The sequence below is a fragment of the Peromyscus eremicus genome, chromosome 10 (assembly GCF_949786415.1).
Source record: "Peromyscus eremicus chromosome 10, PerEre_H2_v1, whole genome shotgun sequence".
Lineage (NCBI taxonomy): Eukaryota > Metazoa > Chordata > Mammalia > Rodentia > Cricetidae > Peromyscus > Peromyscus eremicus.
The window spans coordinates 59,844,702-59,916,502 of NC_081426.1; the positions used below are offsets into that span (position 1 = coordinate 59,844,702).

At 47.2% G+C, this 71,801-nt stretch overlaps 1 protein-coding gene and 1 long non-coding RNA gene across 3 annotated transcripts; one reads left to right on the forward strand and one right to left on the reverse strand.

Moving 5' to 3' along the window:
* Positions 1-22,264: 22,264 nt before the first annotated feature.
* Positions 22,265-49,851, reverse strand: Bend4 (BEN domain containing 4). Of its 2 annotated transcripts, none has more exons than XM_059275942.1 (5): positions 49,243-49,851; positions 40,125-40,691; positions 31,310-31,398; positions 25,567-25,807; positions 22,265-23,853 (listed from the first exon to the last, which is right to left on the reverse strand). In XM_059275942.1, the coding sequence occupies exons 1-5, from the start codon at positions 49,769-49,771 to the stop codon at positions 23,636-23,638; spliced, it is 1,644 nt and encodes a 547-aa protein (XP_059131925.1). In that variant the 5' UTR covers positions 49,772-49,851; the 3' UTR covers positions 22,265-23,635. The 2 variants fall into 2 exon arrangements, with proteins under 2 accessions (XP_059131925.1, XP_059131926.1); XM_059275943.1 differs by having other exon boundaries at positions 23,743-23,853; positions 25,638-25,807; positions 49,243-49,849.
* A 6,392-nt stretch (positions 49,852-56,243) lies between these two features.
* LOC131921229 (uncharacterized) lies at positions 56,244-61,850 on the forward strand. The gene is made up of 3 exons (XR_009381903.1): positions 56,244-56,960; positions 57,186-57,321; positions 59,261-61,850. It is a non-coding gene; the product is annotated as an uncharacterized LOC131921229 (long non-coding RNA).
* Positions 61,851-71,801: the final 9,951 nt, after the last annotated feature.

Here is a 71,801-nt window from a genome sequence, read left to right on the forward strand (position 1 = left end):
GAAGTATTATGTCGGAGTTTTTGCATGTTTCTTTTCTTTCCCGTGTAATCCATATGTGTGCAGCATGTTAACATGACAGAGTGGTTGTAACAGGGAGTACAAGGGCGCAGTGCACAGTGTAGGTTGTTAACTGCTGAGTTTTGGAACTGGCATGGGACACCAAGAAATGCTTTCATGAATATCTAGTAGTCTTTTCAGTTTTAAAATGTGCCTAAGATTTGGGACTAGAGAGAGGACTCAACAGTTCACAACCCTTGCTGCTTTCCAGAGGATCCAGGTTGGGTTCATAGCACCCAAGCTGGGTGAGTTACGATCCCAATCACTGTCCCTGGGAATCCAATGCAGTCTTCTGGCCTACAAAGGCCCTCACATATGTGTGTATACATACACACACACACACAACACATAAAATATTTTTCAAAGTGCCTAGGATTCCTTTTTAAAGTACAAAACCCAGATACATTATTAAAAATTATCTTAATAGAAGAAAAATTGAAAAGAAATGTATTGAATATTAAATTTTTGCATAGATAATTTCCACTTTCAGATCTATAGATTTCGTAAATGAAATTTTAATAAGAAAAGCACAGGTTATTTTTTCATCTTGAGATAATTGAAAACATTGGCGTGTCATAAAGCTAAGGCGTAAGGGGCCTTAATCTTGAACCCCTTTCACTGGCAAGCATGGAGCAAATGTTCTAAGGGGGAAGGAGAGACTGAAGGGAAGTTTATTTAAAGTCTTTGAAAATCTGTGCCTAATGCCATCTGACTTGAAAAGTCCCGCCCAGCAATCTCTAATCCTGGTAACAGTATTATTGGAACCGGACATGTTTGCTCTTCTCTTGCTGGCCCTGTCTGAGGCTAATGCAACCTTATTCTATCTAGAGGGGATAGGGGAATGCATTTTCATCCCCCAGGACCTCTCTTCCTTGGTGTTAAATAAAACAAATTGTTCCTCACCTTCGAACAGATGTACACCACTGGCCACCCATCTGCTGGATCTGGAGAATTTCAACGGGTGGAACAAGTCTCAGTCCCACTTTGAAACGTTGATGGTGTCTACCCTAGCTCCGTATAGTTAACTTGTCTCCTTTCAAGTGTAGCTTCAAGATACTGCTTCTTGCTGGCCTTCTGAATTGTGACTCATCCACTCTCAGTAGAGATATTAAATAAATCTGAGAAACCCTAAAGCCGTTTTTATTGTCATTTTTCTTATTGAATTTTAGATGTAGCTTGAGGGTGATGTGGGAAGGGAAGAAAGGAGAGGAGGCTGATAAACTCGGGGGGAAGCAATTGGAAGCTATGCAGGCAGTCACGTGGGATACAGATAGGGCTGATTCTTAAGTGGAAAAAGTTTAGACTTCCAGAAGGGAATAGATTCACAGCTGCTTTTCACCTTATTTGGTCAGAGGACCTCCCACACTGCCTGAGCCTGGCCAGGGTCCTCCGGGATCTCTCCAACTCCCTTCCCTTCTCCGAGGCTCCTGGGACATGTGTGTGTGTCCTGAAGCCTGGCCTGGTGTCTGGGCAGAACCGCCCTGAATGACTGGCGGTGTCTTCAGATTAGAGGGTGGTTTACTCAGCTGCCATCTCCAGGCCAACTAACTTCACTGCAGGCTTCTTGGAGGTTTACAGTCTGACATAATTCTGGAATTAACTTTTTCTTCATAAGGACAGTCATTACTATCAGAAAAAAAATCCTATCCTCATTAACTAGTTCACCGGTATTGTAAATTATGTCTTTCCAAGAACCAGAGAGCGCCTTGCTTCCCAACTTCACCCTTTTTAGAAACCCCTTGGCGATCCTGTTAAAGGGACATGTTCAAGTTTAGCGGGTGCGGAGAGAGTCTATGTTCCCACCGAGCTCTGGGCTCCTGCACTGTGCTTCCAGTACCGAGGCCTAGATTTTCCATGTCTAGATAATCCAGCCTTTGGGTGCAGGAGTAGCTCTCCTCCTACAGTAGATCCAAAGAGTCCTATATATATCGTGATTGTGGCTGTAAGACTGAAACATTGTTCTAAAGAAAAGCCACGGTGACTTCTCTTGTTGAGGAAGAATTTGTGTTGGGCATGTATCACTGCGTGGTGTAGACAACCTGAAATGAACATTGGTTTTGATTCACAATTTAAGAGGTAATGAGTCCATGGTCAGCTGGTTCCATTGCTTTGGGGCCTGGGGTGAGGCATATGGTGGTGGAGAGACCAAGGTGAGCAAAACTGCTCGCTTCTCTTCTTACTGTTAGGACAAGGCCTCCTTTCCCCAAATCCATTAAGCTGTGAGCCATAAGTGTCCTAACCTGTCAAACACACATGGCCCAGTCACATTCCTGAGGGCCCACCTCTGAACACTGATGTAACGGGGACCGAGCCTTCAACACGGGAGAGTTTCTTTTGCCGAAAAGGGGCAGTTAAGATCCAAATCATAATGGGAAGGCACTCTCACCTTCTTTATTTGGGAGATAAGTCAGGTAGTTTCCAAGGTTTGAGCATAAAAAATGTTGACAGTATTTTTTAATAAATATGAAATGATTGTCTCTTTGAGACAAGGCCTTGCTACATATCCCATGTTGTTTTAGAATTCGCTATACAGCTCATGTTGGCCTTATAGTTGTGACTCCTTGCCCAATCCACCCAAGCAGGAGGGTAGCAATCGTGTACATGATGGCTGGTTTAAAACTTATTCTAACAATGCTGCCTTTTCACGGTATGTTCGGAGCACCTGCTTGACACTTGATGGGAGTGTCTGGGATCGTTACTTCTTAAAAAGAGGCTTGATGAAATGATGGGTAGCTTCATCTTCTGAAGATAAACTTGATTTTTTTGGAAGCAGCCAAAACTAGTGAATCCAAGGCTGATGAATATGGTGGATGAGTAAGCAGGTTATTATTTTGGGTTAAAAAGAAGGAACACTGTGATAAAATGTGTGCTATGTGTGTGGCTCACTAGTTCTTTTCATAGCCGCATCCCCACTCAGTCCAGGAAGGTTATTAAAATGAATTCATGGACTGATGGCTTAGTGGGTAAAGGTACTTGCCACCAGACCTGACAACCTGAATTTGATCCCCAGATCCCACTCTGTGTGCAGTGGCACGGAGATGCCCCCCCCCAAAAAAATAAATTAATGTAAAGAAGAAATCAAGTAAGTTCATATTCCTTCAAGGTAATTAAAACTAATTAAGACTACACCTGCTGACAGAAGTTCCAATGTGTTGGTTAAAGAATCAATCTCAATATTTTATTATCTTGATTCATTTTGAGTATTCATAGTCAATAAAGATGAACAGTGGGCTGAGCCTGGAACTCAGCTGGCAGAGTGCTTGCCCAGCATGCACGAAGTCCTGGGTTTTAGCTCTGGACATAAAGCAAGCATGTGGTTCATGCTTGTAAAGCCAGAACTTGGGAGGTAGAAGCAGGAGGACCATAAATTCAAGGTCATCCTCAACTATATAACGAGTTCAAGGCCAGCCTGGACTACATGAGACTCTGTCTCAAAAATAAAATGTTACTTCAGCTCCTATCATAATACCTTGGAGACATGTCAGGTGACAGATTCCACCCTGCTACTTGAAGAAAATGAGTGCCCTTCGATGTAGAATGTTGCTTGAAGGCACACTGGGATAAGCTGATGATACACCAGTGGAAACCCATAAACTTTATGAAGCCATTACTAAAGAAAAGAAGAAAGAAGAAGAGAAAGGAGGAGGAGAAGGAGGAGGAGGAGGAGGAGAAGGAGAAAGGGAACAAGAGGTATATCTAATAAGCCTACAAAGGGCATCAAATGAGCCATAAGGAAAAATACAATCCAAAACAAAGCACATAGGAAGAAACCTTAAATAAAAAGGGAATTGGAGCTGGGGGTGGTGGCAGCACACGCCTTTAATCCCAGCACTCAGGAGGCAGAGCCAGGTGTATTTCTGTGAGTTCAAGGCCAGCTTGGTCTACAAAGTGAGTTCCAACACAGCCAGGGTTGTTACACAGAGAAACCCTGTCTCGGAAAAAAAGGGGAAAAAAAAAAAGAAAGAAAGAAGGAAGGAAGGAAGGAAGGAAGGAAAGTGGGAAGGGTATTGGATTGATAGAAAGCCGATGGTAATGTGAGAGATCTAAATGGAACTGCATTGATATTCACACTAAATATAAATGGTCTAAACACTTAGAAACAGAGATCATCAAAGTGGATTAGAAGTAAGCTCCAGTTATGTGATGTCTATAAAAACCGCTGTAGCTCACCTAATCCTAGCACCATTCACAATGAAAGCCTGGGCACAGTGGTACACATCTGTAAATCTAGCACCGAGGAGGTGGAGGCAAAAAGAGGAGGAGTTCAACACCAGCTCCGCTACATAGTGAGTTCGAGGCCAGCCAGGGCTACTTAGTCTCAAAAGACCCCTCTAAGGTAGGTGGTGGGTGGAGAAAAGAGAAAGCCAGAATGCATATAGTAGCATCAGAAGGAAGGGCATATTTATAAAAATTATCAGGGATAAAAATTACCATCATGATTGAAGGGTTAATTTTTCAAAAGGTCAAAATAATCTTAAATATTTATGTCTAAATGCAGAATCTCAAAACACATGGATCAAAAGTTATGAACTGAGAAGGGAAACAGAGAAACCCCCCCCACAAGACACCCATGTGCAACCATCGGCAAAATAAGTAGTCAGAAAAATCAGAGAGCATATAGAGGGCATTAATAACAACATCGAATGCCCTCATCTGACGTTTGCATCCTTCCATCCCAAACCGGCAGTCCTCTGAAGGGTGACCGGAATATTTGCCAATAAAGACCATCTGCTTAACCGAAAACAAGTTCTAATAAAATTAGCACGGTTTAAATTCCACCAAGTATGTTCTTTAACCACCAGGAAACTGAGTTAAAATCCTATAAAAAACAAAAAACATGGAAAATTAAAATACACAACAGCAGCACAAAGGACAGAGACGGGAAGTGGAAGAGCAGCGTGAGACGGTCACACTTCGTGAGGCAGCGGACTTCGTTATAGGGCAAACTTCAAGGGGTTAAAGGTGTGCGTTGTCGGCCACAGAGCAACCATTCACACACACACACACACACACACACACACACGCACACACACACACACACACACACACACACACACACACACACACACACTGCCCCCCATGTACACTAGAGAACTGCAGCAAGTTCCCTTGCCTGTTCTCTGTCCACGTTTAGAGGACGGTCTTGTGGGCAATTCCCTGTCGGCTACGTACCCTACGCACTGTCACGTACGGAAGGCTTGGAGCTGGCACGCAACCACCGCGTCCGAAGCTGGCAAGGGTAGTGCGGGTGAGCCATGCAACAGTCCTTTAGACTTCAGCGTGCTTGGAGCAAAGTTATTTGTTTATGTATGAATGCTATTTTAGAGCATTTGTGGGTTCATTAAGTAAAAAGAACAATTTCGTTTTCCTCTAACTCTCCCCCCACCCCCCACCCCCTACGCCCCAAGTTTAGGCAATAAAGATGAAAACTGCCAGAAACGTTTGTGTGAGTTGTTCTGGGTCTGTAAAACTCCAGTGGGGTAATTAGCAAGGAAGGTGATAGCTGATTGCATGGTGCGTTGAGTTTTCTGAGAAAATGTCACACTGATTTACCAAATGGCAGCACGTCTCCCTTTCTCATCAGTAGTGAGTGAGTGTTCCTATTGCTGTGTCCTCAACAACATTCCGAGTGCTGGATCTCAGCTGTTCTTTGGGGAGAGGGTTCCTTTGTTCTGTGACAAGGTCTCATGTAGCCCAGGCTGGCCTTAAATTTTTGATGTAGCTAAGGCTGATCTGAGACTTCTGATGCCCCTGCCTTGATCTCCCCAGTGTTGGGATTACAAGTGCGCACCACCACTCCCAGTTTGTGTTGAACCCAGGGCCGTGTGCATGGTAGGCATGCACTCCTCCATCCGATCTGTGCCTCCATCCCTGCAGCTGTGTGACAGGTTGGGTGAGTTTTCAGAAAAGGTATTTGGCCCATTTTGGAAACTGAGTCATCTTCTTTCCATGTATATTCTGAATTGCCATTGGTAAATGTTTTCTGCAGACTATGATATATTCATCTCTTGACATTTTAACAATCAGCTATCAATTCTTTCTTTTACAAATCATCTTTGTTGTCGTATCTAAGAAGTCATTGCCAGGTGCAGGAGCACATAGATTTTTGTTGTCTTCTAGAAGTTGTGTAGTTTTGTGTTTCCCATGCAGCTAAGTTAACTTCACAAAAGACTGCAAGGTCTCTGCTTACACATTTTTTTTTTTTTTATTTTTGCAAGTTGGATGTCTAATTGTTGCAGTACTCTTTATTGGAAAAAGACTTTTCCCCCACTAGATTTATTCACCTTTCTGTCTTTTGTGGGCTGGTACCACACTGTTTTGACTACTATAGCTTTATAATACATTTTAAAATGAGGTTGTGTCAATCCCCAACACCACAGTTAGACATATCATACCACCAAGTAAAACCTCCAGTGCCTGGAATGAGTTACATCATGTTGAGTCATTGACCAAAGAGATCCCATGGACCGCCCTTCCCCTGAAACATCACAGGCTATTGCCAAGGCTATTGGTTATGCCCCACAACTTGATAGTAAGACCCTATTGCTGAAGACAATGCTTGGAGAAGTGGAGCTGGTACCAAACTAGAAGCTTCCCTGCTACTATTCTTCACGATGCTGGGAGCTACTGTGGCACTTGAGGAGAATAGTAACCATCACTATCACCCAGATACAAACACTGTGATGTACAACAATGTCTTGCCTGCAAGACATGCTGGGACAATCGTGGCCCAAGTCTGATCGGAGCAACCAGCCGCTTTTTGATTACCTTTAAGGCCCTCTTCATGAGATGGAACTCATACCTGACCCTGTAAAGAAGAACCTGAAACCAGATCGATCATGGGTCTAGTGGAAACCCTACTACTATTATCTGGCTACAGCAGTGGTCTTCAATCTTCCCAATGCTGCAGCTCTTTAATACAGTTCCTCATGGTGTGATGACCCCCAACTATAACATTATTTTTGTTGCTACTTCATAACTGTAATTGTGCTACTGTTTTGAATTGCAGTATATTCGTGTCCTTGGGTGGTCTTAGGTGACCCCTGTGAAAGGGTGGTTTGACCCCTAAGGGGTCGTGACCCACTGGTTGAGAACCATTGTACTAGAGGCTCATCGCAATAAAATGACTCCTAATGACATTGTTATACCCGTGGATCAGTGCATCATCCAGCCCTCATCAGAGAAGCTTCTTTTTTGCCGTGGAGGGGAAATAACACAGAGACCCACAACGGTCATTATGCAGAGAGTGCGTGACTTTGGAGCACGCTGTCCTAAATGGGATGTCTTCATCAAACTCCTCTCCTCAAGGCTCCAAGATCTTGTGAAGGAGGAGTCAGAAAGATGGTCAGAGCCAGAGGCCAAGGAAACAGTGTCTTCCAGACCCAACAGACCTGACGCACTCATGAATGTAGAGACTACAGCAACATGCACAAGACCTGCAAAGGTCCAGATGGGTCACAGCACTGGGAGGGTGATACAGCGGATACAGGCTTCCACGCCAACCGAGAGATTATTCGCAATCGATACCTGATGGGCAAGGGGAAATTAGCATTCTCCAATGGAGTCACTAGGTACATCAACCACACCCCAGGGTAAGTCCCATGCCCCGGAGTAGCTGGCCAACACAAAACAAACTCCAAAAACGGTTTTTGGCAGAGGTTTATTTCATTTTGTTGTGTTTGGGCATTTTTTGGGGGGTGTTACTAGTTTTTGTTTGTTTACTTTTGTTTTTTTGGAAATTGTTTTTTGGGGAGTGGGGAGAGAACATAAAGTTGGGTGGGTAGGGAGTCAGGGAGGACCTGGGAAGAACTGTGGAAGGGAAATATGACCAGAATATATTGTATGAAAAAATTTTTGAATAAAAAGGATTTATTATGTTTTATGTGTGTAAGTGTTTTGCCTATATGTATTTATGTTTACCATGTGCATATCTGGTGCTCGAAGAGGCTAGAAGAGGACATTGTATCCCCTGGAACTGGAGTTTGGGATGGTTGTGAGCAGCCATGTGGGTGCTGGGAACAGTCCATGACAAGTCTTTATCCATAGACTCCACGGGACAAGTAAACAAACCCACACTCCAGGTGCTCTATCTAAAAAATGGGTTGGGGGCTATTTATTTTTTAAAATAATAGTTTTTAAAATTTATGTATGTATGTATGTGAGCATGTATGTAGGTACTCAGAGGAGATCAAAGGAGCATTAGATCCCCTGGATCTGGAGCTACAGGCCTTTGTGAGCACCTGACGTCGGTGCTGGGAATTCTGGTCCTTCGAAAGAGCAGCCGAGTGCTCTCAACACGGAGCCATCTCTCTAGCCCTGCAGGGCTTTTGTTTGTTTAGTTGTGTGTTTTACTATGAGTATGTGTCACTTTTTAAATATGCCATTTTTATTTAAGCCTTTGAGAATTTCATACAATATATTTTGACCACATTAACCCCCTACTTCCCAGATCCCCATTCATATTAACCCTCTGCCCTCTCTCCCAGCCTTTTCTAGGCTGTGAAGTAAGCTGTAAGCAGTATACCTGCAGCCTGTGGTGTGCACTAAGGCACTCTTGCATTAGCTATGGGCTATTCAGAGAAGAAACTGAGGCAGGCCTGGCACCAAGACTCATGTCCCTGGATCACTGAGCCCTGACCTTTGCCGAGCCATTTGATTTTCTCCAAGCAGAGGCCTCAGGGTTGAACCCAGTGACCAGTATACATGGTTAAAAGGTCTCCTGTGCATTCTGGAATAGTTACAGGATTCCCCCTGTATCCTGTCCATCTTACTCCTGGCCATAAGCATCTGGATCCACAGGACCGGGGCCAGGAAGTAACCACTTGCACAGACGTTTAGAAGAAAAAGATAACAATAATATAACAATTAAATTATTGTATGGTTGTTTGTAATATCTATTTATATAGATGTAATATATATTTACACACACACACACACACACACACACACACACACACACACAATTTGGTGGCCTGATTTAAAATTTTAAATAGTCCCCCCAAGCATTTTCCTGGTTAGGTTCTGACTGCTTAGGCAGTGGAGACATCTGCTCACAGAACAGATACCACTGCCCAGTGTGAAAGCTCAAACAGCTCCATCTGCTTTTCTGATGGGAAGGGAGAGAGCAGAGGCCACGCGGAGCACACAGGGAGCCGTGGTGGCAGTCTGCAGTGGGCACCTGCTTGCAATATAAATGGGCAAGCCTGTCTGGCTAACAAAATGAGAAAGATGCTCCTAGCATGCAATAATTGTCCTTTAAAACATTCCCTTGCAAGTATTTTTTGTGGAGGAGTATCACCTTTTAATACTAGCAGTTCTCTGAGATTGAGACGTGGCATACTTTCAAAATAGTCTATGCATTAGAGTTTCGGATTATGGGGGAGCCCCAAACTGCTTCCTCTTTTTTTTTTTTTTTTTCGGTTTTTCGAGACAGGGTTTCTCTGTGTAGCTTTGCACCTTTCCTGGAACTCACTCTGTAGACCAGGCTGGCCTCAAACTCACAGAGATCCGCCCGCCTCTGCCTCCCGAGTGCTGGGATTAAAGGTGTGCACTACTACAGCCCGGCCAAACTGCTTCCCCTTGATGATTACAGTACACTGCTGTGTACCAGTTGGATTTCTGCTTATGGCGCATCTCAGCCATGTTTTTCTGATGCCCTCGTTCTGGACAGCACTGTGGGCATGCCATCGTAATGTTCTAGAGCAGCGTCTTTGGCTGTAATGCCTCCCTATACTACAGACAAAGGCTGGAAGAAATTAAACACCATAGAATAACATCCCAAGGAAAGCAATTGTGGCTGAGCATTTGCCCAGTATGTCTGAGGCCATGGGTGCAAGCCCAGTGTGAAAAAACATGGCACTGTGCAGAGAAGGTTCTGGTAGCATTCTTAACATGGGGACATGAGTACGCCTTTAAGAACCCTCAAAAGTTCTTGGAGAGCCCAGCGTCTTTTTTTCAGATAGGGAAAGGGGCTTGGCCCTCAAAGTTAGAATTAGCCTCCCAATAGCTGTCAAGTGAGACTAACTTCCACTTCCACAGCAAACCAGCCTGGAGACCCTCAACAGCTGGAACCACAGCTATTTCTCCCTCTTCAAGTCGCTTCTTCTCTAGCTCCTCAGATGACGTGGATTTGGCCCAAGCCTTGTTCCATCTCAAGGCCCTGAACCAGGGCTCGTGTGTGTGTGTGTGTGTGTGTGTGTGTGTGTGCGCGCGCGCGCGCACACGCACGAGTGGCAGGGGTGCAGACCCACCACCTCCCAGGCGGGTTCCTAGACTCTACTTTATCAATAGCTCAGACTCTCCTCATCACCACAGACAGGTACAGAAGCCTGGTGGGAAAGCGACATCATGATTGACAAGACAGATTCACAGGAAGAAGCTGCAGAAATAGCTGGAGATGTCTGTGTTAGTGGCTTGAGAGTTGGGAGTGGGTAGCTGGGAGGGGTGGAGAGAGACCTCACTTCTGAGGTTAGTGTAGGCATCAGACTACTACAACAACTTATGCTCTAGAAAGCATTTGAATACACTTCTTTTTTTTTTTTTTAAATTTATTTATTATGTATACAGCATGTATCCCTGCAGGCCAGAAGAGGGCACCAGATCTCATTACAGATGGTTGTGAGCCACCATGTGGTTGCTGGGAATTGAACTCAGAACCTCTGGAAGAACAGTCAGTGCTCTTAACCTCTGAGCCATCTCTCCAGCCCTTGAATACACTTCTAAGAAAGCACAATTAAAATAAACCTGCAAAGATGATCTCCAAAGAACAGATGTGAGTAACAGACAGAGAGTCCCAGCGCTCTAGACAAGTGAGGGAAGGTAACTGTGGTTGGGATACAGCAGTAGGCTTCCTGGGACCCAAGGAAAAATGGGAGATACTCAGAAGAATTAAGTCAGCTGGCTCTCAGGGACGGGCCAAATCGTTTTACGTTTGTTCAGCTTAGTGTATAGCATGAACTTGGGCAGGTTCTGGAATTTTGTGAGTCTTGCTTTCCCATATCATAGTCATTTTTTTTTTTAATTAGAAGGTTGCTACTTTTCTTCCAGTGTAATTTCCTGGTCAGGCTAATGATGCTTGGAAGAAATGGCTTCCTTCCTACATTTTACCAGTGTCCTTATCAGAAAAGTTATAGTACCATAGATTCACAGGACCACCCTCCATTTATGTCTCCTTAAGGAGAAAGGTGGGTTTGGAAAGGCCCCAGTCCTTACCAATTTTTAACTATCATATTCCACATAGTAAGTGTCTAGTTTGAGCTTTGACATTCTGTAGCTGAAGTTTTCCTGTGTTCTGCCCGGTCCACAGCTGTTCAGACCTAAGTAAACACACAGAGGCTTATATTAATTAAAAGTGCTCGGCTATTAGCTCAGGCCTACCACTGACTAGCTCCTACACTTAAATTCAGCCCATTTCTGTTAATCTATATGTTTTCCGTGGCTTTACCTGTGTGCCGTTACATGCTGCTCCCTGAAGGGCGGGCTGGCATCTCCTGACTCAGCCTTCCATTCCCCAGAATTCTCCTTGTCTGTTTATCCCACCTATACTTCCTGCCTAGCCACTGGCCAATCTGCTTTTTATTTATCAACCAATCAGATTTATTTGTTTATCAATCAGAGCAACACATTCACAGCATACAGAACATCCCACAGCAACATTCTTCTGTAGTTGCAGGAAAAAAGATCTACCCAGAATGTATCAGAAACCAAAGGGCAATGAGCACAAAACATTAAATCCCACAATCAAAGCAATTCTTCAGGTTTGTGATTGAGTTGAATGTGCCTCTGCACTGCCAGCTGGACACAGACATAGACACACGAATATACACAAGTAGTCAGATACACACACACACACACACACACACACGCACACACACACACTCGGAGTGCAGTCAGACACACCACCACACAGAGATACACAGACTGCAGCCTCTCTCTCTCTCTCTCTCTCTCTCTCTCTCTCTCTCTCTCTCACACACACATACACACACACACACACACACACACACACACACGAGTTCAGAGTTCAGCCAGACACACAACCACACAAAACACAGTGCAGTCAGACACACAACCACACAACCACAGTGCAGTCAGACATACCACCACACAGAGTGCAGACACACAAATATAGACACACCCACACAGAGATACACTTACACATATTCACACAGACCCACAAACATAGACATATTCATACACACCAAGACACACATAGATATAGACACACGTTCAAACACATAAACAGTCACACTGATACATACAGACACATACCCACACAAGACAGACACATATATAAACACATGTTCACATATATAAACATACAGACACACTCACACATAGACACATAGACACACACTCACACAAGACCCAGACACACACACATTCACACATAAACACTCTCATATGTAACACAGACACACACAATCATATACACAGATGCACACCCACATAGATACATGAACACACATGCAGACACACATTCTCACACACAGACAGATCAGCAGCCACACACAGACACACAAACGCATACACTCACACATTCTCACCCATAGACTCACAGACAGACTAGAAAACACACCAGGCATCCGTACCGCTGGGCTCCCCATCTCAGTCAGATCTGAGTTTTTCCCTAGAATTGGACGGAAGTGAACGTGCCTTAAGCCTCACTATGAAGACTAAATCTCTGATTACGAGAAACATCCATTGTACAGTTCCACTGGTTTTGTTCTTCCTGCTTCCACCCACTCCACCCCACGTGCGTTAGTGATACCGATGTTGAGGCAGTCTCTTTGGCACAGGCTGTCCTTGAACTCGCCACGTATGGGAGGAGGGTGCTGAGCTTCTGATCCGCCTGCCTCCACCTCCTCAGTGCTGGATTGCAGGCATGTACCATGAAGCCCCGAGTATGCAGTGCTGGAGCGCAAACCCAGGGCTCCCTGCATGCCGGGTGAGTACTCTGAGTGCACCCTGGTCCCTCATTAGTGGGATTCTTAAACATTCCTGTGTTTTGACAAATATTTATTTTTATACCAAGAACAGGGAGGGGAAATGCCATGAAACAAAATTAATCTCCATTCCTTTGTGTGCGTGAAAGGAGGATGAATGTGGACATCAAAGCTGTGGCTTGAAACCATGATTTAACCCAATTTGTTAAACATTGACAACTGTTAAGTACAGGGATTAAGGCACTTTATTCCAGGCATGTTTTATCCCACCCTGCTTATTTAATCAAAGATGCAAGCATGCCCCCCTTTCCATAACAACTTTACTTACTTGCATTTTTAATTGACAAAACAATGCAAGCCTGATGTTTTGTGTGCATGTGTTCCTGTCTGTGGAGACGGGAGGTCAGCCTTAGATGTTGTTCCTCAGATGCCTGCTCTTGTTTTGAGACAGGCAGGGTCCGTCACTGGCTTGGAGCTTGCCAAGTGGATTAGGCTGGCCTGCGAGCCCTGGGAATCACCTATCTTTGCCTCTCCAGTGCTGAGATTACAAGCATACTCCCCCATGCTTGGCTTTAAAAGTATTTTATTTTTGTCCGGTGGTGGTGGCACACGCCTTTAATCCCAGCACTCAGGAGGCAGAGGCAGGCAGATCTCTGTGAGTTCAAGGCCAGCCAGAGTGAGTTCCAGGACAGGCTCCAAAGCTACACAGAGAAACCCTGTCTCAAAAAAAACAAATACACACACACACACACACACACACACACACACACACACACCCCGAGTTTTAAAAAGTACGTGTATATGAGTGTGTCCATGAGTGGGTGTGTAAGAGTACTGTGCCCACAGAGCATATCAGATCTCTTGGAGCTGGAGTTACAGGTGACTGTGAGTGGCCTGATGTGGGTACTGGGAACTAAACTTGAGTCCTCTCCAAGAGCAGCAAGCACTTTCAACATCTTTCCAGTTGTCCCACCCCCAACCCCCTAAAGGCAGGGTCTTGCCATGTTGTATGGCATATTTCTTTAACATTGTTAGAGTTTCTATTGCTGTGAAGAGACACCATGACCACGACAACTCTTACAAAGGAGAACATTTACTTGGGGTGGCTTACATTTTCAGAGGGTTAGTCCATTATCATCATGGTGGGACATGGTGGCATGCAGGCAGACATTGTGATAGAGCTGAGCTTCCTACATCTTGATATGCAGGTAACAGGAAGTGGTCTGAGATACTGGAGTGGCTTTAGCATATGAGACCTCAAAGCCTGCCTCCACAGTGACACACTTCCTCTAACAAGGCCATACCTCCTAATAGTGCCACTCCCTTTGGGGACCATTTTCTCTCAAACCACCACAAAGATGAAGGCCACTTCTATGACTGTCTATGAACAATAACCTCTGCAATACTCATACACATGTTTGGGATTTTGAGGTCCAGCCTTGGGGTCACAGAGAAAGACGCATTCTTGTTGGATCGGCCAGAGCTGGGGAGACTTCCAGGTAGGTATTGTTTCACCAGCCTCATAATCACCACACCCTCACCTCAAGTGATGAAAGTCTTAAAGAGAATATCGTTGAGGACTGAGAGGCCAAAAACAGCCAAGCAGAGTCAGTCTCCTGCCTCTGCACACTGGAGCTCCCCCAAGCACCAGCTTCCTCATCCACACAACGGGACCAGGACATGAATCAGAAAGACTGAAGGAAGGAAGATCATAGAATCCTTAACCCAGTGATCCAGAAAAGTCAACCATTCCAATGACTAAAGGCCAAGCGACTCTCAGGTGCAGAAACCTTTTGAGTCACCTGCTCCGCCCCTTATCTGTGTCTTCCCTCTCCTCTGCCTCCCTGTGTTGGGGGTGGGGGGGCGGGCGGGCACAGGGAGGGTGGGGCGCTGGCTGGATACAGTGGGCTGTTCACACCGTGAGGTCTCCAGTGTGTTCAATTAGAGATGGGAAAGAAAAGGGTGGTTGCAAGTTGATCCCCAATCTGGCTCCTTCCTTGCCGTGCTCCTCAGATGGCATGGAGATCGGATTTCCCAGCAGGGAGCCCTCTACAATTTCAGCCCCACTGCCATCTTCGCCCCTTCCAGCTGCCAGTGCCCTCCCAGTCTGGCCAGGGAGTCGTGAGGAGTTTCAGGCCACCCTGCGCTCACCCTCTACTGAAGTCCTGGGTTCAAATGTTCTCTGCAGCTGCCGCCTGAACACCAGGCGTGGTATCACTAAGACAGGCTAGGTGAGGTCTGACCAACAGATTTTGAAGTGGAGAGAGAAAGGTGAGGAGAAAGTGACCCAGCCAGCATTTGGTAGCACACCACACCATACAGGAAGTGATGCTGTAAGTGACCGGGCTGTGGCCATGTTGGTCAAACTTAGCTTGTCTCTGAGAGTCACAGACTTTTATGACTGATTTCCCCTGCTCAGGACAATTTCACCTCTGGAAACAAGTTGCTAGTGGAACATGGGGTTTTTCTCATCATTAGTAGATCCTCATCATTCTTAACAGTTACCCAGCCATCGGCTTACACCACAGTTTGCCAAGAACTAGGTAGGCCACTCCTGAGGCACATCAGGCTCTGGACAAATACGCTGTGTGAGTGTGTAACTAATTTCAAAGGGATTGTTTTACATCAGGTTCCTTAACTGGGCCAATGGTGTCCTGAGAAGCACTACGCTGTGCCTGCCCGGAATTTTGACTATTCTGGGCATTTCATGGAAGTGTAATTGTGTAATAGCTGGTCTTTTGTGTCTGACTTTGCTCACTTACTGTATTTTGAAGGTTTATCCATGTAGTACAGTGCCGTCAGCGCTCAGCCTTTAACTAACAGTCAATGTACGGAGATACACACATTTACCACGTCACTTGGGCGTCTGTATTATTTCCACTTTTAACCACGGCATACCCAACACTATGAACACCTGTGAACCTATTGGATTTTCTTGGGTTCTGTGATGGTTACTATCAACTAGAAACACCAAGGGAACTAAGTTCTGGGCATACCCTTGCAGGGAGTTCTGAGCTCCCCTCCAGGGGTTAGATACTGGGATCCCAATTCATCTCTGCAGGAGGTGGCTATCCCGTTTGTCCATGTCACTTGCTTCAAAGGCTCTTCTTCTTCCAAGGAACCATTTCAACATGTTAATTGACAATTACCATAAATGTAGCCTTCATTCTGTTGGGTACGGAGGGGGGCTTTCTGTTCCCATGAATCCTAGGACCCCTTGGCAGTTAGCCTGGCAGTAGCTGCCTGCTACTTACCGACCAGAGCTGGGATCACTGCATCCTAACAGCAGTCCACTCCTTTATTGAACCTTTAAGTCTTAAAGTTTCCTGTTTTATAGTTTGCGGTGTTCAGAATGAATATATATATATATATATATATTTGTTGTTGTTGTTTTTCGAGACAGGGTTTCTCTGTGTAGTTTTGGTGCCTGTCCTGGATCTCGCTTTGTAGACCAGGCTGGCCTCAAACTCACAGAAATCTACCTGCCTCTGCCTCGAGTGCTGGGATTAAAGGCGTGCACCACCACCTGGCGTGTTCAGAATTTATTTTGTTTTAAGTTTCAAGTACACTATTCTTCTGCTGCTACTGTAAGGGGAACTGCTTAATTTTCTTCTTAGATTGCCTATTGCTTGTGCATAGAAATAACACGTATTTGTACTGGATTTTAAAACCTGTAACCTGCTCTGTTTTCTTTTAATCAGGTTTATCCACAGATGTGCCATTATCTTCCATCCTTTCAGTGCTAGAGAGCACCTTTCACTCCATTTTGACCCACGTTCTAATTCTAACCAAAATTACTTCGACTGAAGCATTGTTTTTCAGACAAAATTATTGGCTAAAATTTTGAACCTTGAGGGCAAAAATAGAAGACCTTTGTATTTCCTTGAAAATGAAACTTTAGCTTTTGACGTCATCTGGCTCATGAAATAACATTTGTCCAGTCTTGCATTTCTGTAATGGTGGTCAAGCACACTTTCTGCAGTAACTAAGGGGGAAGCCACAACCATGTCCCTATCTAGCCACAGGCAATTTGCTTCTGTGCTCCGCACACTGTTCAAATACCATACACAGGCAGTATCTGCAGATTCGGAGTTGTGAGTTTCAGCTCTACGGGCTTCCTGATGGCGCATGTTCTTTCAAATCACATGTCACTTCCTCCCTGCCCTCCCACTTAGTAGGTCAGATGAATTTCTGGTTACTTTCCTGGCATATCAGACTAGGGGACTTTTTAAAATGACATTTGTTTATTTAATGTCTGTGGATATGCATATGCTATGGTATGCATGGGGGCCAGAGGATAGAGACCATATGCAGGTCTTCATGCAGGTCTAGAGGATCAAACTGGATGTTTTTTAGGCTTGGCACCAGCCACCTCTACCCGCCAAGTCATCCTGCTGGCTTTTATCTGGGTGTTGAGCATAGGACGTTCCTTATATTTAGAGACAAGCAAGAGAGCCTTAGCTTCAGGGGGAAAGGACTCTCAACAGGCAACCAGGAACATTTAGAACAAAACAAAATGAACTGTCAAAAGAGGCAAACAGCAAGCCAGGGGCAGGGGGGTGGGATGGCTCAATGGCCAGAACATTTGCCGCGCAAGCAGAAGGATCTGAGTTTAGATCCCCAGACTTCAACACAAATGCTGTGTGTGGTGTGGCTTGCCTGGAATTCCAGGTCTGGAAGGCAGGGGTAGGGGATTCCTAACAGCAATGGCCAGCAGGCAGGCCATATCGATGTGCTCTGGGATTGACTGTGAAACCCTGCCTCAAAAATAATATGGTAGAGACCCAGAGGAGGATTCTTGAGACGTATACAATGTGCACACATGCCCACACACGAGGATGCCTACACACATGCAAACATATTACGCACACACAGCCGAAAAGAAAAAAAAAAAAAGGCAAGTTAAAACATCTAACAGATAACCTGACATTTATTGTGCAATTTTATCCCCAACAGAACATGTGGCATTCTAGAGGTATATGAGGTAAGAAAATCAATATTCCAATTAGAACACCTGAAATAATTAGCTCTAGTAACAAATGTCTCTTATAATTAAAAATATTGAATGCTTAAAAAACTCTTATAACATTTTAGGTTCCTAAAAGAAATGGCCTAACACTTAAAAAACAACTTACTCTTCTATATAAATTGTTCACAAAAGATTTTTGCTATCCTATATTATACTATGCATTTTTAGCTTTATTCACATATCCCTAGTGTGTGTGAATTCTACACAGTACAATCCAATAGAAAGTATTCAGAGAAGCCACAGGACTCCAACAATAAAAATATTAGGATCAATGGATTTATCACAGTTTCTCCACAAGTATTCATCATAGAAAATAGAGTAAAGGCAACTGGCCCCAGGGTTAGCTGCTACATGCCATTCTGCAGAGGAGCCACACGGAGGCGAGGCTTAGGCTGGGCAGGGTCAGGCTGGACAGTGACCGAGTCCCTGCCCGCCTCCAGCAGGCCTTGCTCCCAAGAGGCACAAGCCGGGCCCCTCGTGGCTTTGGCATGCTCTCAGAGGATGTTAAAGCTAAAACTACAGGGGCAGACTCAACAGGTCACTATATTCTTGACACAGTCTCTACAGTTCTCACAGTGGCATCGTCAGTTAAAGCCGCCCGTCCCACGGAATCACCGAGTGTCCCCAGGAGGCTGCAAAACCAGCCACACACAGAGATGGGAATGCTGGCCGATACCCAGGGCCATCACCAGGGGCTCCCCGAGATGCTCTAGTGTGTATGGGGAACCTAGAACACGAGTGGAAAGGAGCCAGACTTCTGATGTGTCCATTTCCTTTAAGTTTCCGGTCTCCCTCACAGGATGTCACCCCGGCCACGACTCATGCCAGCCCTGCAAGAACTCCTGGAGGCCTGGGCTCCACATACTTGTTATTTAAGCACCTGCATGCTTCCAATGTAGATTTAGTGATATAAATACCAGCTTTTCCTCGATAGCATCAGAAAAAAAAAAAGTTCACTCCAAAGTGTTGGCACACATTGAGAGCGATGCTTGATTAGGGCAAACAGAAAGGGCCATTCTGCTTACCGAGCTCAAAGTGACCTCCAGTGAGCACCCTGGGCAGCTGTGCAGGGTGTAAGGAAGGATGCATTAAAGTGCTTATCGAAGCTACTAGCACACAGGAAATCAAGAGTTACACTTAGGTTGCTGTAGTTAACTATTGCCATGGGAGTGCTTTCCAACGGGACCCAACCGTTCTGCAACATGTGGAGGGAGGCACATCGGGCCACCTGTACCGGTGCTACTATTCAGAGTGACCCAGGTTTGAGAATGGGTCTCGCTAGCAGATGTCCTTTCGTTGCCATTTGGGAGACCGTGATTCACTAAAAGCACAGCCCTTACAGCAGCCATGGAAGCTCAGAAGCCAAGTTTTTGGTAATTTACTGCCTTCAATGGTCAAGGCTGACAAAGCCAGTCACTAACTGTGAGAATTCCAGTTCTCAGTATTTCCCAAAATTCAATATACTATGGAGAGTGTGCAGGAGGCCTCTAATGTGTAAACGCATCAGCTAAAGTTTTAAACTTCACTTTAAAAAAAGCGGTGATGAGTATTATTTTTGTCCTCCACATTGCCGATGTCAATTCTTCCCTCTCCTGTAAACACACACACACACACACATACACACACACACACACACACACACGCTCCCTGGCTGATAATGCAAGTAGCTTTGTGATCAGCTAAGTGACATTTTCCTCCAGTGTTTCAAGTGTTATTTTTATCCAGTACTTATACAACTGAAAGAAGTCACCACTGTGTTTACAAAAATACATCATAATGACACACACTGCTGTTTCGACACATTTGCACTGGAGTTGTGACTCAAGCATCCCTCCTGACGTGTTTGCCAAGCAGCTTTGGCAAGCGTCGCCACAATAAACACACACCAGCAAGACTCACTCCGTATGTGCAAAACCATTTTCTATGACATTTCTCCAGATTCACGTGTGAAAGCGGTCACAAATGAACACAGACCTGTACTGTGAGATGGTACAGCACTGTCAGAGGAAACTATACATTTAAAACCTTTTCTAAAAAGTCACCAAAAAAGGACCTTCAAACCAAAAAAGATAACTGTCTATACAAAACTAAGGAGGTAGTCAGTGGGTGTCAGGGTTAGACTAGCACACATACTGAATGCTTAACCCCCTTCACCAAAAGAAAAAAAAAAGAAAAAAGGAAAAAAGGAACAGAATTCAAATGAGTGAATGCTTGTGTTCTGGACATGGTTCACATCTTCCCACGAGCTCCATCCACTTTCTCAGAGGTGAGAAAAGAGGCACAAGTCATTAAATGGCAGAGATATGTAGAAACCACAAACCTGCAGATTCCTAAGTCTGAGTTATTGTTTAGACTTTGTGTAAACATCTAATATTTCAAGAATCACTACTGGACTGAATAATAATAAAGTCCTATTGCTATCTGTGACCATAACCTGATGCCATGTAGAGTAGCTGTGTCAAATACAATTGTAATTACATGTCTCCTTATCATCCTGATAGGGTCAGGGATGACACATGGACCACCCACTGTGACATGCATCTCTCAACACCTGACCAAGACCTGACAGCACTCTCGTGCTCCTACGCTCTCGGCTACCTTCTTAGGGAAGCCTGATGAAACACATGGTCAAAGTCCCCCAAATGCTGTGATGGACAAGGAATAGGGCTAAGACCTGGCACACACACTTTCAAGCAAAAAAAAAAAAAAAAAAAGCTACAAATTGAAACGCTTCAGTTTTTTTGATACCAGGAGAGGCTGAACAGTGCACCCACGAAGAGGCTGGTGAGACATGTGACCTTATCAAATCCTTACAGAACACTGTTCCCCTCTACAGGTTCCTGGTCCCAGTCCCTGACAGGTCATCCCAGGGTCAGCCTCCTCTTGGCAAGATCTGTGCCCGGGGCATCAATCACCGAGAAGCAGGCATTTTAATTTGGAAAATGAAGAATACACCATGACGATGTCACTATTAACTGTGGAGCTTCTGACAGCCGGGACACTGGACCTACCTAATCACTGACAGAAAACGTCACACTTAGTCACGCCAGCCTGGCAACCACATTTTTCTCACTGATGAAACGGCACAGCTGCATCCTGAGCTGTTTTTAACTCAAGTCTCCTTCAAACCAACACTAAATGACTCAGGGTAATTCTAAGAGTTGACAGAGGGTTAAGTTTTGTGTTGGGAGAGCAATGTTTCTGACTGCCAGAATGATGTGGAAAATCAAACCAAGTTGACAGACAACATCCTCAGACCTCCAAACACTAAATCAAAGGCTTGTGGAGAAATGAGGGCACCCTGATCCACGGTGAGTTCTGAATCCCTGCCAGAGATGGCACCTTTTGCAGGCTGATTTAACACTCAGGTGATCACCCAGGAAACCACTATGACCTGAGTAGCAAGCACCCCAGCCTTAAATGGAAGAAGCCAGCAGAGTGTTGAGACAGGTCTAAGGGACCACCTGTTGGTATCAGGCAGTGGACTAAGCTAAAGAAAACAGCAGTTGCATAAAGAGAGGCAGGAAAAACGGACACCTGACTGGGGCTGAAGACCGCAGGTCCTGGGCCCAGGATACACATGGAAACTGGCTGCAGATGCCGAGGAGGCCGGTGCTGTGGTTCTTAGTGTCCTCATGCACACAATGGCCAGCACCACGCCGCCACCAGTTTCAGAACTGGTTACTTGTGGGCAACTGCTGACAGCGTTCACTGGGAGAAGGAAGCGGCTCAAGAGAAGGGCAGCGGCCGGCCTAGCAGCAAGGGCGCCCTTTCAGGCAGCAGAAACATCAGCCTGTCTGGAGGTTCCAGTCCCGGCCCCACAGCTGCGGTCAGACAAAGGCTCCAAGATGGTGCACAGAAGGTGTGTGCAGACGCCTCAAACTCACAGGGGAAAGATACAGCCTGCAAGTCTGCATTCCTTAAAAGCACCTGCTAACCATGGCTGCTGTAGCAAGGACCATGTACCCAGGAGGAAGAGGAACTGAAGCCCAGTGCGAAGGGGAGATGGGAAGGCAGATGAGGTGATGGCGGGCTCCCCCAAGGCTTTATGGCATTGGGAGTTTCCTAGGACAGACTTCCCAGACCTCTGATCAACATTAAGAAATACCCCCTTCTCTTGGACTGCCAAAGACACTGCTCTCATCCACTGTAAATGACAGCTCACTTACTCACTTTCTTTTACTTCTAAACTGCTCAGCTGATTTGTTCAAAGTCTGATGCTAAATACTGAATATAAAAGATATGTGATTTATTTTGGCAAAAACAGCCTCACCAAAAGTCCTTTTCTAAATGGATACAGACTGAATTTCTATCCCATTTTCAAAGCCATTCACTGTGTTTGTAGATGACATTCACAATCTTCAGTGAACGCTGCCCATTTAGCTCTTGGGTCCACAAAGAACATTAATCTCGACTTGTTAGGTAGAGTGAGTCTCATCCTTATCAGAAAGGATTATAGCACATCTGTAGCCTCTGCTGGGAAGTGGTTCCCAGGGTACCACTAACCTCACGTACATTTCCACAGATTAACCAGGGAAGCAGAACAGTAACTCAGAGCTTAGGCTGCAGAGGACTTGGGTGAGGAGAGGCACAGCTGGATGAGGCGTTTTCATCCACGACAATGGAAACAGAAGTTTCACCTATTCTAAAGCTCCACTCAGTCCAGACAGGTCCTCAAGTTTCAGAGAAATCCCCCACAAGCCATTGCAGTTGTCAGAACGGCCTTGAAGCTGCGTGTCCACAGTGCCAAGACCCCTGACCAGCAGCAGATGCCATCAGTCATGCCCTGTGCTTGAAGATCTTACCAAACAGCTAGCTAGTGCGCATTCTCACTGAACCCTATGCTACCCTGGCTTTTGTCGACCAAGTATGACTTAAGGCTAGGGATGCTGTGCATCAAGGGACTTATGAAACCGCGGCATGTGAAAATGGTTTAGATCCTTTGGATGTTTCCTAAAGGTATAAAGAAAATCTGCTTGTAAACCACAGAAACCAGGCTGCCTTTCTGATCAACACAGTGAGTTTTGTCTATAACAGAAAAATGGCTGACCTCCACTTAACCATCCATAGACATGGCCTCTGTTCTCTGGCTTCTAATCAGTAAGTTGTAATATATGGAGGCTTACAGTGTCACCAATCCCGTGTCTTTGGAAAATCGAAACAAGACTTACTTGAACTAAGTAAGAAAATGCTTGCTGCTTGTCCCTTAAAACAACTGTCTTCCCTTCCCCCATGCGCAGGAACACTAACTGAACCTTCCCAGGAGACCAGCTCTGCTCAGGAGGCCAGGCTGACCTGAAGACTCGGGACAGAAGACATCCTCAATGTCTAGCTAGTAAAGACTTTATGTCAACTGTACCTTTGCCTCTGTGATATAATACACCCCAAATCTACTGCCGGTGCCAGAGACTTCCCAAAGACCCCTCAGCTGGATTTCCATTTGGGAACCGTGGCAGTGGGTCACAGTCTTAAGCTCGAGAATTGTGAAGTATGACAGAGTAACATGCTTTGGACGCTAAGGTAACAAGGAAGTGCACATTCACAACTGGAACTCTGAAACAGAACAAAACAGAACGCCGCTGCGTGGGTGGGAAGACTCTGTCCGCTAGTCCCCTGATCCATCCTGGGAACTCTTGTTGAAGACCTCATCTTGGGGAGCCTGGTGATCCATTCCTTCATAAAACGAGCCGCCGTTGTGCAGGAAAGTCCCCACGGCCCGGCCCTGTCGGGCGTGACCCACGGCGTCGCTGAACACTTTGTTTATTTGCTCCTCCGAGGGCATCCACCAATCGGGGTTGGAGGTACAGTGCATCCTAATGAACTCTGTGGGAATACAAACAACAGTAAAAGAGGGAACAGAGCTGGCTGTTCTGTTGACAGATGCTGACGGACAGAAAGGCTGCTGAACCTATGTGAGAAGCTCTATCTACCAGACAAGTTACGTGGGGTCCAGGGCAATGCCATGACTGTCACTCGCTACAACCAACCTCCAACACCCCCACCCCTGTCCCCCGCCAGTGCTCCCCTGTGCAACAGCAAAAGCCACCCTAAACCTCTAGGGAGTATCTGCTGCTGAAGACAAAGGTGTCTTCCTTAACTGCTCTTTGCCCAGCTTTTGACACAGATCCCGGGGATGAACTCAGCCCCTCGGGCTTGTGCGGCAAGCGTCCCCCCCCCCCCAGAACCATTTCCCCCGAAGGGATATGGTTAACTGAGTTTTCATCACTTTGACTGCACAAGCAAGGAGCCCAAGCCCAACACTGCCGCTTCGTGAGCAATTCTACCACCTCTGATGATGCTGGGGAGTCAGGGAAATTATCATCGATTAGCTAAATAACAGAGATTCTAGAAATTTCCATCAGCTGGTCACGCTAAGTAAGGGGAATTTCCCTACTAAAGCCCACCGATCGCTTTACAGCACTGATACTCGTTAATGGTGGTGTTCTCGTGGCAGTGACTTCCCCAAGCAGAGGGCACCTGCATAAGAGTCCTGTAGGATGACTGAGAGCCATGCATGCACCAACCCTTCAGTCCCTGCCCAACAAGAATCTGTGGGGTGAGCTAAAGATGCCTTGCTGCTTCCCAACAGGACATGTATACTTCCACAGCAGGGATTACAGAGCTCCAATGTCTAAGAGAAGGCTGTGTCCTGGGGTGAGTAGAGGCAAGCCTTCCAATCGTTAAAGCCTTAAGAGTGATCTATACCTATCTACCTACCTACCTACCTACCTACCTACCTACCTATCTACCTACCTACCTATCTAATAAACTGTGACTTTCACTAGGAAAAATTTAGATTCCTATCCAGACTAAATCAACATGTCTTTCTAGTCAATAAAATGAGTACTCAGCTGTGAAGGGTCTTCTGGTGTGTTTTTGGCTTTGTGTTCCAGGACAGGCAGTGTTCTGGTGACCCTATCATGTTTCTACTTGTCTGTGTCTGCTGAAACCTCTTCCATAAACTTCTAGTTCCCCAACCTTTGCCTGACCTGCAACTGTGGAGACCAAAGCAGTCACCTGAAATACTGACAAAACTGTGTCAGCGAGGCAGAATTTTAACACAGACGCTCTTTTCTTTTTAACCTAAAAAGGGTTACGGGTAAAGTCTACTTCCGGTATACTTTGCATGTATGACTAAAGAAGCAAGCCAGATGACGGCCCATGGGAGCAAATACCCTACAGCCAATTACAAAACGGCCCCTCTTCTCTCCCTGTGCCTGTCTCCCTACGCTCCAGTTTTGCTGAATGTGGCCTTCTCTGGCAGCAAAGCAAATCTGAACGGAAAGCGTGAAACATGAGGTGCTATGTGATGCCTTTGTACCATTATGTGAAGACGAGGCGAAAGGAAAGAGCCGTTCACAGAGCTTTTCAACACCAAGGAGATGGGCCACATGAAGCTTAGAAGGTCTTGGTGCAAAGATTGAAAAAAAAAAAAAATCAAAATACAGTAAGGGCTGCACACTTGTGTGGGGAGCCACAGCCAATGCAGTGAAATGGGGTCACGGATGATGGACACTGAGGGGAAGGATGCGGTACCTCGGAGGCACGTGACTTTAACTGGATCCAGAGGGCGTCTTTCAGGACCTGTCTCTCCTGACTGCACTGACCTTTTCCTTTTCCCAAGGCCGCATGAGTACTTAAGCTCATCGGTTGTGAAAACAAATCTGATGAGGTATCGGAGGAGCCGTCTCCCATCTTTCTTGGAAGAATTTACAGCCTCGTCCCACTGTTTGCTCGTTATGTAGACGGGATAGTTGTTCAACAGCTGCTTGCTTCCCTGGAAAAGGAAAATATTTTCTCATTACCCACTGAGCCAGCCAGCCAGCAGCCAAATGATCTCCATTTCAAAGGCAAACGCGCTTTTAAAGCAAGTGGCTATGCCGACAATGAACCGGGCACTGAAGAGCACGAGTAATTGCCCACACTCAGAACGGGCACTTTTCAAATTACATTTGCATTTTCTATAACAAGAGCCAATGAGCTATAATGAACACCTTTGAAAGAGGAGCTATTTATAACTCGCCTTTTAACAGGTAGGTTAAAATGTGTCAAGATCCAATGACAGGGAGCACTCTGTAAATATAACCTGTAACTTTCCCTTTCAATCTATTAGATATGCAGAAATGACTTTGAAGAGTGTGATCAAACAGGTCCCTGCATCCTCTGGCTGCCAGTTGCGTTCCTAGAGAAACGGTGCCGAGCAGTCTATTTCGATAGGCGTGGCTTGTGTCTGAGGCACGGGACACACGACTGTCGTGGTGTAACAGCAAACACGAAGAGAACAGGGCTTAAAAGGAGGAAACTGGGAAAAAAATGAAGGCAAAACAGCTTTTCTCACATTGTCGCTTCTGCAAATGCCAACGTGTCAACTAAAAATTTTCTTACTTTTCACCTTCATAATTTATGTCTGCTGTAAAATTCCCAAGCTAAATGGCTGCAGTGGGACTAATTACGGGGACTTCTGTAACATTTATAAGCCGTGTTTAGTCAATTGCACCCACGCAACCATTACTTTAGTTCTGGCTGTCCATAAAATTCTACAGTCCAGGACAAATTAATTAACCCATGATCTCAGTTTTAATAAACTTCTTCCCCAGTAATTAAGGTGTACAAAATTTAAAAAAAAAAAAAAAAAAAAAAAGGGAAACCCATTCAATTTTACAACTCTGAAAATTTACTGAGGGTTATAAATTTCGTACTGTTTGGGTCTGACAGGATTTTATTTCAAAAACTGCTTACTTAGTTAAGCATGGAGCAGGTTTTGGCAAGAATGCCAGAGCAGGACAGCGAGGACTGCATCTGACTTGGAAGCAGTCACTGGACAGTGCACACAGAAACTCATCTCTTCAACGTTCTCCTGCCGGTGACAGTGGGACTTAGTTTCCTTTAAGGAAGGCAGCTGAGGTCATGGTTTGTGCACTGAATTTAGAAGACAGGCTAGCTTTAAAATGAACTGGGTTTCATGGCTTATTAACTTTGAGAAAGCTACCTGAACTTGGAGTGGCCAACAGGTGGTAGCATCCAAAACCCTGGGCTCTGGGACCTTGTGCACACGTGTGATCAGAAATCAGGAGCCCAGGGCTCGTGGGTTCTTTCTGCTGCCCTTCAGTAGGAGGTGAGAATTCGACATGAAGGAATGGGGAGCCAGGCCAGTAGTGTGGTTAGCCAGCCTGTAGACCAGAGAGTCCTACTTGAGGGAAAGGGTGGTGAGCCACATGGCCGATACAGAAGGGAAAATAATCCACTGCTTCTCATGGACACAGGAAGGGGCTTAGTGGATCTCCAGCAAATGACCTTTCCACCAGGCAGTTGGAGGAGCTTGAGGTGGGTGGACTCCCAGCTGGCCCAGGACCACTCCTCCTAAAGCATTTTACAGAAGTCCTTTACTAACAGCTGCACTACTCACTGAACAATTAACCGTCAGTCTAAGGCATGGCCCCAGGCAGTGCAATTGGAGAGGAGGGGCAGGGAGGGACTAGCACTGGAGAGATGGCTCAGATGTTAAGAATACCGATTGCTCTTCCAGAGGGCCTGGGTTCAATTCATGGCGGCTCATAACCATTTGTAATTCTAGCCCCAGGGCCTGAGGGGACTAAGTAAACATGTGGTCCACATACACAGGTGAAAACAAAACACCCATTAGTGAAACCAAACCCAAACAACGCAATTATAAAGTTGGGCCAAGGGTTCAGCCCCAGAGAGACTATTCTCAGCTTCAGTTCTTTATGTCAAAAGGGGGCCAACAATACCACATTCACCAAGCATAATGGTCATTCACATCTGTAACCCCAGCACTCTAGAGTCTGAGGCAGGGGGATCTGTTCAGAGTTCAAGGCCAGTTTCAGTTATATAGTGAACTCTAGGGCAGTTTTGTGAACAGAGTGAGACCCTGTCTCAAAAGAGATAAGAAAACAAAGGGACAATTGCAGATCCCAGTTTCTGTTGAGGTGTGTCCATCCATCTCCCACCACAGACTCCGAGGGCCGGGACGTGTGTGCTCCATGCAGTAACCTCTCCGAGCCAGAAGCAGGTGCAGCACACTGGCCAAGTGAGTGATGTGGCCCAAGATTACTGACGTGACCGCACAAAGCAGATGCCTGGCAACAGTGGATGTAGTTAAGAGTTTAAAGCCAGGGGCTGGAGAGATGGCCCAGTGGTTCAGAGCAGTGGCTGTTCTTCCACAGGACCTGCACTCAATTCCCAGCACCCACATGGTGGCTCACAAGCATCTGTCGCTCCAGTCCCAGGGAATCCAATGCCCTCTTCTGGCCTCTATGGGCCCTGTATGCACACAGTGCAGACATATGCAGGCAAAATACCCACACATGAAAAATAAAAATGAAGGTTAAAAAAAAAAATCAAAACCCCTCCTCCTACAGTCCCTGTGAACACATTCATCATTAACCTTAGAAGAAAACTCCACAGCTACTTCTTGAGCTGTTTATTTTCTATCATCATCCTCACCACCATCATCATCATCATCATCATCATCATCATCATCATCATCATCGCCATCACCACCATCACCACCACCACCATCATCCTCACCATCATCCTCACCATCATCCTCACCATCATCACCACCATGACGATTATCACCATCACCATCATCACCATCACCATCATCCTAATATACCTGATTCCCTGGGGTTGGGGTGCTTACCCTCAAGGAAAAGTTATGGCTATTTTACCAAGGTTGTATCCTTTCCCAAAGAGTCACAAGTTCTTAAGTGAGGAGGGACGGGGGAAGGCTGAGTTTTTCACTCATCCCTTAATACTGAGCTGTGCCCCTAAACTGTGTCCATTTCAAGATGAGGGTGTTCATGATTAGGGAGCTGGTAATCTAAGACAGGTACTTTTTCCAATCTTTGAGAAAATCATAGCAGAGTCCTATGCAACTCAAACCACAGCAGCTCAACATAAAACATGGATCTCATAAAATGCAGAATTACCATTTGGAGGTAATTTTCATCAAGAAACAGAAGAAAGAGAACCAGTAATTTATAGCCCCAAACACAACCTAGGAAGCCCTGGGGGTTATGGATGAGAGTTATAATCCTGTTTTAGCATAGTTAAAAGGAATAAAATGTGATAAATAATAAAAATGAGAAAATTCTCAGGTGCCTGAGAAGACAATAAAAACAGTATAGTAATAATGATGATGACAGGCAATGAAGTTTAAATGGCCCTATCCAAGGGAAACACAGGCAATCCTCTGTCCTTATCTATTTGTGTGGGGGTATGCATGCACTTTTATGCCTATACACAGGGAGGGCACGGTTCGATGCTGGGATTTTCTTTAAATGACTCCCCACCCTAATTTCATTTCTTTTCTTTCTTTTTTGAGGCAGAGTCTCACTCTGTAGCCTCGGCTGTTCTGGAACTCACTCTGTAGACCAGGCTGGCCTCTGCCTCACGAGTGCTGGGATTAAAGGCTTACAGATGTGTGCTACCTCGACCAACCAGCCTTTCCACCTGTATTTTTGAGACAGGGTCTCTCACTGAACCTGGAGCTCACAGACTGGCAAGGCTGCCAGGTTAGCAAGCCTGCCCCCACCTCCCAAGTGCGCTGGATTACAGCTGCACGCCCTGACCACACCTGCTTTCCATGTGGGTGCTGGAGCATCCCACCTGCACTTCATCAGCTGAGCCATTCTTCCAGTCCCTCCTTCTGTTTTGGGGGGCTGACTGTACACTTCAGTTAGCCATGGTTACCAACACCTCACCTATGGCGTCACACTGAAAACAGCCCTCACTGTACAGGTTTACAATGTGCTCTGAGCACAGGCGGGGAGGGGCAGCCAGACACTTCCCGGACAAAGTACATACTTCCCTTGTGTTTTACACCATAAAATGTCAGGTTAACAAATGCAGTCTTCAATTATGGATTGTAATTTAGGCTGGATCTTTAATTGAGAAAGATAACTTTGTTTTGTGCAAAGGAGAGAGAGGTAAAAAGTACTGAAAGTGCTCAGACCAGAAAGGAGAAAATGAACTTGGGAATGTTTGGGAATAAGAAGAAACCCAGGGACAGGGAGGAGCTTCTGCCTGGGTTTGGTGAGGCCTTTCAAGAAGGAAAACACAAGGACGGTTGGGGACTGGAGCAGGTGGTGAGGAGTGAGGAGGGTGTGGGCCGCCCACCGCCAGCCCAAGCAGTGAAGGGTGATGTGGACTTGAGCTGTGGGACCTTTTAGACTTCAAGTGCCAGAGAAGGGGGAGGCGAGGAGGAGGTGGAGGAGGAAGAGCACCCCACAAACTGACTGAGACAGTAGAGAGGAAGGAACCCAGGAACAATGGACGACAACAATGGCATCAAGGACAGCCAGCCAGACGATGGCCCTGACACGACGCCCAGGAGGGAAGCGTGAGCTTGAGCGACACCCAGGAAAGGCACAGGGGTGGGTGGGGGTGAGGGGGTCCCTGCAGATCACTGGGGAGCAGTGAGGGGAGTGAGATTATAGGGTAGAAGGGTAATGAAAACAGAGTGGAGATCAGTGAACAGTTCTTAGACATGTTTAATCATTTTAAAGTGAGTCATCATTCAGAAAGCATCAACTGAGAATCCAGGGTTCTCAGAATCCAAAAGGCACTAGGGTGCTAATGGGGATGAGGAGTGTGTAGGAGATGTGTGGCCGTGTGGCATGGGAGTGCTTTGGGAGCACGCTCTGATGAAGATGGAAGGAGGCACAGTAACTGAGGAAGGCAAGGAGACTCAAAGCCATGTTCTAAAGTCTGAAAACAGGAAGGTAGGAACATTCTCCAGACCGAGCTTTGAAAATTTGGTAAATATGTAGTCTGTTAAACACCCTAGCATCAAGGGACCACTGTCCTATACAATGGGGGACGGGTTGCTTCTACCGTGGCTCAGAGAAAGAAAACAGCTTGTGTGTGCTGTCTGGGATATAACGTCAAAGCCCCAGAGAATGTCAGACACCCCAGAGCAAGACACATGGAGAGCAGGGCTCTACCTGAAGGCATGCTGGATGCTGTCTCCATTTCCGACTTCCCTGCTCCAAAGGAATGGGGAGACTTGCCTATGCAATGTAAGCTGCTGGCTCCCCTACCTTTCCAAGTGCAGATGACTCTTGGTCAATTAAGTCCGCACGTGGTCTTTCTCCACAGAGTATGCGCCCAGGGTAACAGGCCCACCAACTCCCCGCAGTCAGCAATGTGCTTGGTCAGCCATCTGCTCCAGAGAGACTGGAAAGCTGTGAGCAGGCTTCCCCCCGGGGGAATTCCACCTGCAAGCCTGCGCCCCTGTCCCTGAGGCGACTCCTACCTCGGTGGGCTGGTCGGCGGGCTGCGGCAGGAGCTGGTTGTGGTGCAGGAGCACTGTCTTTAGGTAATCTAGGACGGTCTGGCAGGGCACTGTGGGGAGGAACAGCAACGGCACACGTTAGCTCGCTTTCAACATGGGGGCGAAAACCTGGGAAAGGGGAAATCCGTTTTCTCCAATGGAGGCTCAGTGGGTATACCAACCAACACAAACAAACCCCATGTTTTGTTTTTTTTTTTTTAATGGACTTGTTGTCTCATTTTGTTTTTGTCTTACTGGTCTTTTGCTTGTTTGTTTTGGTATTTGTTTACTTACTTACTTTTGGGGGGATTGAGAGCACAAAGCTGGGGAGGTTCTGGGAGGAGTTGGGGGAGGGGAAATGATCAACACAGACTGTATGCTCATCACATAATCTGAAGACTGAAAAGGTGGAAAGGGAAAAGGATGGTGTGGGGCAACAGGAAAGAGACCCCTGCCCTACCCCTAGTCTCTAAGGGAAAACAGCTGAATACCCAGTCAGGGTCCTTCCCACACTGGAAGACTTCTACAGTAGCCGTTGGGTACTGCTGTTTCAGGTGTGCCGATTCTGACCTGACTTATGCAACCCCGGGCAAATTACCTGACCTCTCTGAGCTCCCGCGCTCAAGCCTGTCCGACTGGAATGATTACTCCACATAGTTACTGTGAGGAACAACTGAGGTAATGACGTGAAGCAGAAGCAAAGCCAACTGGGAGCTACCAGCTTTTCAAGTGCCGCAGTCCAGTGAGTTCCTCAGAGGCCTCATAGCTGCGCCTGGACTGGGTAAGCCTCTTCTAAAGAAGCTGTGAGAGTTTCGGTTTTCCCATATTAAGGCTGAGTGGGTCTTCAGCTAACAGTTTCAGTGTACCAATATTATTAGCCATGTAGCCTCGGCTGGCCTGGAGCTAGCCATCCTCTTGCCTCAGCTTCCTGAATGACTGGATTACAGGCCCGTGCTACCACACCCAGCTAAAATCTTATTGGTCAGTTTATCTCCTCTCCTCAAGCACTATTTTATCTGTCTTCTTAGTCAAAGACTTCAAACTCCTCAAAATATTACTCAATAGTTTTACTGGAAAGTTGAATTTTTTTTTTATCGCTGACAATCCCAGCTGTTATGTTTAATAATCTTCATGTAGCCTCACCATATTTATTTTAGTAACATATAATAAGCTCCTCAATAGAAATATCTCAAACCAAATGGTCAGCACTAAGTATTAGCCTCCTACAGCTGCATGGTTGGAGTTCAGATAAAGACAATGCCCTGTTTCAACAGGGACAGGGACATCAAGATGATAGGTGTCCTCTCTGCCCTCAAGCACCGTATAGCCCCTTATCAGGAGACTTACTCAGGGTAAACACAGGCTTGAAAACAACTTTAACAGAGGTATGTATGGTGTGCTTGGAGGTTAAAAAAGGTCTCTCACAAGGAGGAATGTCTTGTTTCAACTGGGCACTGAAGAATGCACAGGAGTTTCTCAAGAAAAAGACAGCATATTTTGGGGGTGGAAAGAGCTGGGGTCAGATAAAGTGTCTGGTTGCCCAGAAGTCCCAACTGTCCAGTGAAGTTGGATATTTGGTGTACTGTGGGCACTGAGGGTTGAAAAGTCTCTAAGAATGTTCAGGAAGAAAGCCAAGCACAGTGGTGCCCGGCCTGTAATCTCAACTCTTGTGAGAAGCAGGCAGGAGGACCACCTTCAGCTACACAGGTAGTCATAGGACCCTATCTCCCCCGGACAGGACCCCAGAGAAGTGAAGACCGACTACAAGCAGCAGACACCAACCCGAGGCCTGCTGGCCTCTTTCTGAAGTCAGACACCGCTTCTAATCTGGAAAAGCACTTGCAGTCTCTGTCCTGCTAGGCACACAAGTTTCACACTTCCTTTCTTGGTTAAGATGGGGGCTCACTACATATCTATCGCACAAGGGTCTTGGACTCTCTCATGCCCAAGCCTTTTTGGCTCTTGGATTACAGACTTGCTCTACCAACATCTAGAAACGGTTTTTCTTTCTTCTTCTAAGATTTGTTTTATGTGTCTGAGTGTTTTGCCTGCTTGTCTGTATGCACACCATGTGCATGCCTGGTGTCTGTGGAGGTCCGGAGAGGATACTGGACCCCCTGGAACTGGATGATGTTTGTGGGCCACCATGTGGGTCCTCTGGAAGAGAAACAAGTGCACCTTAACTGCTGAGCCATGCCTCCGGCCTCAGGGACAATTTTTCTTAGAGGTGATGCTGTGTTCATGAGAAGACTTACTGAATCAAACACTCGCTAGTCCTATAATTTTGTTAATTTTGCCTTAGAGAAGGGCCACCGAGGCTCAGCACGGGCAAATGACTGTCAGGGTCACAGCCATCAAGCAGCACCGGTCTACGGCTGCAGCTACTCTTGGGGGCTTTAGTGTGCTCACAATCCCTTCACCCCTAACTGGTAGTACTGGTTACCCGTTTAGTGACCCAGGGAACTAGTGGGGTTAGCTCTGCGCCTGCAGCTCAGTGAGTCACGACTCCCTGGATTCGGTATTCGCAAGTCTGTAAAGTTGCTTGCTAAGGTATGCTTGGAACTCCCCAAACCGGAACTTTCACAAGCCACAAGCAGACTCGTGCAAAAACGTTTGGAATTTGAGTCGCCTGACAAATGTCCCAGCTGTGACGGTCTTGTTTCAGTTCTTATGCTGGAAGCAAGTGTCCCTGTCGTGGTTTATTTAGGGATGTCCCTTATACTTCTGTTTGGGAATTCCTTTTTAAAATGGCCCTCCACCGTGGTGCCAAAGTGCCAACACCCAGCGCACAGAAGAAACAAGGTCGCACACTTCTTACTTGACGGCACTGTACAGAAGGCCCTCAGAGGCCTAAGCTTTGTATTTCTGCCAGAAGTAATGCCAGTGTTCACTAACTCCTTGGCTAATTCAGGCTCATACGGTGATCAGACAACGTTAACTACCCTGGCAGTGAGAACTCACTCCAGGCTGGAGGGTTACAAACTGGACACCCAATCAGAAAGCCTGGACTACGTAACTTCCCATCTACAGCTGCTCTCCCGCCTACTATACCCCAACTTCCTTGTCTGTAAGATGAAGTGGACAGGTGGTGTGAGCCCGGAGTTAGAATACACCATAACGACGGAACTTCGGCAGGGGCAATGGCCTGTGCTTATAAACCTAGCACTCAGGCGGGGAAGGCAGAACAATCAGAAATTTGAGGGCTATATACCAAGACCTTGTCTCAAAAAGGAAGGAAGTAGGTTTTTCTTTTGTTCACATAAAGGCAGGATCTCATTATGAAGCCTGGGCTGGCCTGGACCTCCATCTGTAGATCAGGCTGGGCCTGAACTAAGAGGTCCATCTGCCTCTGCTTCTCCAGTGCTGGCATTAAAGGTGTGCGCCACCATGCCTGGGAGAAGTAGAGGCTTTTATAAAAATACTGGCAATATTAATCCCGGGAAAAACTGAATTTTCTTCCGTATTTTTTAAAGGCTTATTTTTGTTTTGTGCATGTATATGCACCTGAGTGAGTAGGCACATGTGTGTGCTGCAATGTCTGAGCGCCATGTGGGTGCGGGCTGCAGGTCAGAAGGGTGTTGGACCCCTGGAAATGGAGTCACAGACAGTTGTGAGCGGCCCCAATGTGGGTGGCTGGGAACTGAACCTTCGTCCTCTGCAAGAGCGCCAAGTGTTCTTAACTTATGACACATCTCTCCAGCCCCGGAAACTGAATTAAGAAATTAGACTGAAAACTTACATACAAAAATCAACCACCAATTCATGTAAGACCGTAAATATTAAAAACTAAGGAGGAGGCCTAAATGTAAGATCAGAAACTATAAAATTCCTACCAGAGGAAGGCAGCTAGGTCAAGGAAACATTTTCCTTACAAGCATGAGGACCTGGCTGCAGCTCTGGCTCCCATGTAAAGGGCTGGGTGTGGGGTCGAAAGAAGGATCCCTGGGCTGGTGGGCTGGCCAGCCTAGCCTAAATATGAGCTACAGGCCAGTGAGAGCCCCTCCCTCTGTCCCTTCCCCGCCCCCACCCCCTCCACATAACACAGGCAAGAGCCAGGCACAGTGGTACACACATATAATCTGAGGACTCGGGGGCTGTTTCAAAGAGGGCGGCAGGTGGGGACCCAACATGTTCCTCCCAAGACATAAAAATGTCCAAAATGCAGTCAATGAAAGGTGCTCGGAAGTCATTAACAAGGAAAACAAAACACAAACCCACTGCCAGGCTATCTCATAACCTTTGGAATGGGCATCATCAAGTCCAAAGGTGACACACGTGGATGAGGGTGTGGAGAGAAGCAGCCCTTGTCCACTGTTGGTGACAGTGACTACTGTCCTCTCTATGCAGACTAGGGGGGTTTCTAAAGAAATTCAGCACAACACACCATATAACTTGGAATCAACCTCCCTTCTTTGAATACATCAAAAGGAAATAAAACTGCCACCCTGTGAAGATATCCACTCTGTGTTTACTCCGAAACGGAAACAACTTGACTTTCCAGCAACAGAAGAATAGGCCAAGGGAAGTATTCAGTATTACTCATGTCTGATCCAGTCTGTCTGTCTGAATTTTTACTCTGTATGTGTTCGCCTTCATTAGTGTGTACCACACGTGTTCCTGGTGCCCATGAGGCCCGAAGAGGGAGTCCAGTCCTCTGGAACAGCAGTCACACTTGGCTGTGAGCTGCCACGTAGGTGCCGGGAACCAAACCCGGATCTTCTGCCAAAGCAGTGAGTGCTGTTCACTGCAGAACCACTTCTCCAGCCCCTGTCTGACCTAGCCTATGTGTGGCATCTTAAAAAAACCAAATAAGCCAGGCATCGTGGCATACACCTTTAATCCCAGCACTCAGGAGGCAGAAGCAGGTGGATCTCCGAGTTCAAGGCCAGCCCTGGGTTTATTCTCCAGCACCACATATAACTGGAGGAGAAAACCCTGGAAGCACCCCCCAGTTCCAGGGGCAGGAAGAGGGAGTTCAAGACCATCAGTGAACTGGTTGTCAGCCTGAAAACCAGGAGATTGTCTTAAAAAATAAAATAAAATCCAAATACACACCCCACCATAGGTTTTCTTATTTTGATATCTATGGACTTTGTATTAAAAAATAACAGACAACTGTGATGTATGGTGTTATTTCTTCTCATTGGGGCATAAGGATGGGTATGGTTTGCATTTCTTTCTTTCTTTTTTTTTTTTCTTCTTTTTTTGGGGGTTTTTCGAGACAGGGTTTCTCTGTGTAGCTTTGCGCCTTTCCTGGAACTCAGTCTGTAGCCCAGGCTGGCCTCAAATTCACGGAGATCCGCCTGCCTCTGCCTCCCGTGTGCTGGGGTTAAAGGTGTGTGCCACCACCGCCTGGCTTACGTTTCTTGGCATGTCAGATTAATATGGGATTTTTATATTCATTCCCCATGAGCACTCTTAGTTACTGTGACTGGGAGCTCACTAGACGATACCCCACCTGACCCCCTCTCCATTGAGAAGCTCCACCCATCAGTGCTTCCTAACTACCTCCCAAGCACTTCATATGCCTGATCCAAGTGGCTCTATTTATTTATTGTAGCTTCTTCTTTTTAACCTGTTTTCATCTCTTAGTAAAAAACTGAAAAAATTGGGACAAACTTCCAAATTCCTAGCAGAATGATCCAATATAAAAGGAAAAGTGCCAACGTTACTTCCTTGGGGTGAGCTGCCGGCACCCGAAAGGACCTCTGGGAGTGTGAGTACCTCCCAGCTTCTGGCTGGCAGACACTTCACCAGCAACACACAGCACTGGTGGACGGCCCTCCCCCACCTGCTCTGGGTTGGATCGAACACCTTCCCTTCCTCTTGTGACCCCAAGTGAACGATGACGGACCGCCCCCCTTTAGTTCACTTCTGCTCCAGGCTTTACTTCAGGGAAGACAATGAAGCAGGAACCTCCATGTCCCGGCAGGGGACCCTGAAGACACTTGCTGCGTTCCCACTGGGCTATCTGCAGCACCTGCTCAACTGCTCTCAACCTTCCTCATTCTCTGCTGTCTTCTCCTCTGTGCTGTCTGTCCCGGATGTCTGGCTGTCACACACTGACTGTCAAATAGGGTAGAGTCTACAACACGGCCCCAGGTCCTCCTATGGGAATGCACTGTCTCTAGGGTGGTGGGGTCCCCCCGGGCCCATTAGGGAGCAGGACAAATAGAGTCACTGCTTGACAACACACATGGAACCACCTATCACTTACTTTTCTTCAAGTGGGTGTCTAGAGGCGAGTTTTCCTAAAACTGCAGTCACTAAGAGTCAAGAACGGGCTCTTGAATGATCCCCAACTTGTTACTCACCCAACGGAGGCTGGGAGGAAGGCAAGAGGGCAGTGCCACCCTTGCCTTCTGGTCAAGTTTCTATCTTTAGGTGATACTTTCAACCTCTTTCTCTTGATAGTGACCACATTCGACAGGTCATCACCAATCAGCTTGATGGTCTTCATTTATCTATACATAACTCCTACCTTGATTCTTCATGTGTATTGCTGGGTTTCCACAGACATAATGATGACAGGGTCTCACGTAGCCCACGGCAGCCTCAAACTTGCTATGTACTTGAAGATGGCCCTGAACACCGACCCTCTGGCTTCTGCCTCAGTGCTGGGATTGATGTACCACCATGCCCAGCTCTCCATCATATCTAATGTAATCACAGTTCCGTGTGAAATGGCTGTTGGTTCGAGGTTCATGGAAAGTTCCTCAACAAGCCCGGGGTAGCCTCAGTAACTCTAGTAACCATTAGACTACCTCAGCCAGTGTCAGTCGGTATCTGATCATCAAGGGTGCTCAAGAAATTGTAGCATTTTCGCCTTTCTGGGAAGTTCAGTGACTAGCAGGCCACCAGCACCTGACCTGGATGAACCCCAAATTTATGGTAGGTCAAGAACATGTCCACATATTTATGACTAGAAATGACTAATATTCTGGACATTTATGTCACCTCTTCCTACACTCTGGAACGGCCAGCTATGATTCTGAACGGCTGATGTCAACCTCCGCAGAGGCCCATCTCTACGACATGCTTTCCTCTCTGCCCTGAAGAGGGATGGGAATAAGATAAATGCTGGAGGTAAACTTCTAGTGAGTGGATCATATCTGCAGGGCTGGCAGTGTGTGAAACCACAGTGAGTTAGCTGTGACCCCTCTCCCTGACCCGGGAACACAAGCGACAGTGTGGCTTCACACAGCTTCCCAGGTTCTTCTGGGGTCTCCTGAAGGCATGACAGCCGGCTGGGAAGATCAGGCAGACTGACGTCCCTGGCCTCTCCTTCCAAGACAAACACACAGTCAGATCCCACAACGCTCTGAGCCCACCCTCTGCTCCATTGGGAGAAGTCCTTTAATGAAACAGGGAAGGGATCTTTAATTTTTTAACTTGGCTCTCTCTATGCATACGTGTGTGTGTTCATTTTCCAGACAGATTTTCATGTAGCTCATGCTGGCCTCAAATTCCCATAGCCAAGGATGACCCTGAACTCCTGATCCTTCTGGCTCCACCTCCCAAGTTCTGGTACTGCAGGTACATTTGTTTCTGGTTTTCCGTCCTATGTGTCCTAACAAACTGATGGGAGCTTTCTTCAGCATTACCCTCTTTCTACACGAGCTACCAGTAACATGGCACACACACACACACATACAAAAAGCCAGGCTTTAACGGAAGACATAACCAGTTTACATGTACTTTGAACATATGAGTATAGCTGTTTGAGTGTACAGTTAACTATAAACGTGAAGATTGTGGGTATGTGACTCCGCCTTTATCATCTTGGAGGGGTCAGTGATTAAAACAGCTCAGAGATCTTGATGTAGCTGATAATCTCGGTGTCAATCTAAGTCTCCCACACATGGGGATGAAGTCGAAGATGCAAGTGAAATTAGTGCTTTTCTTTTTTAGAACCATTTTTAAATGCTGTACTTATTTTTATTTTATGTGCATTAGTGTTTTGCCTGCATGTATATCTGTGTGAGGAGGTCAGATCCCCTGGAACTGGAGTTATAGATAGGTGTGAGCTGCCATGTGGGTACTAGGAATTGAACCCTGGTCTTCTGGAAGAGCAGCCAGTGCTCTTAACTGCTGAGCCATCTCTCCAGCCCATGTGTACAGAAGAAAAAGCACTAACAACAAAAACTCAGGTCTTGTCCTAAGAAAACTCCAACTCTAATACTATGAAAATGGAGGGTGTTTAAGAGGCAGGGACTGCTTCACATCAGGGTCACAAACAGTTTAATTAATGGTTTATCTTTGACCTACTAGTTTACAATTTCTAAATGAACTTTTCGGGGAGGGGGTTGGACAATGAAGCAAGGGAGGCCAGGGAAAGGGCTGGACAGAAAAGACCATGTCCTTTCTTCAGTACCAAATCCCGCTAACGCAGGGGCGGTTTTGTTCACATTTGTACCAGGGGACACAAAGGCCGTGGTAAATACAGACCACTTTTAAAGGGCTCTCAGACTTCTAACAGCTGATGCACATCAATGTCGAGGCATCGCATCCAGGAATTACTTATATACCGATGGAGACATCTTTCATGAGGACTATGGGCTTCGGGCTTAACCCAAAAGCATGTAACTTAACACAGACAAGACAGGTTAGTGCTTGTCCTGGAATTTCTGCCTGGACTGGGCAAGCCAAGGACATCTTACACATCCTGCTTTTTCAACTTTTCAACACCCTGGCCCTCACCCCCATCACTAAAGCCGCACACACGTGTATACACAGAAGCAGTCAGGACAACTATGGATTCGAGCTGCTGCTGTCTGCTCAAAGTGTGGCTGCGTACCTGGGATGCTCTCTAACTTCCGTCGGAGCTCTTCATTTTCTTGTTGTAAGGAGATAACTTCCTGCTCCAGCTCCTGGCATCGAGGACAGTAGCCTTCCTCTTCCTCCTCTTCTTCCTCCTCTGGCAGCGTGGAGGAGGAAGGGTGACCATGGGACTCAGACGTCGCTGGGGAGGTCCAGCCACCTAATGTATGCACCGGGGAGGTTGAGAGAGGGTCCACATCAGCCAGGTGCCCATACTCACTGACTGATGAGGTGTTCGGAGTTGGGAAGCTCCCCGAGAGCAGGTAATTCTGGAGAGAGTCAGTGAACACTCTCAAAAAGGCAGAAGTTTGTTGTTTTCTTTGCATATATTGCATCTCTATGTCTATGTTGTCAGAGGTCTGACTCTGGATCCCTTTTGCAATGTGACACTGGTCCTGTCTTTCGTTATAACTAGAGCCTTCCTGCTTGACGCAAGAAATCATGGACTGAGAATGGTTGGAGTCCAGAAGTTTTCCTCCACAATTTAAGAGACTAAGAACACGGCTGCACTGCTGGGCAAAGGCATCCAAGATCATACGGCTTTCTGGAATGGAAGGAGAGAGACATGAGTGACCGGCAGGCAGGCACGGAAGAAGCAAGGTCCTCCATTTCCAGCTTAACCTTCCAACACAAAAGGCCCAGTGAACCCACCACAGAAGGGACACACAGCTCCCCATTGTTCTGAGACCAGTGGGTGCCTGAGCCACTCCAAGCCCTAACTGTGAGAAAAGGCTGGGAACTATACGGAGAGGGCCCTCTCTGGCCTGCACGGGTCTGAGCTCACACCTTTGGCTTCATTAATATCCTTACTCTAATGAATCGAGCGGGCCACCGCAGACTCAATTCCTCATTGATAGGAGGCCACACTGCAATCATTACTGCTATTTCTGGAGCGCCCTCTTGCCCTTGCTATTCATCAGCTGAGACAATCCCTGCCACGACCACGAAGCTCACAGACGCAAACTGGAGAGGAGAGCCGAGTCCTTGTGAAGGGCTGACCAGAAATCTAAGGTAACCCAGAGGGCTCTACAGGCAAGAGGATGAGCGTGAAGCAAAACTGTCACCGGACACCTGCACTCAACAGTCTTCCTAATCTGGAACTCGTGTCAGTGTGTAGAGTGATGTGGCCGCACCATCTGAAAATGGGCTGACTCTCTTCTCAGAGCCATTTACACTGGACTGTCGAGTCTCTCCAAAGGGGCAAAAAGTGTGGGTGCCACGAGGCCCACAGACCTCAATTCTAAGCACACTGTCAAGCAGTGCAAAGTAAAAAGGGAAGAGAAACCAACCAGCTTGCTACAGAGACAAAGGAAAAACCTCTCCCAAATCCTGAAAGCATTATTTAATGTTGTCCAATGCATCTGAAATGTGATTGAAACAGGGGGTTCCTCCTGTTCGTCACCATGTAGACACATCTCACTAGTACAGAGTGACACTTTTCAGGCCATATTCAGCAGATTTCTTCTCCTTATTCAGAATAATGGTAACAAACAAAATATTGGAGAACTCAGGGGCCAGAAATTCTTATTTGCCATAAATATGTAGCTAGCTTTCTCTGAAAATACTGGCTAGGTATTTTTGTTTTACTTGGCCTGGGGGAAAAAAAAAAAGATTTCGAGACAGGATTTCTCTGTGTAGTTTTGGTGCCTGTCCTAGATCTCACTCTGTAGACCAGGCTGGCTTTGAACTCACAGAGATCTGCCTGGCTCTGCCTCCTGAGTGCTGGGGCTAAAGGTGTGTGCCACCACCACCTGGCTGGTTCTTTTAAGTGAAAAATAGTGAGATGCTTAGGTCTTCTTTGAGGTTGAGAAAACAGATGCAGTAAAAACCCCTAAGAAAACTCAGCATGTATGGAGAATGAAAACACAGCTCTGGCAGTCTGTGTTATCCGTGGACAGATGCATTGCCCCAGCTACTCTGGAGGCCAAACAGGAGGATCATTTAAACCCAGGAGTTGGGGATCAGCCTGGGCAGCAGTGTCTTAGGAAAAATGGGGTGGTGGCAAGAGGCAGGGGAAAAGAGGTTTTGTTTTTTTTTTCTTAACACATTTTTATGAAGTGAGTAGGTATTAGGGAAGGGTGGTCCAAATGTCCTGTTTCAATAACTTAACTGGAAGACATAAAAAAAAAAAAAAAATCCCAGCAGTGCCCCCAGTGCACAGGAAGTATCCATCCCCCAAGTCTGTACAATGCTACCATTCTGGGGAGTCCTGAGGCAAACTCTTCTGTCCAGGACAGGATAGACTACACTGGGCTGGGAGAGTCGGGTTATAGTGCTTCAAATATACCCACTCAAGAGTGGATCAATACATACCACTGATGAGACAGATCAACTGGAAAGTGCTTGTCACACAAACACAAGGATCCCAGCTCTATCTCCAGCATCCACATAAAAAGATGGACGTGGGGGTTTATGCTTGTAATCCCAGCACTAGGAGACGGAGACAGAAGGGTTGTCCTGGGGCTCCCTGGCCTGCCTGCCAGCCAGCCTAGCCTCATGTCTAATCAGTGAGACCTTGTCTACAAACAAGGCAAAGGCTGGGGAGACAGCTCATGAGTGAACAGCTTGCTGCAGAAGCAGGAGGACCTGAGTTCCAATTCGAGCACCTGTACAGGAAGCCAACAGGGTAGCAAACGCCTCTAATCCCAGCACCGGGGAGGCACAGACCTGGAGCTGACTGACTAGCCAGTATAGCTAAACAGTAAACTCCAGGTTCGGTAAGGGACCCTGGCTCAGGAAAATGGGGTGGCTGTTTGTACAAGAACTTCCTGACTCAAAAAGCCCCACCCTTAACTGAGGAGCTACTGGCAGTTGATAGCTGATGGAGAGTAATTTTGGGGGGTGTGGACACTAGCACACTGTCCATTCTGCAGTGAACTGCCACATCCCCACGCTCAGGTGGACAGCGTTAACTGGACTTGGTGGGTTATTACAAGAAAAGACACTCAGTGGGGAGATGCACATGTGGGTCAAGACACAGGGAGGAGCTGGGAGGGGGTAATGGGGGGGGGCCGGGGAGTAGATGCGGTCCTATTTCATTGTATATACCCGAGTTCTCAAACACAACAAACAGGAAGGGACAACGGAGGAAGACACCCAGCGGTGACCTCTGGCCTTCCACCTGCCCCCCATGGCTGTCTGGGAGGCTGATAAATACAGAACCTTTCGTTTTTATAGTGTTTTCAGATTTACTTGATCGGGGCTGGAGGTGGGCACAAGACCACCACCACCTTTGAGAGACTGAAATCCCAGACTGCTTTCTTCTTGGTATACTTCCTTAACTTTCTCTTATAAAAAAAAAAAAAAAACAAAAACAAAAAAACAAAAACAAAAAACAAAACAAAAAAAAACCCACCTGTGTTGAGAGAGTTGTGTGCCCCATCACATGTAAAGGTCAGAGGGCAATCTCAGGTGTCAGCACCTCTACCTTGTTTGAGCACTGCCCACCAGCACCCAGAGAGTCCTCCTGGTGCCATCTCCTTATCTTCTACACAGGGGTGCTGGATTATAGACGTACTACAGCATTTGGCTTCACCTGGGTTCTAGAGACGTAAACCGAGGTCCTTACACTTCCAACCCACTGAACCATCTCTCCAGTCTACTTCCTGTTCCGGAGAGCAACACTACCCTACCCTTCCTCAGATTCTCCTGTGACAAGGTCAAGACCTAGGAATCCTTCCACAAACCTCTCAGAAGGCCTACGCTGGGCCCCTCACCTGAGTTCTCCAGTCAAATACACACCATGGTGCCAGAGCTCACAAGTGTGGACCGTCCCGGTGAAGACAAAAGGAGAGTTGGCAGACACCCCGGGGCAGCTCAGAACCCTGACACAAACCTGGTCACTGAGGAGGTGTAGAGTCCTGGTCTGTACTCATGTCCTCCGTCCTACCGATCCTTGGGTGCCATTTCTTTACTGACCTAAACCAACCTAGGAAGCCAGCAGACCCACACAAGTGGAGAGGTGTTCCACTCTCCTTATTTTACTTCCGTGTTTTTGTTCTTTTATTGGTAAAATCAAGGATGGTATTGATCGGGAAGGCTCAATTCTAGCACAAGAGCAGTTTTCATCATTTAATCCTATAATCCCGCACAAGACCTTAAGTTGTATTTACTGTTTGCATTTTAATCAGCGCAGTCCCAACTGATTTACAGCCCACACACCTTTAACATAACCTTGACAAAGGGACAATACAAAAGGAAAGGCTTAAATAGAACCATCTAAAAGAGCTGCTCAAATACATTTGTTCAGTGTCCTACAAAACACTGAGTAGTTTTAATCATATTGATGAATCGCATTACAGCATAGATTTTAAGGGGGGAAAAATCTGACTTAGGGACAAGCGTGATTTGTTTTCTTAATTGAAGGATAAACTCATAACATGCTGAGAAAAAATCATTATGTAATATACTACATTATGAAGATAATCTATTAAAGTGCACTCAGAAAATCAGGGAACAGCGACGGTCACCGAATAGTTCTTGCCTGGAGACCTGAAAAGGCATCATTCTGAATTTGCTCTCAGAACTGATCCATAGAAAAACGGCAATTGTGAACCTTTAAGGTTGAATTTTCCCTCTTTTCAAAACCTTGAAATATCCGGGCAGTATATTTTAACACCAACATACAAAAGAGTGTGATAAAAATATCACCACTGGCCGGGGTGGGGTGGGGGGATGGGGGGGGATGTGTACCACGGTCAGCAATACTTCAGCTTTCTGGACAGACTAAAGAAATGCAGGAACTGTGCAAGCCCCTTACCGCTAAGAAACGGAGAAAAGTTCTGTTTCCTATGAATACCACTGTCTTAAGTGAGCAAAGCATAAACATGGATTTTCTTAACTTTTTTTTTTTTTTAAAAGTCTCTTGTCATTGAGTGCCCCACACTCAGGGGATAGCAGAGAAAAACACAATCAAGAGTGGACAAAGGGACTTTAAAAACATCTATCCCTAACTTCCCCACAATGTTAATAAATCACAGTTCCACAGCCCTCTGAAAGACCACTAATTTAGTATGCTTTACTGTGCGCCCACTGAGAGAGGACACTGTGTTGTGTACTGTGCCCACCCTGATTCTGAAGTCTAAACTCATGGTTATTATTATTATTTTTTTAATTAAGATTTTCATTTCTTGAAATTCTTCTGCACTTGTGTGATCTGAATCCAGCCTAAATCTGAGAAGTGACTAGGAGGCAGGATGGGAAGCAGGCAATCAAACATCGCCTCTTCTCTCTACTTGGACGGCCTTCTTCATAGGGAAAGCTGTGCACAGAATGTGTCCATCATAGCCGACCCCTCAAGAGAATGGCGTCTCTGGGAGGGAGATCACAGAACTGAAGATTAGTGGCAATCTTTTGATTTTAGCTCAGCCAAGGGTAAAATATGTTAATATTAAAGACGTAGGAGCAGAAAAATTTTAGCAACCTATTATGTATCCACACACTACATCTACCAAAGGACTCCCAACTAGTTCAGAATAGAGGATTCCCTTAAAACATTAACTTCTTAAGAGGACTACATGGTGTGGTACAGGAGACAGAAGTTAGGAAATTAAAGCGTCTTGGAAAACAGTACCCTTGTCTTGAATCAGTGAAGGATGTCTTTAAAAAAAAAAAAAATGCCATCCATTTTTTTTTTCATAATGGCAAACGTCAACACAGCAAAACAGGATGCAATTTTTCTAAATAAATAAATCAATGATGTGTCAAAAATTAACAGATGAGTTAATATACTCGGTGCTATCAAAAGCAGGTGGTGCTTCCTAATATTCATCCTGCTCAGTCAATCCCTGAATATTTTCTGGACCATCAGTATATAAAATAGGATGCTGCTATTTGTGATGGCAAACAAAAGCAATCATGCCTGCCAAGCACATACTAGAACAGGCAGCATTTCAGCTCTGCTAGACAGAAAGTAATTAGAATGCTTTTAATGTCCAAAAGAATGATGCTGATAGGCTGCCACAGATGTGTAGATTTATGAATATTTATATGGTGGTTTATGGCTGACACTTTTATCAGTTGAAGAAGATAAAATATCTGCCTGACTCAAAAGCTTGACAGTCAGGTTAATAAAATCTCATTAAAGAGAATGACCTATGCAATTATATAGGATTTATTGTAATTCATTTTTGATTGTACTCTGCTTAAAGATGCAATTTCCCATTTCCTGATGCCAAATTTAGGCTGCATATCAAGATCTACGTGGGTTTTAACTCTAAGCCTCCCACAGAGGAAAAATATGCTTTTAAAAACCATGGTGTATTACCCCTTTTAAGGGAAATTATACTCTTCATGAGATTTCTTATAAGAATGTCGAAAAATCTATTTTTAATCACGTATTTCTTTTCTCAATGGCTTGCAGCATTTAATGGCAGATAAGATTCACTTCAACCCTTTCATCTTTTCCCCACGTTCACCCTGGACGGTCGGTCATCCCTCTTCTATGCCAATCTCACACATCACACTGCTGCTGGACTATTTTCAGCTGACAAGGTGGCCCCGAACCCTCACCACAATTACATGTGAGATGGCAACAGGCAAAGCCCCACCTGCCCCGCCCCGTGTGTTTAACCGGCCCTGGTGAGCACACAAGCTCATTGGCTCAAAGTGGCCCCATTAGTTCCTCGAAGAACCAATCAGCTCTCCATGTGGCTGCCCCTCTGACGGCCACTCACATCACTGTGCCTGTTGAGAGAGGGTCTGTCCATTAGTGATCAATACTGCCTTAATTCTACCGCTCCCCCCTCTGCGTCCAGAACATTCTCTGTGACACACAGAAGAAACCCACGATCCAATTCCCATCTTTCCAACACCACTAGGTAGACATCCAGCACACGCTCCCATCCTATAGACCTCACCCTGGAGACCCCACTAACAAACAAAAACCAACAATTAAAACAAAACAAAACAAAACAAAAACCTCCCCAAGAAAAAACCCCAGACCAGAACAGCCCTGAGAAAACTGGTAATATGGGAAAGTTTGGGGGGAAAAAAGCCCCTTCCTCTCTTTAGATTCAGTGACAATGGTTTCTAACTTCCGACAGAGATGAACTACAATAGGATACTAGAAAAAATACTCAGAGGAGGAAAAAACAAAACAAAAAAAAAAAAAAAAAAAAAAAAAAACTCCAAATGAAGATGGCAGGGAGACTTCCGGAATGAAAGCAGCCATGGAAAGGACGATAAGAAACTGAGGCTGGAAGAAATCACCCGGCGACTGTGGCAGGGAAGAGCAACACATGGATGAAAACGGTAAGGAAGGAGTCGGTGGTCAGTGTTCCGGAGGAAGGAAAAGGCCGAGACAACCGCCTTGAACAAGTGCATGCCCGAGGGCAGAAGCAGGCAGAGAACGGAAGGGGTTCATCCCCAGAGCTGTGGTTGGAACCAGCACTATACCAGAGTGTAAAATACAGGCAACGGGAAAAGGATCCAAACTGCGGAAAAACAACATACAAAAAACGCTGAGCTGGGCTAATGGGTACACTCAAGTAGTACAGAGACTGACTGAGGCATGAGAGCCCCTAAATAATGAGTTCCAAGCCAGTGTGAGAACAGCCAAGACTCTATTTCAAAAACCAAAACCAAACAGAACACACGACAGCTGGGGAGGGCCTAACAGTGAATATGAAACACAATGGGATACTAGGGTAAGGGCAATGAAAAAAAAAAAAAAGAAGAAGAAAAAGAAAAAGAAAATCACCCCAGAAACAGTAAGGAAGCCATGTAAGAACCCCAATACAGAATCTCTACCATCTCCAAAGCATGGGGGGATATGACAGGAACAACTCTTCACTGTAACCTGTAATTGGATTTTCTCTCTCCAAACCAATCCTTCACACGTCAAAATATTGACAAACAGCGGAGCTCTTAGCATGGGCATCTATAACTCCTCCAGAGACAATGCCCGCCTATTGTCACTAGGGGAAAAAAAAACAAAACAACAACCACAAAACACCACCAGAAAGTCTTAGATTCGCTGACAATCAGAAGCTGGGAGGCTCTTAAGTGCCCTGGAAGGCCTGAGCAGGGACTTCAGTTCTGATGAACCATATGTCCTTCCCCCTGGAGCAGAGCTGGTGCAGGCCATGCTCAGTGCTCTCACACTCCCTGGAGGAGATAGCAATCTCGACCTCTGGATGGGCGAGCCCCACGCGACTCAGCGACACAGAAACCAGCGTCTCCCGGACTGGGTGGGTGGGGATTGGAACTCTGCTCTGAGGATGCCCTCGAATCCGTGGCTGGAGCAGGAGCGACCCTCACCAAACAAACAAACAAACAAACAAACAAAACTTCACTCCCCCCCCCCATCCCCAACCCAGCCGAGCACCAGGTCCACGGCTGACTGCGAGCGGAAGACCTACGTGTCTTCGCCACGGATAAAGCGAGGGGTGTGCGCCATCAACACCGGAGCGCACAGAGAAAAAGAAACCTCCGGAGGCCACCAAGTGGCCCGGGTCCGGCCGAGGGAGGCGGGGATCTTCAAGAGGGCGAAGGACAGGCCCTTCTGGGTCAAAGAACCGCCTAGAAGGAGAAGCAGGCGGCGGGCGGGAAAGGGGAAGTGTGGAAAAAGTCGAGCGGCGGGGGATCAGATGGGCGTCTCGGTGGAGTGGCCTCGGCCTGCTGTCCCGGGGCCTATCCCCTCCCCAGCATCCACCACCCCCAGGGCCTGCAATCCCCGCGGCCCCCCGCACCCAGCCCTCCCGGGCGGCGGCCCAGCTTCTGGGCCCGAGCCCGCACCCGGGAGCCACCTGTTAGGCGCGCGCGCCGTCGGAAGCCCGGGCCCGCAGCGGCGCCGGCAATCTTCCCGAAGTTACTCCTGCCCGAGCGCGGCACTCGCTCCCGAGGCCTCCCGAGGCCCACCGACACCCCCCCCCCCCGCCCCGCGTGCACGCACAGGCCTCCCCGGACCCCTCCACCCTCCCAATCCACCCCAACCCCCGATCCCCACGCCACCGCCGGAGCTCCGCAAAGTTGCGGCCGGGGACTCGGTACTTGCAACGGACCCTCCACCCCACCCCCACCCCACCCCATCCCACCCCCGGGTCCCCCACGCCACCGCCGGAGCTCCGCAAAAGTTGCGGCCCGGGACTCGGTACCTGCACTGAGCTCCAGGCTGGCGCCGTCGCTACCCGCGCCGCGGCCGCCCGCGCCGCTCACCGGGCCCGGGCCGTACCTGACGACGGCGGCGAAGGACGACGACGACGAGGCGGCGGGGGCCGTGGGCGGCGGCGGCGGCGGCGGCAGCGGCGGCGGCGGCGCCGGAGTCCTCGGGTGGCTCGGGGGCGCGGCGGGCGTGCAGGACGGCGACGACGACGAGGCGGCGGCGGCGGCGGGGGCCCGGCCTGACCCGGCCGGGTAGGACGGCTGCGTCGGGAACGGCGGCGGCGGCTCGCTGCTGCTGATGGGCACGGCGGCGAGCGGCGCGAAGGGCGGCGGCGGCGGCGGCGGCGGCAGCGGGGACGGCCGCGCGGGCGGCAGCTCCAGCAGCGTGGGTCTGTCGTAGCGCTTGGCCAGCGCCGGCCGCCGGCTGCTGGGGAACGTCTTGAGGACGCTGTAGGGGCCGCGCTGCTTGTAGATGCGGGGCGCGCTGGGCCCCTCCTCCGCCGCCTGCATCTCGGGCTCCATGCCGAGCCGCAGGCCCTGCCCGCCCCGCGCGCGGCTCCAGGGGTGGCTCGGCCGCCCGGTCGCCTGCTCTGCCCCGGCGCGCGCCGGCGGGAAGGCGTGTGTCTGAGCCGTGGCCGCCGCCGCCGCCACCGCCACCGCCGCCGCCGCCGCCGCCGCCGCCGCCGCTCCTGCCTGTCGCCGAGCCTGGCATCTCCGAGCCCCCGCGCGGGGGGCTGCCGCCCAGCGCTGATTGACAGCCCGCCTCGCCAATGCCTGGAGGGAGAAAGGAGGCAAGGAGCAAGTGTTTAGGGTAATATCTGCTAATGATGATGGGGGGCGGGGCGGGGCCTGGCGCCCCGGCGGCCCGCGCGATCCGCGCCTCGGACAGGGTCGCGGTGGTGGTGGTGGTGTGGGGGGGGGAGGGGACGGGAGGCCGCGGCCCCAGGGGACCCGGTTGGCGGGGAGCTGGGGGTGGGGGGTGGGGTGGGTGCAGCGGGGGATCGGGGAGTTGGGGGGGGGAGAACGGAACCTGGAGGGCGTCCTGGTGGGGACAGGTGGAAGAGATGGGGGTCCCCGGTCTCTCGGCTGTGGACGTGAGGCGGCCGCGATCGCCTGGCCGGGTCCGAGCTTTGGAAGCGAGTTCCCGGCGCCCTCCTGCGTGACCTCCCAACTCTCGGAGTGCACGAAGGGGGTGGTACCTAGAAGTTAGGGCGGGGTCGCCGGAGTGCAAGGGTGGGACGGTAAGTTCTTCTAGAAGGAAGCTACACTCACTCTCCCTCCCCCCCCCCCTTCGGAAAAGAAGATCTTGAAGGACTTGGTATACGGGCTGCTGGGAGGTTTGTCCGGCCTTAGGGTCTTGCTGCTTGCTGTCTGGCGGCTGAACATGAAAGCGCTCAGGGCCTGGTGCTTGCGTACTGTTTTCACTTGCTCTCCATAGGGGGCTGGGAGAGAGCCAGAGGGGGGCGCCGTCGTTTCTCTCCATTCTACAGATTTGAAAGCTGAGGCTCTGTGAGATTAAAGGGAATTATCCAGATCCACACGGAGGAGTGTGTGAGTGAGTTGCTCGGATGCAGGCAGGTCTTCAGAATTTAAAATAGCTGCTAGACCGTGCGATTAAAGGGAACAAAATGACCTCACGCTTCCCTCGGGGATGGCGACTGCCTTGAACATTATTATTATTTATGCATATACTTTGCAAGACCAAGGTGGCCTGGGATCTCCCTTCCTGCGTTGCTCATTCTAACTGGCGCCACCAGGCTAGGGGTTCTGGGGAGCACAGGATCTCAATAGTTGTTTGAATGAAGGAAGACTCCAGTAATTTGCAGGAGGAGCCTCATAAGGTCCTTGAAATACAAGGAAGGGTTCTGGCCGCTGCCAGTCACTCCTTTCTATCTCAAAGGAAACATCCTTCATTTGGGCCTACTCCAGTCCCAACATCCCCTCCTCCCAAGCTTGGGTGCCAGCCTCGTTCATCATTATCCAGGTCCTTGATGGATGACCCTCATCCCTCCAATCTGGGAATTACTTTCTTATTCAGAGCTATCCGTTTAGTCTTGGGAAAGTGACCCATTTTCTTCCGGGGTCCGGGTCTTTGACCTCTCATCTCCCAGATCTCCCTTCCTTCGGAAGAAGTCTTCCTTGCTGTTTCAGAGCCTGTTCCCGCCCCCCCTCGCCCCCAGACTGCCTTCCTCTCCTCTACAAGCTCCTCAGATGGTGCTGTACCCCTCCTCCATTTATTAGAGATGAAATAAATAATGCCATAAATAAAAGTATTTGGGAGTCCAGGAACTGTCAGGGCTGATTAGGGCATAGAGGACATTTTCTTTCTCATTATGCAAAAGCATTTCATGGGGAAATAAAAGAGGTTTCATTGTAACTCATGCATGTCATATTTCAAGGAATTCAAGATATTAATCATATTTAACATTATTTGCAACGTTTCTTCTCCCTGGCTTCTGAAAACTGCTAAATGAGGACACGTGGATCACCAGGAAGAAAGGGAGAGGGACAGTTAAGAAATAATGAAATGCTGGTGAAAGACAGAGAGGGAGAGGCCAGGGAGATGCTTCTTAGACACATAAGTGAGAAATGGGGGAGTGACTTCTGAGACGGGAAGCAGACGAAACTGAATGATAGACGGAGGAAATAAATGATAACAAGCCTCCCCACACTCTCCTTTCTGTCGAGCAGCTCTGGATTTTGTGCTGAAATCTTTTCCCTCCCACTTTGCTCCCTGGTAACTCCTAGCTTTTGAAAAGAAGTTAGGGTGGCGATGGTGGTGGTGATGGGGCTTGGTGGGAAGAAAACCTTCAGCCCTCTGGTAAAGAATTGATTTCTTGTCCCTGGGGGTGGTGGAGCTATCTCTTTTATGCAGATTTATTTATTTACTTATTCATCTAGGATTTGTTAATTTTATTTGCATGAGTGTGTGTATGTGCACTGCATGGGTGCCTGGTGCCCGAGGGTCTGGAACTGGTATCACTGATGGTGGTGAGCCGCCATGTGCGTGCTGAGAATCGAACCTGAGTCCTCTGCAAGAGCCCCAAGCGCGCTTCACCACTCAGCCATCTCTCTGGCCCTTAATTATTCTAAATTTATGCCATCCTTGCCACTCAAACAGTTTGAGAGACTGGGAACGGTAGTTCCTTATGTTTTACTGACTAAAGGGACCGTCTATCATTTATAGCCCAAAGTGGCCATTTCTATAAGAGCAAATACTGAAATGAGTGGTTGCTATGGTTGGGATCATCTCTAAACAGTCATGTTGGGAACTTAGTCCTTTTAGTCTAGGGAGGTGGGGCCCCAGGGCAGGCATTTATTACAGAAGGGCTATGTCAAGCCTGGATTGGTGCCTGCTGTAAAAGAGCGGGGTTGTGAGTTTGAATTCTCGGGTGCTCATGTAGGTGATGGCCTCTGCCACATTATGGTGCATGTTACAACAAAAAGTTTCTAAGCAGCTGTTGTTGCCCATCAACCCTGGACGTCTCAGCCTCTGGAGTGGCAAAAACAAAGCAAAACAAAAAACCCCACCTACTTTCCATTCTTTATAAATTGCTTAGCTTATGGTATGCTGCTATAACAGCACAAAGCAAACCTTGTAAAGGTAACGAGAAGGGGATTATTGCAACAACAGTTTCTTTACAGTGTAGGAATGGCTTGGTAGTAGAGTATGGAAGAATTGGGGAGCATAAAGGTGAAAAGGCCTAGGTTGGTATGAATGAAGCATTGATGGTGATTCTGGTGAAAACTCAGAACTATAGAGAAAGCATGGGATGTTTACAATGAGTTAAGCGGTTTTGATCAATGGTAGAAAAGTGAGGTTTGGTGGCTGTAATCCCTGTAATCCCAGCGCTAACCCCCTAATCTAGCACTCATTTGGGAGGCACAATCAAGAGGCCTGACTTGTAACACATATCCACACCCTATCTAAGAAAAAAGAAAAAAAAAAGAGGGAGGAGAGAAGGGCAGGAAGGCAGGGCTTGCTGATGGCGAAGGGCATTCTAATGAGTCTCCAATTGGAGTGGGGATCAAAGCTTTAGAAGCTGGAGCACAGGCCATCTTGGTTCCACAGAACTCTGCCTTCGGAGTGTATGGAAGGCAAAGCTTCTCCATAAAGAACAAAGAAGTACGATGTCTGGCAGAATAAATATCTAAGCAGCCGCAAAGCCTTCAGAGGGCTGCACGGCTTCTTTTGGCTGAGAGACCAGAGAAATGATTTAACGATGGAATTTATAATTAAAGGGGATGCAGAGCAGAAAGATGGGGAGATTTGCAGCCTGGCATGGTAAGAGTGAAAAAGCATGCCCAGGAGAGAATACTATGGGTAGAGCCGGTAACCCTTTGCTCAAGAGATGATTGGGGTTCCCTTGCTCAGGGTCTATTCATCAGGATAATGAGACAGGGGCCTTAACTGTCTGAGATCTTTGAGACAAGCCAGCACCGTGAAGACAAGGTTTCCAGAAAGGTGTCTGTTGCCCAGAGCCACCTTGGAAGGCTTCTGCATTCTGGCGCAGCATTCCTGGGATACTCCTGATATGCCTCAAGCTGGGCCAAGTTAGATCAGAAGGGCGGAAGTGGTGAGCTTTGGAAGTAGCTGTGTGTGCTGACTCAGTGTAAAGCTGGGGGACCAATGGTCAAAGATATGTTGGACAGTTTGGGGCTTCAGGCAGGGACTTGTCACAGGGGCAGGGTTACCGCAGAGAACCCCCAACTCGGGCAGTGCCTAATGTAGGCCTGGGAATAAGGTCCTCTTAAAGGCCTCCCCCAAACTGTAGAGTGATTGGTGTCCAGCCCTATCCTGGGAAAGCTGAATAAGCTGATCCCAGCAGAGGCTGAGCAGTGGGTACCTGATGCTTTGGGGGCCAAACAGTTTAGGGCATCTAGGAAGTGGCAGGTGGTTATTCTGGAGTTTTAAGATTTAAATGTTCACTGGGCAGTGGTGGCGCATGCCTTTAATCCCAGCACTCGGGAGGGGCAGGCGGATCTCCGTGAGTTGAAGGCCAGCCTGGGCTATAGCGTGAGTTCCAGGACAGGCTCCAAAGGTTACACAGAAACCCTGTCTCAAAAAACAAAACAAAACAAAAAAATTAAATGTTCACCCCTTTGGATTTGGATTTGCCATCTCACCATATTTGTGGTTTTGGGATAGGGTCTCACTGTAGCCTAGAATGGCTCTGAAGGTCACTGTGTAGCAGAGTTCCCGACTAAAATTTGAAGTGATCCTCCTGCCTCGGCCTCCCAAGCACTGGGATTACTGAGTGCTGGGGTCACAGACCTTAGCCATCATTCTCAGCCCATAGTTGTATTTTGGAAGTCGATAATACAGTGTTTGAGTCCACTGACTCCCAGCTGGAGAAGAATTGGCCTCAGGATGAATTAAAGTACCTGATTTAGATGCCAGTCTTGGACTTCGGACTTCTAACTTGACACTGGAATGAATTTAGACTTTGGGGGCTTTTGAGATGGACAGTTGTTATTTGTATGTGAAAATAACTTGCATTTTGGAGGACAGGGGCAGAATTACTAGTGATTTGAATGTGTCCCCAATATCATGTGGTGGAAACAATCCACAGTGTGAGAGGATTAAGAGGTAGGGCTCAATGGGAGGTGGTTGGTCCTTAGGGCTGTCCCCTCGTGAATGGGATGAATGTGGAGTAAAGGTCTAGAAGCTTCCAGGGCATCTGTTGCTTTCCCTCACCCACATGATGCTGTCTGCCATGTTACAACATAGGAGAGGAGTTCTAACTAAGAGACCTGCACCCTTGGGCTTCCCAGTCTCCAGAACTAGAAGTTAGAGTGTTTATAAACTACCCCATCTTTGGAATTCTATTATAGCATCACAGAAATGAATTAAAACGGTGGCTTAGCTTTGCTTTTTGAAAAAGGTCTTCCAGAAGAAATAATGTTAGAAATGTAAAGTGGTCACTTTTAAAAAAATTTTTTTTAATATAATTTATTTATTTTTATTTTATGTGCATTGTTATTTTGCCTATATGTATGTCTGTTTGAGGGTGTCAGACCTTGGAGTTACAGGCAGTTGCTAACTGCCATGTGGGTGCTGAGAATTGAACTCGGGTCATCTGGAAGAGCAGTCAGTGCTCTTAACCACTGAGCAATCTCTCCAGCCCCCAGTGGTCACTTTTCATATCCTCACACAAGGCAGTTCCCTAGCCAGCATCACAGGAAATGGTGTTCTTAGCTGAGAGAGAGCTCCAGAAAAGAATCATGACAGGTCCTCCTGAGTTCAGTCCTCAGAAGAAAGAAAGGGAAAGAAAAACAGTCAAGTTCTTAATTACCCCTAGAAAGTAAAAGGGACACTCACTCCCAAGTGTGGAGCTGTATACCCCTTTACACTTGGGACTGCTGCTCCTCCCACCTGGGTTATTCTGAACTCAGAACTGTGTGTGAAGCGTACAGCAGAGCTCCCTGAAGAGGAGGCATCTATTGTATTAAAGATCCTCAGACTGCTTGACCTTGGCTGACTAGAACACTGTGGCTGTGGATTGATGGACACTCAGGGCCAAAAGTACTCCGAGCCTCTTAGGATCCTTCATAGCCATTTACTTTCAACCCCTGTGTCTGGCCTGACATCCTTGTGACCAGATTAAGCTCCCAGTGTGTCACTAACCTTCGTGGACCTCTGGCTTCCGCCAATCTCTTAAGCTAAGGAAATTCTAACATCTCAACCTGTAAGGACTTTCTGCCTGGCAGTAGCTCCTCCACAGCTGTCTAGTGTTTTTGTGTATCTGTTTATCACCTTCCTTGTTCCGTGGCTGTGGCTACCTGGAACATGTTCAGAGAAGACCGAATCTGTGTCCTGGACCATGGTCACTCAGAAGACCGAATCTGTGTCCTGGACCATGGTCACTCATCTTTGGCTAAGAATAAGCTGTTTTTTTTTTTTCCCCTTGAATGCAAATCGTTGCTTTACAACTCTTGGTACAAATGTAATAGAGCCAAGCACTTGCACAGTCCTTTGTAAGTAACACTCAGTAAACATCTTGCTCCGCTCTGTGGTCTAAATCATCGGACAGTGACTTTGCTGCTGCCTGTTCTTGGGTGCCTTACAGAGTCTGCTAGGATGGCAATTACATTCCTGCTTTAAATCTTTTTAGATATTTACTCTTATCTCAAAAATAAGAGGTGGCGAACTTTTGAAAGCCAAGGGGCTGTATGTGGACAGGGTACATTTTTGATTGGCAGGATGTCAACTCCTTGAGCCATCCAGAATATAGCTTTTAAATAATAACTCAGCCATGGGAAATGCTTTTTATTGCACCAATTTCAATGATATTTAATGAGCTTCTGATTGACTGTTTGATCTCCCAATGTTTTGTGCTACTTTTAATTCATTTCGTATAATAGAAAAAAAAGTAATTGGAATAAAATTTTGTGACAAGATAATGACCTTCCACTTTGAAATTAAATGTCTGATTAGCTTCAACATTTTAATGCTGAGATGCTGCAGCAGCAGGCGGAGTGTGCGTACTGTCTTTCCATGGAAAGTGACTGAGGAATGGCTTTGTTTATTGTAGAGCTGGAGGGTGTGGTGGCTCTGGAATCAGACACATAGGCCTGGAAGGGAAGGACGCAGTCTGACTGAACCGGTGACTGTGGTTTGTAACAACTCTGACACGTGGTTGTACAAACCATGCTTGGCTGGCAGAGATGGAGATCTCACTATCTCCAGATACATCATCCATTCACCCAGGTATTAGTCAAAAATACGTACTGTGTGTCCACTATGTGTTAGGTGTCTTTATGGGTTCTGAGGGATGTAATGGTGAAACAGATTCTGGGGGCCACTGAGGGAATGAGGAGCAGATAATAAATTAGTCACCAGGTTAAAAATATTTGTTGAGAGACATAATTATTGAGAAGAATGGGGTAAGAGTGTTCTCATTCATATTATCTCTTTTTCTCTCATGTTACCCAGGGAGCCTCAGACTTGCTATGTGGCAGAGGATGACCTTGAACTTCTGACTCTTCTATCTGTACCTCTCAAGTGCTGGGATTATGGTTGTGAGTTTTTGTACTGATGGGGAGTCGAACTAGGGCCTTGTGTTTGCTAGGTAAGTACTCTATCACCTGAGGCACACCCTGAAACCTGTGTGCTGATTAGTTTTATGTCAGCTTAACATAAGATAGAGGAGTCGTTTTGAAGACCAGACCCCAAATGCACCTAATAGGTGCATTTTCTAGATTACAGATTGATGTTGGATGGCCCAGCTCACTGTAGGTTGTGCCAGCCCTGGTCCTGTGGTTCTGGGTGCTGTAGGAGAGCAGGGCTGAGCAAGCCACAAGGAGTAAGCCAGTAAGCTGCACCCTTCCATGGCTTCTGAAACAGTTCCTGCCTCCAGATTCATGTTCTGACTTCCTTTGATGATAGAATGTGATGTAGAAGTGTAAGCCAAATAAACCCTTTCCTCTCCAAGTTGTGTTTGGTCATGGTGTTTCATCAGAGCAGAGGAAACCCAACTAAGACAACGGGCGTTAACTTTGACAAATGGCTGATAGTTCACTTTGGGAGAAAACCAATCCATAAGAACAATCCAGGCTAAAGGACAACAGGTACCATGCCGTTAGATGGGGTGATTGGAGGAGCAGAAAGGCAGGCAAGAAAGAGGTGAGGAGTGTGAGGCAAATGGCAGACGTGGGTGGGTCTGAGTGCAGGTGTAGGCTGAGCAGAAGAACACCAGGACTCGTTCTAACTGCGGTGGGGACTCGGGCGGGGGGAGTTAAGCTGGGGAGTGACATGACCAGGTTTGCGTTCTTAAAAACTAATTTTCAGGAAAGGTAGAACCATAACTCTTATACAGACACAAAAGCAAAGGTGTTAAAGATTTTATTTGGCTTACTTGGTAGCCTCATGGTTTCAAAGGAAATTATACATTAGTGTAGAATAAAGGAAGGTTAACGAATGTATAGATTTATTTTCCAGGGGAAGCGGGCAAAGGGGGGAGCCTTTTCCGATGCCTAACATTTCTCTAAGCTTGAAAAGTTAAAAACAAAACAGCGAGAGACATTGGGAGAGTCCCGCCAGGGGACTACAAAAATGAGGATCATTCCACGTGACAGTGTTCCGATGAAACACAGTGGTTTTTGTTTTTTCTGCAATGTTTTTTAGAAAAACAAAAGCATTTTTAAGATTATTTTAGATTCACAGGAGGTTGAAAAGATGATATAAAGAAATTCCAGGTACCTTTCATCTATTTTTTGCAAGGAGTACACCGTGTGTTCCTCTCGATATGTGTACTTTGCATGAAATCTATGTCCTTTTGAGGTTTTTCACTTAGTTTAATATCCTTGAGACTGACCTGTGTATGTTGTATGCATCAATTGTTGCGGGATGTCTTTCTGTACGCTGTGAATATGTGTTACTCCCATTGACTAATAAATAAAGCTGCATTGACCTATGGCAGGGCAGGATGGAACCACGTAGGAAAATCCAAGAGAGAGAGTGTAAGGAGAAACTAGAGTAAAGGGAGACGCCAAACCACCCCACCGTCCAAGGAGCAACATGTAATGGGATGCCACCGAACATGTGGGGATACAACAGTTAATAGAAATGGGTTGAGTTAGGTTATAAGAGCTAGCTAGTAAGAAGCCTGAGCCATAGGCCATACAGTTTGTAAATAATATAAGTCTGTGTGTTTTCTTGGGACCAAGTGGCTGTGGGACTCCGGTGGGAAAGATTGATCCCCACCATGGGGCCAGGTGGGGACCAGAGAAACACGGGGCCTTAGGCCGGGTAGGACGGGAGAAACTTCCAGCTACAATCAATAGTTTGTTCCTTTTCACAACTGAGTAGTAATCTGTGGTGGGGATGTACCACAGGCTTTTGGTCAGTCCTCTTTTGAGGGACTGTTAACAGTTTGGGGCGATGACATATGCGCCCGCTCTGAACAAATCGTGTGGGGTTTTTGCGTGGAGGTAAATTTTATTCTCCGGGGCCAAGTGGCTGAGAGTGGGATGTGGGTGTGCCTCACTGTGTCTTCTTACTTTTTACAGGATCTGACTGTCAGAAGAGACAGTTCGTTTCCAAACCAGCCGCTTCTGGGTGACCGTGCTTCTGCCGGATGTAGTGACACACGCCTTTAATCCCAGAAGAGCCAGGTGGATCTCTGTGAAGTCGAGGCCAGCCTGGTCTACAGAGCGAGATCCAAGACAGCCAGGGCTACATAGTGAGACTCTGTCTGTCAGACAAAAACATAACAAAAACCCCACACATATAATCGGCTTCCATTCTCCCCTCCACTGTCGTGTCCGTCCATCTGTCCGTCTGTCCCCGCCCCCTGTATCCCGGGTGAAATGCAGAGTTGCAGTTGCTGACGAAAGGTCTTCATGATCTACGGCCGCCACCCCGGTCTCTCGAGGCCATTCCTTCTCCCTCTCTGTTCCTCTCCCCACTCCAGTCTTACTGGTCTTTTCAAACAGGGAGAAGGTATCTTACTGGAAGTGCACTTTCCCAAGGTGTCCATCCACACAGCTCTTCCATATCTTCTGTAGACTTCGCTGTGGCATCCCTGCTCATTGAGGCCTTCACTAGGTTCCCTGCTTACAGCTGTGACCCTGCACACACACACACACACACACACACACACACACACACACACACACCCCTTTCTTTCTGGTACTGGCACTGTCTCTCATGCTCTTGAGAGGAGATTATAAGCCCTTACGGGAGGTTTGCCGAGTCCACAGTGTATAGAATAGTGCCTTGCACACGGTAGAGGCCTGGTGAACTTGCTGTGTGAGGGAATGAGTTTAAGGGCTGTGGAAGCAGTTGGAGGAAGCGCTAGGTGGACATGGGACAGAGTGGCAGTCGTCACACGAGGAGGAGGAGAACACAGACGCACACGTTCTGTTGTGTTCAGCTCTGAGCAGTGGAAAGGTGGTCTCTGTTTTGAACTTAAATTTTCTCACTTGCTTCGCCTGCCTTGTTGGCCCTTCCGATTAACCAGGGAGGCTCAATCTTCTCCTCATTCTCTCTTCCGAATGGAGTCTGTGGCAGTTTCCTCTCCTTTCTGTAAAGGAGGGTCTGTAGAGCCTGTTTGGGAAAGTGATACCTTTTAAAAGAGCGCATAAGGGCAGTCGGTTTTTAAAAATCAAATTGCTGTTTCTTTTCACTAATAGTATTCTAGATTCATGAGAGAGGCCCAGGTCCCGGGATCCCCTGAGAACCGGAGCCCAGGCCCTGGGTTCTCAGAGCCTAGGACCCAGGTTCCCCTGAGAACTGGAGCCCGGGCCTCAGGTTCCCAGAGCCTAGGACCCAGGTTCCCATGAGAACTAGAGCCCAGGCCCCAGGTTCCCAGAGTCTAGGACCCAGGTTCCCGTGAGAACTGGAGATGGTCTGATGCCGAGTAGACATGCATGCTCCTGAGATGTTATGAGCCATCTGCCTCCATGTTCCTTCTGCCTGTTCAGTTCCTGTGTCCATTCATCCTGGTGGAGCCTGCCTGTTCCTTGCTAGTCGGCATGACCCCAGAGGTTGTCAGCTGTGTGCAGAATGTATTTTTTTATCAGATTCTGAAGTGTCGGCATTGATTGCCATTGCCTAATTGGGTCTTGATGATGGATCGTTTCATCCATGAACACCCCCCATATTACAGTGTGAGCATCACTTCCCTTGAAGCCAAGAGGACGGGGGAACAAAGAGTTGAAGAGATTTCTCCACACTCACAGCCAATTTGAAGAGTTTAACTGGAAATTCTTCTATTTAACCAAAGTAGCCAGCATCCCTGGTGAAGATGTGTAAATTTAACCTTTTAGTCTCTTATTCGTTACTTTCCTTCAGTTCTTAAAGAAACATCCCTCTACCCCGAGAGCAGAAATCACCATGAACAGAAATATTCAATGTCTGGGATATTTAAGAAAACAAACGGGATGTTGAAGCGTTGGAAGAAAAAAGAGAGTTTAGAAGATAGATAGCAGAGTGATAAACTGTGTGTGAGCCAGTTCTCAGGTTACTATGGCAAGATCAGTTTCCCTGGCCTCTGCTAGCTCTCTCCCTGCCTAAGGACTGTATTGTAATTGAATGATCAGGTCATACTCAGTTGTAGTGTTTAAGCCAAGGTTTGATCTCACAGTCACAGGAGCATGGCCTTCCACAGAGAGGGTCCTGGAGTGAAGCAGTGAAATACATCCCTAGATATTGGCAACTTTTGGTTTTGTGATATCACATAGAATATATAAATTAATCCATGCCATTTGTCCCACGGCCCAGAAAGCAACTGGGTTTTCTGGCTGCTGGGGTATTTCATAGCTTGCTAACAAAGCTGCTGTGGAAACCAATAGAAATACGTTTTCATGGCAAAAAAATTAATTTTGTTCTAAGTAATTTTTTTCACTATCTAGGTTGCTAGATGCTTCGGGTCTGCCTTCAGGGCTAGGAAATACGCTATTTTGTTCTAAATCTCTTCTCTGTCTTTGTAAAGCAGCTGGTGTTGACTTCGAGAGTTGCATGAAGATTAAAAATGACTTACTAGGCAGTGAGATTGCTCAGGGGGTGAAGACGCTCGGTGCTAACCCTCATGACCCGAGTTCAATCTCCACAGCTCATGGGACAGAAGGAGCGAACCGACTCCTGCAAGTTGTCCTCACACACTAAAATAAATAAATTAAAAAAAAAAAGAATGAGTTACTATTTCTTTCCACTCAGACTTCTGGGGGTTTCTCCTGACCATTGTGACATCAAAGGTGACTGTTGACAAGGTCTTAGCTGCTTTGTTTTCTTAGGCACTTTACGAGCTTCCTAGGGCTGCTGGAGCAAAGTACAACAGACAGTGTATTGAACAAGATTTATTTTCTTAGGGTTCTCGGGGTTAGAAGTCCAAAACCCAGGCTGCATGCCATATTGTGTACATGTAGCCCAGACACCCAAGAAGGCTGAGGCAGGGTCACTAGAGACCAAGAGATCAAGGCCAGTCTGGCGAGCACAGCAAGACCCTATCTGTATTATTGACTTTTATTCTTGTTCTGAACACAGTACTTGACCAAAACACTTTAAAAAGGAGGAAGAACTTATCTGGTTCACAGTCTTAGAGGGTTTGGTTCGTGATTGCTTGATCCTGTGTGCTTGGGCAGAGCAGCATGGCTCCAGCAACAGGTGGAGAGCATGTGTGAGAAGAGAGCTGTAACTTCATGCTGGACAGGGAGCAGAAATCGATACAGGAAGACCCAAGAGCAAAATAAGACACCCCTCCTCCCCCGAGAACGTTGACAGACTTCACACAACCGGCTCCACCTCCCATCCTCTGGCTCCTTTCAATAATGCCATTATATCAAGAACCCACCAAAGAATCAGCCCACTCTTCAGGTCGGCACCCTTATTATCCAGTGTTCTCAGGAAACCCACTGCTTTTTCCCAGCCCCACCATCAAAAATCATGGGCAGCAAAGTTAGTCTAATTTGGGCCCTTAGAAAAATCACTAAAGACATGCTTAAATATAATGAAATCAGCCAGTCTAACTGTGTGGGAAAGAATTTTGAAAATAGTGATAATTGGACCTCTTTTCTAGGTTAAAATCAAATCTCTGGGATGACACCTTGGCATTGGTAGTTTAAAAATCTCTCTAGGAAGCTAGGTATGGTGGCTCATGTCTAGAATCCCAACAGTTGGTAAGGCTAAGGTGGATTGCCATGAGTTTGAGGTGAGCCTGGGCTACAGAATGAGAACTGTCTCAACAAAACTAAACAAAACAAAACAAAAACCCCTTTAGTCTGGCTGGCTGTTCTGGTGTTCACTGTATAGCCTAGGGTAGCTTCAAATTCATAGCTATTGGCAGCCTCCTGCCTCAGCCTTCTCAGTGCTGAGGTTATAGGTGTGTGAGCAACCATGCCTGACTACACAGTTATTTTCAGAACCACTGTTTGAAGTAACAGCATTGTACACATCCAGGTATAGGCTGATCACTAGGAAGACCAGGATGCACTTGGGATACCTGGGCACATTGTCATTTGTGACTAAATACACATCTCTGAGGAGAAAGGTACTGCAGTTAGAGAGCAATCACATTTTCTTCATGTCTGTGCTAGGGACAGAGCCCAAAAGAAAGAAATGAGTTCAATGCAGAGGACCGAGGCTCCAAGGCAACATGTTTATTGGTATAAAAGAAGCCGAGACCTTTCTAAGAGAGGGATATGCATTTGGCACAGGTGGGCGCCTTCCGTGGGAGGTCAAGGCAGCAATTTAAATGTTTAGTTCTTTATATTATTACACTTGGTTGCAAGGGACAGAAATCCAAGTCAAACTAGATTTAAGGCAGAGGGAATTTATTGGGTCCTTCCATTCCCAAGGTTTCTAAGGAAGGAAGGAAGGAAGGAAGATGTCTTTAGGACGAGAAAAAGGCTCACCCATTGCAGAATTCTTTCTCTCCATCTAATTTCTCACCTCTCAATCAGCACCCACAGTCCACGACAGAAAGACAGCTGCCCCAGCTGTCCTGGAACCTTTCACTATTGACTGAATCATTCCATGGGTAACCTGGGGTCCCCAGGACAGCCTTGGGACTGCATATGGGGAGATAGGGTTTCCACACCAAGGAATCCTGGGTAGACAAACACACCTGCTTTCTCCTGTATCTTTGAGAGAAAGGAAATGAAATGTTTCTCTTTCAAACTTGAATAAAAACCATTTCCGAGAGTGATAAAAATGTTCCCTCAGCCGAGTAGATGGCCTCCTGTGCAATTGTAAGGCAGAATGAAGGGATAAAGGCCATGGATGTCAGAAGTGGTGATCAGATGAATTTTGGTTTTGCTCTCCCTAGTTGGAGGAGTTCAGAGGGGTTGATTCAGACTAGTCTGTTCACCGACACAGCAGTGCACGCAGACTGTGCTCTTTACACTTGGGCCTGTCACCCAGGCCGTGCCACCCCTGGAAAGTAGCTTTCCTTAGGTCTCCTCTCCTTTAATGAAAGAGCCTAGTTTTCACCCCCCTTGGGTGTCCAGGCTCCCAGGAAGGTCGTCATCTGTGGACTCAGAAGATGAAGACAGACTTCGGGGGGTGTTACTTCTGTCTTAGAGAACCCGACCCTTGAACTTAGGAGCACACAGGTCTTCAGAGCTGAAGCTAGCGTAGGTGTTCCGGACTTCACAGAACTACTTTCAAATACGGATTTGGTTTCCTGTGGAGTAATGTTGAGAGCACCCCCACCCGGTATGAGCTTATAAACTGCTGCATGCAGTGGGGGAGTGAAGTCCAGTGGTAGAGTCTGGATTCGGAGGTTGTGGACTGTGCTAAGCACTCTTGGGAGAAGCAGTTCCACGGAGAGAGAGGTTAGGAGCCTGGCCTTCTACAGCCACATCGACTGCTTCACGCAGCAGGTTTGGGTTCCTGTGTCACTGAGCTGGTGTCCCCATCTGTGGAGGGGACAATCCTAGTGTGTGCTTGGCCATGTTGTTCTGAGGAACCTGATCAGTGCTCGGCAGGGCACGGAGAGCAGTTAGCAAAGATTAGCTCTTCCTCCTTCCTCCAACCTCCTCCCCCTGCTCCTCCCTTCTCCAACCCCCTCCCCTTCTCTTCCCTCCTCCAACTCCCTGCCCCGCCCCTCCCTCTGCTCCTCCCTCCTCCCCCTGCTCCTCCCTTCAACCCCCTCCCCTTCTCCTTCCTCCTCCAGCCCCCTCCCCTTCTCCTCCCTCCTCCAACCCCCTCCTCCTGCCCCTCCCTCCTCCAACCCCCTCCCCCTGCTCCTCATTGGCCGATTCAGATTAAGTCCTAGGTGTGTGCCCCAGGGCTTCTGACAGTCAGCATATGCTCCTGGCCGTTCCACAAGCCGCACAAAGTTCTTAAACTTGGGAACCAGATCCCCGGATGCAGATTCTCATTCCACCCCTGTGTGGGATATCCTGCGTGTGTTGTATAACCCTAGATGGGTTAGGCATGACACTGCATCCATTTTCCAAGCGGAACCACAGTGACCCCTCGAGCCCCACTCTTACATGGGATGAGTAGTCCATGATTGCCTGCTGTCCCTACCCCCTGCCCGAGGGGAACACAAGGAGGGTAGGTGAGGCCACTTAGAATCTACCCTGGTCTTTATTTGCCCCGCTGGCTGGCAAGGTTTCAGTAAATGGGTGACACCCGCCCTACACTGAGATTTCTGAATCTCCTAGTTTGGCCCTGTCTGGCTCCCAAGTATTTGCTATTCTGGATTTCAGAAAATAGTTCAGTTGCCAAAATTGGTTGAAAGAGCTACTTTGAACTGCTTTGCAGGGTCGTTCTAACAAGTCTCCTTCACAGAGGCGTCCTGCAGGATAATGTTTTGACAAGAGCTGAGGACTTACAAAGTTAACATCAGGAGACCTCTTCTGCTGTCCCCTCCCAGGAAAACAGACATTCCCTAAGTCTCCCTCCCAAACCGGAGGGGCAAGATAAATGAAGGCTTGGATCTCCGTCAGGGAATCTCACACCCAGGTATCCAGAAGATGGAGACTAACACCTCAGGTCCACAGTGAGGTCCTCTGTGGGCTGCTGGTGTAGTCCTCTCTGGAGGGCCTGAGGCTGTAACCTTAGCTATTCAATTTAAAATTGGTTCAGGAGCTCATGTTTATGGATAAATGAGTAAAACAGTAAAGATCAAAAGCAAAAAATAAAATTACTATGGAATTCAATATTTCAGAAGCCCGAGCCCAGTGAACGTTAGTGAAGTGTGGTGTTCGGGACAGAGGCCCCCACTTATGATAATGTGCCTAACAAGGAAATGAGATGACACCTCGATTCTCCGTTTCCCTGTCCCCCCCCCCCCCCCCCCCCCGAGGTTAGAGATTATGCCGTGCATGTTGCTGTTTTTAGCTGCTTTGGTAATTCCTAGGGTGAGAGACACGACACTCTGCATATTTGTCACGCTGCTCTTTTCTCAGGTGCCAGGGTCTTTGAGGTAGCCCAGAAAATGCTGTTCTCCTCTGAGCGATCAACTCCCTCCCTCCCCACCCCGTAGTTGCCTAGTGCCCCTTTTCCCAGGGCTCCTGTCTTTCTTTCTGTTCAGTTGCTAGGGAATTCCATGAGTCTGTCTAGCAGCACTGGGTGCCGGGTGAGAGGCTGTCTAAGGGAGCCCTGGATTGATAAAAGGCTTATCTTCGTTTGATGCATCTTGCATATCCCAGGCCTCTCAGCAGGCAGGGAAGGTGAATTCGCTGCAGGGAGCTCAGCAGGAGGATGAGTGAAGAGCAGGCTGGGTAGGCATTTTTATGACAAGACAACGTGGCTTGGGATCCAGCGCTTTGACAATTGATTTTTTTAGAGCTGGGGACTTGGTAACAAGTGTCCTCAGTGAACCCAGCTGTTATTAGTCAGGGTTTCCCAGAGGAAGAGAACATCAGTCCATAGGCTGGTAGAGAGACAGGTAGATCTGACGCGGTTTTATTGGCAGTTTATGATGAAACAAGAGACAGCTTAAGGGCTTAGCACTTTTTGTTAAGGAGATTAGAAGATACATTCTGATCCCCAAAGCCCGGGCTGTGCTCAAACCCGTCCACTTAGGGTTTGAGGGATGTGCTGGCTGGCTGCCGTTTATTCCAAAACCTAAGGCAAGTTACACACCTGAACAGTGGCCCAGGAGCTGCTTCCAAGTGTGGCCAGGAGTATGCAGTCTACATCATGAAGCAGCTCAAAAGAAACCTTCAATGGTCCAAGTTCATTGTGGAAAAGGCAAAAAGAAAAATACAGTTTAACAACAAAAGTATTACCCATAATACTACTATCCACAGATGGTGACTGTCAACACTTTGACTCACATTCATCTTGCTGCTCTTTTTTTTCCTTTTTTAAAAAAAAAAAATGTGTGTTTACATGCTCAGTAAGTAAGGAATTCTATCATACAGCTTGTCTAAAGACACACCCCCTCCCCCCCTTTTTTTTCTCCTTTCTTCCTAAAAATGCTAGCGGTGGCTTAGGGGTGTGGACAGGGAGCTGACCTTTCTGAGTGATGAGGTAGTGTGGAGTGTTTTATTTACATGGCCTTCCTCAGTCAGGACACCAGCCCAGGAAGCCAGAAGCAGCAGCAGTGGTCTCAGGCCAGACACCCCCCCACCCCCCCCACCCCCCCACCCTCCTCGGCACTTTTTCTGTGCTCACTGACCCTCTTCATCCATGGAAACTCTGTTCCTTGTTTCTTCGCTGTCTTCTCTGGCAGATGCTGCAATGTTTTTAGTTTACAGCTTTGTGGGGTTTTTTATCTGGACTCTTGTTTCTTTGAGAGAGGGGTTTGTTATGTAGCTCAGGCTGGCCCTGCATATGTCCTCACAGGCAGGGTGTGCTTCAGTCTGGGGAAGTAGTGTTTTGTTATTTCATGACGATTCAACCTTAGGAATCATTAGGTCTCTCCCTCTCATTTCTTTTTCCCCCATGTTTTCACTGTATGCCCCCCCCAACTTCCGGCTAGACTACAACTGATTTCTGAATATGGTCCAGGGTTGTTTTTAACAAAATCTCAATCATTCGATTTTTACCAACAAAGACTCGGGAACCAGATGCTGGGGTGAGAGCCTGCTAGTTCAGAGAGGAAGAGAAAACACCCAACTGACCTTCCTCCTCCACCGACATCCCAGAAGCCCCCTTTCCCTATAACAACCCAAACCTCTCAAACTCAATGTCCCTCCCTTCTACTTCCTCTGTGCCTGTCTATCTGTCCTACTGATTTCCTTCTACTCTCTATGGTTTTTTCTTAATAATCCTGTGTTCATTTCCTGTTAACTGGTTGCTTGCTTCACCTCTTGACCTATGGTTGACTTTATTTAATCCTGTTAACAATATTCAAGCAGAAAGCTCTTGGATTACAGGTGTGTGCTAGGGCTGAGCCACACCACAACTAGAAACAGGTTTTTCCAGTAAATAACACCATCTTGGGGTTCACAGTGTGATCAAATATCCTGCAACAGCCCAGGATCTGTAGTTCCTAAGATCCATGTGCAACCTCACATTGGGAAGAGACACTCATTTTAACCTGTGCTGTCTGGCCATCTCTGTAGTATATTTAAGTGACTGAAATGCTGTTTGGGGCATTTTTGGAAAATGACCTCTCAGCTCAGCTTTGAAAACTTCAATAGGAATGCTAAAAATGAGTTGATGGGCATGGAGGAACATTTTGGAAGTCCTTTTTTTTTTGAAACAGTCTTGCTGTGGGATATCTTTCTGTATGCTGTGAATATGTGTTGCTCTGATTGGTTGATAAATAAAATGCTGATTGGCCAGTAGCCAGACAGGAAGTATAGACAGGGCAAGCAGACGAGGAGAATTCTGGGAAGAGAAAGGGCTGATTCAGTAGTCGCTGGCCAGATACAGATGAAGCAAGATGACAAGGCAGAACTGAAAAAAGGTACCAAGCCATGTGGCTAAACATAAATAAGAATTATGGGTTAATTTAAGTGTAAAAGCTAGTCAGTAATAAGCCTGAGCTAATGGCTGAGCAGTTATAAATAATATTAAGCCTCTGAGTGATTATTTCATAAGTGGGCCATGGGACTGCAGGGGCTTGACGGGACCAGAGAAAACTTCTGGCTACACAGTTTCATTGTGTAGCCCTGGCTGTCCTGGAACTCAGTATGTATACCAACTGTTCTCAGACTCAGAGATCTGCCTGCCTCTGGCTCCCAAGTGCTGCGAAGAAAGGTTCTCATTTTGGAAGTCTTAACCTTCATTTTACTGCTTCCAGGGCCTGTAGCACCGCCGCCAGAGTTTAATAAAAGTGCCTTGGGTCACGTCCCTTCTCTGCTCCAATCTGATGGTTTCCTTTCTTACTCAGGCCGCATCCTACACAGCACAAGCACATTCCTGTCTGTCCTTGATCTTTCACCCTCTCTCCTCATCATATGCCATCATGTGTGGCTGTTTCGGGAAAAATCAAGGAATTCATGTTCTCCATTTGCTCTCCCCTCTGCCTGGGGCTCTCCTTTGACCCCCACCACTCCCTTCTCGAGCTTGTTGAGTCTGTGGTTAGATTCTCAGGGTAAGCATGCCCCAGGAGGAGATCACAATGCCACCTCTCAGTGAGACCTCCCGGAGGCAGCAGCCCCAACTGCCAAAACCTTCCCCCTGCTTTCCTTGCTTTCCTCCAATCCTTGTGAATGATCTGCTTCTCCTCCCTAGCACGTGAACTCCAGGAAAGCACACGGTTTTGATTGCTGCAGTAGCCCAAGCACCTGGAACAGCGCCTTACTTGATAAATATTTGTTGAACGGATGAACCAGAAGCAATTTCCTCAAGGGTCAAATGCCCACGACCAGGGAACCCTTCCTATATAAATACAGATATCCGCTCGCTAATGGCATAGATGGCCTTTTGCAAAGTCACTGGAACATAAAATCTGTTTGCGTCTTCATCCTCATTGTGGACTTAAATATGTATTTCTGTGGAGAAAAACTTTCCCAGGAGATTAAACAAGGACTGGGAAGGCTTCCAAGCCTGTGGTGCTGCTGGCCACTGTCAGGCCTGGTGCCTGCTGTCAATGCATTCAGTTTTCAGTTCTTGATCTTTTTTTTGACACTTGGAGCCCATGGTGGTAGTTCTCATGGGATCCCTGTCTCCAGGGAGGGCTTTTTTTTTTTTTTTTTTTTTTTTTAAACTGTCCAGATCCCTTCACTCCATTCTCTTTGTGTTCTGAACTTCCCATTCTCTTTCTTCTTCTTGGAGTTAATGTGTGCTATTATCTAAAAGTTGCTAATCACGACCTCCCAGACACAAGTGAAGTCACAGCATTAGATATGCAGATTTCACGTTTGTGTCCTCCTCGGCCTTGAAACAGCGCTAACAAATAATATTCCTCCGAGTCCTCCCAGGCGAGTCCTGAGGTTTCCATGCCAGCTGTAGACAGCTTACTGGCTGCCATGTCCTTTTCTTCTGCTTGGGCTCTTCTTAGCTGAGATCCGTGACAGAGACCACCCTTGTGGTCGTGCACATTGGAAACGGTCACGATTTCTATGTCGGTATTGCTGCCTTTTGATTCTCCCAAGGCTGTGGCTCTCCTAGTGCCAGGAAGAAGTGACATGTAGAGAGAAGGCCCAGTGCCTCTGGGTGCCTCTGGGCATTCACATGTAGAGAGATGGACCAGTGCCTCTGGGCATTCACATGCATTGCTTGTTTTTTGTTTGTTTGTTTGTTTACTGTCTGGTTAAAACTTTGGAATGACAGTTGGCCTAATTTCTGTTGTTCCTAATGAAGTTTCAGAAATCGCAAGGTCAGTTTGGCTCCAACCTCAAGCTGGAGACCCATGGGCTTCCTGACCCATGTAGGTGCTACTGCGAGAATTTGAATGCTTGGCTGAGGGAGCCTGGGATGGGAACATGGGCATGCCTTGTTCCAAAGAGTCACTGTTTTTATCTTGTGTAGGGAAACTGTTACCTCAATGAGCCTGGCCTTTTGCGAATAGCCACGGTGGGGAGCTGGCGAGGTGGCTCAGTGGGTAGGAGCACTTGCTCTTCAAGCAGGAGGACCTGAGTTCGAATCCCTAGCACCCACATAAAAAGTTGGGCAGGAGTGAATATGCCTATGACCCCAGCACCGAGGAATGGATCCCAAGAGTTTGCTGGCCGGCCAGCCCATTGGCAAGCTTCTCAGTCAGTGAGAGCCTCTGTTTCAAGATGATAAGGCAGAGAGTGACAGAGGGAGACACCTGATGCCTTGCTCTGGTGCCACATGTGCATCCATGGGTACGTGTGCACACATGTGTGCAGACACACACACACACACACACACTATGTATATACACTTACACACACAGTACTTACGGTGGTGTCAGCACATGATTCACATGTTTTACTCATTCGCTTCTTTATTTTTCAGATTGAGTATTTACTTTGTGCTGGAGGACAGGACTACAACAGTGAGCCACGGAGCCTGGCTCCTACCCATCTGCAGCCTGCCTGTACTCTCGTGGGGGACACAGCTATTAAACAGACAAATGCACACAGTGAATCCAGGGAATTATGAGCAGTAAAGGCAAAGGCCGGGCTTCCCGAGGCTGTGTGGGGTGGGGGCAGTGGAAGTCTCCTGGGCTGGGAAACAGGAGGCAGGCACAGCATCTCTGAGGGATGACAGCTGACAGGAGAACGGAGGAGGGGTGGCCATTCAGAGAAGAGTGCCCCAGGCAAAGGAGACCACATACTCTTTTAAGATCAAGGGTTCTATAACACGACAAACCATAAATCAGCACAGAGAGAGCTCCAGCAGGTAAGCTTCAGTTCCAATCATGAGTTGAAGTCATGTCCAGAATTGCCTGTGTCATTTCTTGGGACCTTTTTCCTGCTCTGACAAAGCTTGTGTTAAGAGAATGACAAGACTCTCTGGGCTGAGGGATTTGGGTTTCTGATCTATGTATCTCTCTCTCCCCAAACCTATTTACCTACATACCTTATCCATCCATCCATCCATTCATCCATCCATCCATCCATCCATCCATCCATCCATCCATCCACCTATCATTTATCTATCTGTATTTTGTGTGTGTATGTGTGTGTTTTGTGACAGAGTCTTGCTGTGTGATGTAGGCAAGGCTAGTTTTGAACCTAAGAGTCTACCCATTGAATCTCCCAGGTGCTGCTGGGGTTACAGATATAAGCC

What these genes read in the sequence shown, in the direction of transcription:
- Bend4 (XM_059275942.1), bottom strand. Translation starts at nt 49,771, where the DNA reads ATGGAGCCCGAGATGCAGGCGGCGGAGGAGGGGCCCAGCGCGCCCCGC. An exon ending in CCGCCGACCAGCCCACCGAG is followed by an intron (nt 25,808 to 31,309) that starts GTAGGAGTCGCC and finishes TTCCTTTTCCAG; the next exon opens with GGAAGCAAGCAGCTGTTGAA. An exon ending in TAAAGTCACGTGCCTCCGAG is followed by an intron (nt 23,854 to 25,566) that starts GTACCGCATCCT and finishes GTATTCCCACAG; the next exon opens with AGTTCATTAGGATGCACTGT.